This window comes from Pan troglodytes, chromosome X (assembly GCF_028858775.2).
Source record: "Pan troglodytes isolate AG18354 chromosome X, NHGRI_mPanTro3-v2.0_pri, whole genome shotgun sequence".
NCBI lineage: Eukaryota > Metazoa > Chordata > Mammalia > Primates > Hominidae > Pan > Pan troglodytes.
The window spans coordinates 144,575,549-144,647,637 of NC_072421.2; the positions used below are offsets into that span (position 1 = coordinate 144,575,549).

General features: G+C 38.6%; 7 non-coding genes across 7 annotated transcripts; all 7 read right to left on the minus strand.

Annotated features, from left to right (window-relative positions):
- Positions 1 to 11,473: 11,473 nt before the first annotated feature.
- MIR513A-1 (microRNA mir-513a-1) lies at positions 11,474 to 11,553 on the minus strand. The gene has a single exon (NR_035539.1). It is a non-coding gene; the product is annotated as a microRNA mir-513a-1 (primary transcript).
- Positions 11,554 to 20,250: 8,697 nt separating this feature from the next.
- Positions 20,251 to 20,330, minus strand: MIR513B (microRNA mir-513b). The gene has a single exon (NR_035540.1). It is a non-coding gene; the product is annotated as a microRNA mir-513b (primary transcript).
- Positions 20,331 to 34,722: 14,392 nt separating this feature from the next.
- MIR513A-2 (microRNA mir-513a-2) lies at positions 34,723 to 34,802 on the minus strand. Its single transcript, NR_035541.1, has one exon. It is a non-coding gene; the product is annotated as a microRNA mir-513a-2 (primary transcript).
- Positions 34,803 to 47,199: 12,397 nt separating this feature from the next.
- Positions 47,200 to 47,279, minus strand: MIR513A-3 (microRNA mir-513a-3). The gene has a single exon (NR_035542.1). It is a non-coding gene; the product is annotated as a microRNA mir-513a-3 (primary transcript).
- A 4,687-nt stretch (positions 47,280 to 51,966) lies between these two features.
- On the minus strand, positions 51,967 to 52,059 carry MIR506 (microRNA mir-506). The gene has a single exon (NR_035532.1). It is a non-coding gene; the product is annotated as a microRNA mir-506 (primary transcript).
- A 159-nt stretch (positions 52,060 to 52,218) lies between these two features.
- Positions 52,219 to 52,312, minus strand: MIR507 (microRNA mir-507). Its single transcript, NR_035533.1, has one exon. It is a non-coding gene; the product is annotated as a microRNA mir-507 (primary transcript).
- A 5,826-nt stretch (positions 52,313 to 58,138) lies between these two features.
- On the minus strand, positions 58,139 to 58,223 carry MIR508 (microRNA mir-508). The gene has a single exon (NR_035534.1). It is a non-coding gene; the product is annotated as a microRNA mir-508 (primary transcript).
- Between the last annotated feature and the right edge of the window lie 13,866 nt (positions 58,224 to 72,089).

Sequence of the window (72,089 nt, forward strand, 5' to 3'; positions counted from 1 at the left end):
CTCATTTTCAGGATGGAAATGTCTATCGCATACATGTCCCGTGATTGTATGCTGGAAGCACACATGTTGTCTGGCTTGACAGGTTCACAGCTGGAGAGGAAATTTGTCTCAGGATGAATCATACCTCAAGCCTCACCCACATCTAACTTAAATATTATTTACATGAGCCTTTGGATTTTAGACTTTGGAGTTGATGATAGAAAAAGTTAAGACTCTTTGTGTTGTTGGGATGGATTGGATGTATTTAGCATGCAAGAAGGACATACATTTTGAGGGGTCAGGCAGAATGCTACAGACCAAATCCTATATGATCAAAATTCATCTGTTGAAGCCTTAATCTTCAATGTGATTTTATTGGATGTGGGACCTTGGGAGATAATTATGTATACATGAGGTCACAAGGGTGGGCCCCGGTGATGGGATTAGTGGTCTAATAAGAACAGGCACTAGAAAGCTTGCTGCTTGTCTCTCCATGCTTTGTAAAAACATGGAAGGGGGCAGCAATCTATAAGCCAGGAAGAGTGCTCTCATCAGAAAGAGACAATGCTGGAACCTTGATCATAGACTTCTAGACTCCATAACTGTGAGGTAATAAAATTTTGTCATTTAAGCCAACTAGTCTACGGTATTTTGTTGTGGCAGCCTAAGCTGACTAAGATACACTATGAGACCAATAATTACACTCCTGGTTATATAACCAACAGAAGTGAGTGTTTGTTTACATATGTACAGTACCACATCCAGCCGATTTTTTAATGTTTTCATAGAGATAGAGTCTCTCTATGTTTCCCAGGCTGGTCTCAAACTCTTAGCCTCAAGTGATTCTCCCACCTTGGCCTCCCAAAGCGAGAAATGAGTGTTTGCATTCAACAAAACACTTGCACAAGAATGTCAATTTCACATTTACTCATAATGGCTAAAAACTGGAATGAACTAAAGGTACACCAAGTTTTGAATGAATAATTTCTGCTATATTCATATAATGAAATACTGCAGAGCAATGAACAAGAGCAGATTACTGTTACATACAACAACTTATAACAACGTGTAACATATCACAGACAATGTAGCGAGAAAGATACCAGACTCAAAAAAAGTATCTAGTGTGTGGCTCCATTTACATGAATGTCAAAAGCAGGTAAACTAGTCTATCCTGATAGAGTTCAGAAGAATGGTTAATTTTGGAATATATTAGCTTGGAGAGGCATGAAGTTACCTTCTTTGGTGTTGGAAATACTCTGAGTACAATTAACATTTATGCACACTGCTATAAATATGTTTAATTCAATTAAAAAAATAAGGAAATTAAGGCCTATCAGGATCCACCCATCCCCAGCCAGTGGCTCACTACATATTAACAAGTAATACTTTCCCATAATGACCTATGAGAATGAACGTGCAGCACCTAGCACGGTCCCTTTTCTAGAGAGAACGGGGCATTCAGTATTGGTTGAATGAGCGACACCATCCAGCCTTGCCGTTGAAACCTTTTACCTTCCCATTCCCTACTTCCACAGTTCCACCTGATCTCTAGCTTGTGTGATGCAAGCACCAAGGAATGTGGAGAAGCCTGAAGTTGAGGATTGGGCAGCACAAATGGAGAACAAGTGGGCAGATAGCAGACAACCTGAGAAATGAGAGGAAGAGGAAAGGAGGGAATAGCCTGCTCTGGAGGGAAGTGGGAGTCCCTTCATGCCCCTCTCAAGGGGTTGACATGGTGGTGGGAAATGCTGCTGAGATTGTGCCACCCGTTTCAGAAGAGCTCTCTGGGCGGAATGTCAGCTGCATTAAAGTGGCTTCTATATCAATCCCTCTTTAGGACTTGGTAATCATCTCCTTAGTACATCATCTCCCATTTTCTTACATATTACCTGGTTATATTTTTCTATAACACAGAAAAGGAGGCAGGTACATTGTAATGAAAAGTTCCTCTTAATGAATAGACCTCTGAAAGAAAATCTGCATCAAGAAGAAAGGGGTTCCCTTCACTTCAGGACACCCTCAATGGTAGCTGTGCCTCCTGAGGGAATATGCTTCAATCTCTTCTGGGAGTTAAGAGGTTGGGGCCGGGCGTGGTGGCTCACGCCTGTAATCCCAGCACTTTGAGAGGCTGAGGTGGGTGGATCACCTGAGGTTAGGAGTTTGAGACCAGCCTGGCCAACATGGAGAAACCTCATCTCTACTAAAAAAATGCAAAAATTAGCTGGGCATGGTGGCATGCGCCTATAATTCCAGCTACTCTGGAGGCTGAGGCAGGAGAATCGCTTGAATCCAGGAGGTGGAGGTTGCAGTGAGCCGAGATCATGCCACTGCACTCCAGCCTGGGCGACAGAGCAAGATCCTGTTTCAAAAAACAAACAAACAAACAACAACAACAACAACAAAAGAGAGAGGTTGGTGTGAATTCCCTGAGAAAACTATCCAGTGTAGATGCATCTTTCCCCTAAACCACTGAAGGTGACTCAGTTTGGCTGTTTTCTCTGTGGGTGTCTAAAGGAAGATATAACATTCTGTAACACTTGTCTTCTGTCTTCAGGTATCTGCACAGCTTCACAGAAGATTATCTGGATCTGGAGAAGAGGTGGGTGTCTCTGGGAAAGAAGCAGAGAGGTGAGTGGCACAGAGGCTGTGGTGAGTGAATCTGAGGGTTTGTATCATCTCTTAGGCCTGAACACCAATGCCTTCACCTCAACACGTGAAGGGCGTGCTCACCGAGCAGAGGAGGAGAAAGGGCAAAGGGGAGGGTGAAGTCCAAGTTATTGCACAAAAGGCTGTGACCACTCCCAGGCTGATCATCCCTGGGGCTGGGAGGAAAGCTATTTGCAGAGGAGAATAAGATCAGGACTCTTCCTAACAAAGGCTGAGTAAGAAACTGGGTTTCTGACCTCTCTACCCCAGCAAGCTCAGAGTCCCCTGCCTTTCCTCTCTTCTGGCTCTGTGTGTCTGCATTACTCACTCTGTGGTTAGAAGTTCAGGTAAGTAATTCTGGAAAAGGAACTTTTGGAAAAAGTTGCCTGGAAAACAGGACGCTGCTTGGAGTGTCATTTCTCCTTATCAATTGAATATGGACTTAGACAACTCAGCTCAGGTGAGGGGACACTCAGTCTGGGTAAGGTGGAAGAGGGAGGGCAGGAGAGGGGGCCTGGCCAGGTTTTTGTAGACATTTTGATGTCAGCTTATAGGCTGATAGCAGCAGCACACTCGTCACCACACAATCAAGGTTCAATGGATTGCCTAGGACACAACTTGGTGAGTAGCTGCCACTTTGCTCATTTTTTAAAAATGTTTTTAAATTTTTCTCTACATAATTGTGTGAAGGAATGAAAGGAGGAGAGACAGGTCAGGCTTAGTGAGAATGGAGAAATGCCATTTTGACTTTCCTTTTTCAACTGTTTTTGTGTGCCTTTCCTTACACAGGGAAGAGAGAGAGAGAGAGAAAGGTACAAGTACAGGATATGCAGACATTGTGCTAAATAGCAATAGCAGTCCTCTGTGTCTGGGCAGCAGGTGATATATTTTTACATCCTTGAGTTTTGAATGGGGGGTTATCCTGATTCCTCCTACTCAGGTGAGTTTCCTTATAACATGTCAGGGAATTTCATGGGTAAATGGTGTTTATGGAGTTTTATTGCCAATCTCAAAATAGCTACACACCTCCCCAACTCCAGCCTCAAAATGTGTTTTACAACCTGAGAAAAGGAAATGGCTCTGAGTTGTGTCCTTACATGTCTAGCCATATCCAGCATGTGTTTACCTTTCATGGGGTCTGCTCATATCTTGCTTGAGCTCTGAGCCTTTCCTGTTTTAGAAAACCAGTTCAGGCCATGTAGCTATTATGTGTCAGCATGAGAACTCCGACCAAAGCCACCGTCCCTAGGAACTGTGTTCTTTTAACTCGTATGCTTTATGGCCTCATCAGGTGAGGCCTGCCAGGAGAATAGGGAGTTGCAGAGGCTGGATCCTTTTTGTCATATAGCCACCTTCTTGGGACCTCAGTCAGGTGATGGAAGCAATCTAAAACTTCAGATTTCCTAAAGAGTGTGAGTAGGGTAACCTGATGGCCTAGGATAGTTGGAGAAGGCTCAGGAGCCTCAGGGTCTCCAAAGAACTGTGCAGGTAATTGAGTTTCATAAAATGTGGTATCATTTGTTCAGAGATGAGAAGTCTTTTTAAAATAGGCCTGACTGTTGCATGTTTGTTGGTACTGGGTTCATTGGGATGAGGCCCCTCTCATTGAGTTTTGCTGGTTCTGGATTTAGAACATCAAATTCCCTGCTCCCTTCAGGCAGAATTTCCACCCAGAAAAAAGCACCATCTCAGAACCAAACAGTAGTGATCAAGGCATGAAAGCAGGTAAAGGGCAGTTGATTCTGAGTGCAGAAGGAAGGAGGTGTGAGCTGGTCAAGTGGGATGCACGGCTTCCCTTTCCCCAGGCCCGGAGGTTTCATGGTTTTAATAAGTGACATGAACACACTATCCATACACCAAAATCATGGGTTTGCAATAGCATTTTATGCTATTTCCTGTGATTATAGATGTTTCATTTATCCATAATTTATGTTATTTAGGAGTTCTTAGTATTTTGGGGGGAGCTACCCTCCAGACATTTTTTATTTTCTTCACTTTGGGCATTTAGCAATAGTTTCCTCCAGAGGAAGCCCAGGTATTTGGAAGGCGCGATAATCCCTACAGGCTTTATTTTCATTTTTGGTGTAATGATAGATATTACTTAAGGAAAGGCACGGATCATAGGCCAGTCTGTTTATACACTGCAAAAAAAAACGGACACAGCTTCTTTTGTAGCAGGACCGGTCACAGACAAATAACCTCTCGGACACCAGTTTTAGGAAGGAAGAGGCTTTAATCAGCTGGGAGCATCAGTAGACTCGCATCTCAAGGTCTGAGCTCCCCAAAGTGAAGATTCCTGTCCCTTTTAAGGGCTTACAACTCTAAGGGGTCCACAAGAAAGGGTCGTGATACATTGTGCAAGCAGGGGCTACGGGATTGAGGGCTACGTGCATCAGTAATGAGGGCTAGCAGAACAGAACAGAAAGTTTCACAGCGCTTCCTCATACGATGTCTGGAATCTACAGATAACACAAGCAGTTAGGTTAGGAGTTGATGTTTAACTACCAGGCCTGGTTTTTGGTGCCAAGCTGTCTGGCTATTGATCTCACTTCTGCTTCTTTTTAACTTTCTGCTTCCTTTTTGAAACAGGAGACAATGGGAGAGGTGGTCTCCTTCCTTATTTTCACATTTATAATGAGCATTATAGCCTAGTATCTGGCTAGGATTGAGACAAGCAGGGCATTGGTGACCTTTATAGATGATTTGGCTCATTCACAAGAATTTGATACAGGCCTGTAAGGTGCAGGAATTGTGACTATGATGCAGATGTAAAGCTGATGAGCAGTAAGACCTTTGCATTGAAGGCACATGCAGTCAGGTAGGGGACGGAGAGGATAGTACACAAATGGGCAACGAGAGGAGAACATGGCAGAGAGGGAGGTAAGAGTTCCTCCCCTTCCCACCCAAGAGGGTGCATGTGAATGGGGATCTCTGGACTTCAGGCCCTGGCTTCTCAACAAGATGAAGTGAAAACCACACCACTCTCTTTCTGTCTTTAGTCACCCATTGCACCTGTGAAAAATAGTCAGGTCTTTATTTTTCTTCCTTGCAGGATGCAGGGAACACAGGGCTTGGCTCAAAAGTGTTGACGTCCCTTCCTTCTCAGTGGCAAGGATAGTGTGTCTTATAGACCAGGGTGTCTGGGCTGCAGTGAGAAGTGGCCGTCCTGGGGCAGCCCTGAGTGGGCCTCAGATCCTTCCCTCACAGACCCGGAAAGGGCACCACTGGAAGAACCAAAACAGGTGAAGAGTCAGAAAGGGCCCCTATAGGAGCAAGAGGGAGACCAGCCCAGAGAACAAAGGAGTTATCTGGAAGAAAGGGTTGGTGGATGTTGGGCCCTGACTGCCCAGTGTTCCTCTGGTGCTTATCTCATCCCCTCCTGGTTCTCAAAGCAATCTCGCCATCAAGGAGTTTCCATGGTGACGGCAGTCATTCTTGATTCCTCCCATCTTCCAGTTGATTTTCAGAGGCATCAGGTGAGAGTGGGGCAGGGGGTCAGAAAAGAATAACGCGTTGGTTTTTTGCCACCCTCCGTCTCTTGGCGTCCTTCTGAGGGGGACAGAGCAGGGACAAGGCTGGCAGTGGTGTAGGCTGGGGTGGGGGATGAAGGCATGTGTGATACCCTTCACCTCCTGTGTTCTCCTGAGTCCCATGACTAGCATGGCAGCCGATTATTCTTACTACTCATTCCTGATTGTCTTTTTGTTCTTTTCCTTCCCATTCCCTTAAGTCTCTGTTCTCAAACCTACCCTCTGATGCAGGCTGCAGGGAGAAGATGTCTCAGAGCAGCCAGGAAGTTGCTGCAAGGTTTGAGTCAGGCAGCTCAGGCTCCTCTCCTCAAAACCATTCCAACTCCAAATTTGTCAATAAAAGGAAACCTGACAATTGTGGTTAATGACGGGAGCCTTAGTTGCTTTGTTCCTCTCTACCCATGAAGGTCACAGAGAACAGGGAGAGATTGGACCAGATGGTTCACAGGACAAGTGGTCTCTCTTGACCCAGAATGGGCACACATAAAGGAATCTCTCAGTGTTCCCAAGCAATCAGCAGTCTCTTGACCCAGAATGGGTACACATAAATGAACAATTCCATGTTCCCAAGCAGTCAGCTCTGAAGTATCTCAGGAATCTAGCACTATTGGGTCAGCAAACCACCTGGGCTCCTTCCACTCTAAGCAAAAAATGCGCTTAAAGAAGTGAAACATATCACTTGTGCCAGCGATGTTAAAGGTGCTCCATCCAGGCTAACACAAGTACAAAAATTATTAATAATTCTTGGTATTTGTCAGAGAGCCCCCACCTTTTATCAATGTAACCCTGTGAAGTTTCACTTTACAAATAACAACAAAGACATATCCCGTAAACTAGAATGAAAATACTGTGTAGATTTTGTGTGCGCTTTGGTAACAATGACTCCCAATGAGTCAGGTGTTCCTGTGAAAACACCATTTTGCAATGAGACTTTCTGTCTCTCTCCTTTCAGGGTTTGAGTTCATTTCCCTGTGCGGTGATGCTGGCTTGGTTATTTTGATCAGTGAAATGTTTCTGATGTGACATTACTCACTTTCCTAGGCTGAGTCCTAAGATGCTTTGTAATTTCTGTCTTTGCCCTTTTGGAGTCTTGAGCTCCCCACGCTGAGAACAATTCCAGAATGAAAGACCAGCTGGAGGGAGAGGCCCAGCCATGCTAGCTGTTCCTGCCATTCCAGTTGGAACTGCATCCTTGTGAGGGGGCATCCTAGACCACCCCAGAGTAGCTGTCTGTAGTTCCATGTTTGAGCCCAGGTGAGCCTAAGCAGAAGAAACTCCCAGTGAACTCACTGAATCACAGAAAACTGTAATCACTGTTTTCAGGCACTGTGGTTCAGGATGGAATGCAGCCATAGGTTGAGTATCAGGTCTGATCCTCTTTAGTCTTGCGGTGTAAAGTATCCTTTCGTGTTACAGTATAACCCTAGGATCAGACTATGGACTTGGTTCATAGCATTAAGCAACTTATTTAACTTCTCTAAGCTTCATTCTTTATCTGTAAATTCATGATAAAAATAAATACTGCCTTCTGAGGGTTGTGAGTAGATTAAATGTGATAATACGTGTATGTTCTTAATGAAAAAAATTATGGAACAAAATCTAAGAAAAAGAAAACACTATTTAAAATGGAATATTTTAGTAAATCTGATAGAAAGTAGAAAACACTTAGAAAACTTTTAAAATATTTAAAATTCTATAAAAGCAAGTCAGAAATCAATCAGAAAAAATTATATGATAGAATGAAACATGGCACATAAAACTACGTTTCAGAATTATTTACTAGGCTATTCAGTGTTTTTAAAAATATATTCATGATGCATTATTTGAAATCATTTATAAGAAAATCACACAAAATTGTTGACCCCAACCTAAAACCTAAGTATAAATACAGATAAATATGTGGAAAGATCCACATCTAAATTTTATCAAACACTGTATCCACATTATGATGTTACTGGAATTATTTCGTTACTGCTATTCATGTTTTTCACACCTTGTATGTGCTTTCCACATTGTTCTGTAATAAATAGGAATTATCCTCATGGTCTGAAAAAGAAATATATCAATAAAAATGTAGTTTTCTTTGGCAGAATTCTGATATAAGAATAACTCGGACAGATGTAAAAGTTGTTTTTGGCAGTTATTTTTCCTCTTTTGAGCTTCCTGAATCTATATATACTCAGCCTGTTCAGTTAGAGTTCTTGCCTTTCCATGTTCCTGACTCCTAAGCCGAACACATTTTAATTTATTATAAATTATGAGGATAAACTAATATATTCACATTAACGAGGTGACGAAATTATAGTATAGCAAGGAAGGTCCAGAATGAATACGTAAACATTAAACCAGGGTTTTTCGTGTGCTAGGACTACAACACAGATCAAAACAGCTTCAACACATGCTAACAGAACTGACATTTTAAAACACAGATAATTTTTACAAAGTAACTAGTAAAATACTTAGTATACACAGGAGTGCTAAATTATATGTAGTTATTTTTGCTGGATATATGTTATATGTAATTCAATAATGTGATAAATATTTTTATTCTGTAATTTGCCTTTTTATTATCTCAGTGGTCTTATTGGAAGACAAGTCTTAATTTTTTCAAAGTCTATTTTATCAATTTATTTTTAATAAATTTTATTTTTATATTTTGATATCATATGTAATAATTTAATGGTCAAAAATATTTTCTCTCATTTTTTTCATGCAATTTGATAGTTTGACATTTTGGCTTAAGACTGTATTAATTTCTGTATGTGGTTTGAAATACGATCAAGGTTCATATTTTTTATATATCTCACATTTCCCAGCATCTTACTGTTTAAATACTATCATTTCTTCATTAGATTGACTTTACAGCTCAGTCAAAATGAATTGGTGACATATATGGATATTTCTGGTCCTTCTATTTGTCCATCCTTTCTTCAGTACCACAGTACATTGGGTAATCTAATTAGACAGTAAATCTGGAAATTACAAGTGTAAATTTTCCAGCTTTGTGATTCCCTTTCAGATTGTTTTGGATATTCTAGTTTATTCGCCTTTTATATCAGTTTTAAAATCATCTTGCTAATGTCTACAAATATTTTTCTGGGACATTGGTTGGAATTGTATTACTTCTAGAGATTAATAGAAGTCTAAAAGTCTATAGATTTGAATCCTTCAATCCATAAATATGATAGTCCTCGCCACTTAATTAGTAATTTTTTTTAGTGTATTTACAGTTTTAGCATACAGATGTTTTGGGGTTTCTATTGATACTGTAATAAATTGCCACAGATTTAGTTGTTTACAACAATACAAATTTATTTTATTAGAGTCTAAAGGTCAAAAAATCAAAATTAGGTTTCTCTTGGCTAAAATGAAGGCATTGGCAGGGCTTTGTTCCTTCTGTTGGCTCTAGAGGAGAATCTACTTGATTGTCTTTAGAAGATTCTAGTTACTTTCTCCATTCTTTGGCTCATGGCCTTTACCTCTACCTCTAGTCAATACTATAGCCTTTTCCAATGTTTCTCTTATTCTAACCACCTTTCTCCAACTTATAAGGGCCCTTGTGATAATGTTGGGCTCACCTAGACAATCTAGGATAATCCCAATCTCAAAATATTTAATAACATCTACAAATTTTCTTCTACAATAAAATATGATGCTTACGAGTTCAGGGGTTACATTGTGAACATTGTTTGGGTGGGGGCTGTTACTCTGCCTACCACAGAGATCTTGTAATTTTTTCTTAGAGTTTCACCTAAATATTTTATGTTCATATTATTTTATTTTTCAATTAGCTTGATTTAATCATTGCATAATGTACACATATATCAAAACGTCATGTTGTACACCTTAAATATGATTTTTATGTCAGTTAAACCTTAATAAATTGGAAGAAAAAAGGCTGAGTAATACAAAACAGTATTTCGCTGAAAAAAAACACAAATACCAGTAAATATACTATTCTTTTGAGAAATCATAACAGAGGTATGATAACAACTAAATTCTCTTTTATTTCATTTTAAGATATCACTTAAAGTTATATAAGTAAACATGCATCACTATAATACAGTTTTAGAAATTATATACTAAAAACAGTTATCACTTTGGAAAATTCTATGTACATACAGTATTGCAAAGTGACAAATTTTTTTTACTGTTCAGAATGTTGCCCCCACCCCAAAAAGATTGTATGTATTCTATTATTACAGTGGTTTTCATTATGGAAAAGATACTTCAACTGTTTTTTTTACTTTCAGACATTAATGGTCTTATACATATTCATACATTCTGAATCTAAAAAAACATAAACTAAAATCCTGCCTGTAACCATATAGTAATTGTTTTTTATAGTTTTTCCCTTTCGGTGTTTATGCTGTAGCCTCTGTTTCAGTTGGAATCAAAATTGTATTAATCACTTACTATTTACAACATTTTTTACACATTTCCACAATATAAGTAGCTTATTTATAACCTACTTCCCAAACATGTATACTAGATTAATGCTGCAGATGGCCTTACATAGTCTGGTGCTTGTCTTTCTCTTGCATGTTCTCTCTCTCTCTCTCCTCTCTCTCTCTCTCTCTCTCTCTCTCTCTCTGTGTGTGTGTGTGTGTGTGTGTGTGTGTGTGTGTGTGTGTTTATTTCCCTCTATTTCTCTCCATTAGGTTAAGAGTTAAGCGTCACCAAAAGAAAATGGGGAGAGAAGCCTAGGAGATATCTCTTGAGTATCAATTCTGTCATACCCTTCCATTCTTCAAATATACTCCTAAAAAATGGGGAAAAAAAGATAATTAAAAAGGGTGAAATATTCTTGGGTGGACTATGCTTAACCCTTCATAAATTGGTGACTTAAGGCTTTGAAAGGTATTTTAAAAGTCAATGAGAAAATGTTTTAGTTTTTGACAGAAAATGGACACTGTGGATCAGCAATGAAGGGACCTGAGAGGCAGGAGAGTCTTTTGGGAGCGCTAAAGGAGAATCCTTGCAAATGATGTCTAGTTGATAAGTGAAAAGAGTTTAGAGAATTGAGGAATCTGGAGTAAAATGTCTCAGCTGACGAAGAATGGCTGTGGCCTCTATACAACGTATTTCTTATTTGAGCCAAGCCTCATTTGGCAAAAGTAGATAAATTCTTAAGGAACCAAAGTGCATGCGTTTTCTCAGGAGTCCACAGTTCTTATGTGTAGTCGCCTAGAAGGCACAAAAAGTTCCTTGAAGTAGCCCAGCACTGAGGAGTGGGTGCACAGGATGCAAAACAGGCATCAGCATGCTCGCAGCTACAACCCCATCCCTAGGGACACCACATATGCCGTGCATGCTGTACATTACTCTTCTCAGCAAGGTGAAATTTATATTTTAGTTCACATAAATGACACCTCCCTGTGAAAGGCACTGCACATTGAATGGCTGAATGTGGCATCCCAGACCAAATGCTCCCTATTCATGCCGTTTTTATTCAAGTCCCTATAGGTGTATGCCTTGGCATGGCCACCAAGATTTATGCCAAGGAACAATGCAACTTCTAGCCCCTAGCACTCCCCTTTTCACCCTGCCCTGAGTGAGATTTTAACATGCAGATTTTTGTTTTGTTTTGAGATGGAATCTGGCCCAGACTGGCATGCATTGGCGTGATCTTGGCTCACTGCAACCTCCGCCTCCCGGGTTCAGGTGATTCTGCCTCAGCCTCCTGAGTAGCTGGGATTAAAGCTGTGCACCACCATGAACAGCTAATTAACACGCCGATTTTTAGGCTGAGCAATGATAGAGCTTTTCACTTAGCCTCTTTTTCAGAGGTGAGTTATCCTTGTCTGAATTATCCCATTGGTTTTCCTGTTATTTTGCTTGTCTCATTAAAAATCCTCAAAGTCAGGCTAGGCTCGGTGGCTCACGCCTGTAATCCCAGCAATTTGGGAAGCCAAGGTGGGCAGATCATCTGAGGTTAGGAGTTCGAGACCATCCTGGACAACATGGGAAAACTCCCATCTCTACTACGAATACAAAAAATTAGCCCGGCGTAGTGGTGGGCGCCTGTAATCCCAGCTACTCTGGAGGCTGAGGCAGAAGAATCACTTGAACCCAAGAGGCAAAGGTTGTAGTGAGCCAAGGTTGTGCCTTTGCACTCCAGCCTGGGCAACAAGAGTGAAAATCTGTCTCAAAAAAATCTTCAGACTCAGCCGGGCATGGTGGCTCATACCTGAAATCCCAGCTCTTAGGGTGGCCCAGGTGGGGAGATCACTTGAAGCCAGAAGTTTGAGACAATCCTGACCAACATGGTCAAACAAACATGGTAAAACACCATCTCTACTAGAAATACAAAAGTAGCCAGGTGTAGTGGCTTGCACCTGTAATCACAGCTACTCTAAGCTGAGGCAGGAGAATCACTTGAACCAGGAAGGCAGAGGTTGCAGTGAGCAGAGATGGTGCCAATGTACTCTAGCCTGGGTTACAGAGAGAGACCCTGTCTCAAAAAAACAAAAACAAAAAACCCTTAAAATTACAGTTAAGTACAAAGGACCAACCACTCACTAAAGCTTTCTGTTGTCCTAAAACTCCAGCTGTGCTGCACAGACCTAAATTCCAACAGAAAAACCACAGAATACAACCACCTGGATGCAGAGAAGTGCAGAAGAGTCAGAGAAAACTAGGTTAGAGAGAGCAGAAATTTAATTTCTTCTTCAGGCTATGCAGGGGGAAGAACCCATAGAAATTAATACGAGAGAGAGATGAGACAGATAATGGGCTGGAAGACAGGAAATGCTATTCTATTTCTCTTAGCTCCATGGTTCTTTATCGTTCATTTATTGGGGTGCTCTCTGTGTGTGTGTGTGTGTGTGTGTGGGCGGGGTGGTGTTATTAATAATTAATAAGATTTTTTAGCTTTAATATTTAGTGTTTGCATTAATATATTTTCCATCTTTTTACTTTTACCCAACTTTCACATAGGTCTTCATATTTAAAATGCGTTTGTTTTACATAGTATATTAGTGGTTTCTTATTTTTATGTAATTTGACAATCTCTGTCTTAATAGAAGCATTTCTATCATTTATATTAATACAATTTTTTATATATGTGCATTTAAATCTACCGGTTTTCTAGTTGTTTTCTATGTTTCATCCTTTTCTAATTCCTATTTTCCTGTTTTTCTGCCTGATGGTGGACTCAGTATTTTTATCATTCAGTTATATTTTCTGCACTCTTGACTTATTAGTTGGTCACTTAAAAAAAGATAGTGGTTGCTCTGGAGTTTCCAGTGTCCATATATAATTCATCACAGTCTATCTTCAAAGAATATGATACTACTTTTTGTATAGTTTAAAAATCTTATGATGGTATACTTACAATTCACCCCATCCTTTGTAATATATATGTTAATTACTTTCATTACTGTTCTAATTCCCACATACATATTTATTTACACTGTTATCTGTTACTGACTGATTGAAAATAATAAAATAACCCCTGTATGAACCCCAAAAATTTAAGGACAGGTCTCAGTTAATTTAGAAAGTTAATTTTTCCAAGGTTGAAGATGCGCACCCGTGATCCAGCCTCAGGAGGTCCTGATGGCGTGTGCCCGAGGTGATCAGAGCACAGTTTGGTTTTATATATTTTAGGGAGAAATGAGACAGCGATAAAAATATGTAAAATGAACGTTGGTTTGGTCTGGTCCGAAAAGGTGGGAAAACTCGAAGTAAAAGTGGGACAACTCAAAGTAGGGAGGAGGCTTCCAGGTCACAAGTAGGTGACAGACAAACGGTTGCATTCTTCTGACTTACTAACCTTTCCAAAGGAGGCACTCAGATACACATTTATCTCAGTGAGCAGAGGGGTGACTATGAGTAAAATGGGAAGCAGGTTTGTCCTAAGCCGTTCCCAGCTTGAATTTTCCCTTTAACTTAGTGATTTTGGGGCCCGAGATATTTCTGTTTCACATCCATATCTTCATCTTTATCATTTTCTGGGTTTTTAGTTTGTTCGTGTAGATTCATGTTTCTGCCTGGTATTTCTTTCTGCCTGAGGAAATGTGTTAACATGTCATGTAATGCATTTCTACTGGGGTGAATAATCTAAATTTTCTTTGTCTGAAAAAAATTGTCATTTTTTCGTGTTTATTATAGAGATAATGTGAGTCCATCAAAATAAGTATTTATCTCTCAAAATTGTTTGCTTTTTTCTAACTGTAAATTTCTAAGAAATTTACACTTCCTATCTCTGTGCTAAAATTCCTCATTTGCTCATCCATGATGTCTACTTCTTCCAATAGTGATGTGGTTTGGATCTGTGCTCCTGCCTAAATCTCATGTTGAATTATAATCCCTAATGTTGGAGGTGGGGCCTGGTGGGAGTTGTTTGGATCATGGGGGTGAAATTCTCATGAATGGTCTAGCACCATCCCTTTGGTGCTGTTCTCATGATAGTGAGTTCTCACGAGGTCTGGTTGTTAAAACGTGTGTAGCATCTCCCCAACCTCTCTCTTCCTCCTGTTCCTCCTGTTCTAGCCATGTGAATCTGCCAACTATGGCCTCCTTTGAATCCGCCATAGTGGAAAGTTTCCTGAGGCCTCCCAGCCATGCTTCCTGTACAGCCTAAAGAAGCATGAGCCAAATAAAGATACCTAAAAATGTGGAGACAGCTTTTGCATTGGGTAACAGGCAGAAGTTGAAACAGTTTGGAGGGCTCAGAGGAAGACAGGAAGATGAAGGAAAAGTTGAAATTTCCTAAATACTTGTTAAATGGTTGTCATTAAATTGCTGATAGTGATATGGACACTGAGGGCCAGGCTGAGGAGGTCTCAGATGGAAATGAGGAACTTACGGGGAAGTGGAGTAAAGGTCACCTTTGTTATGGATTAGCAAAGAAACTAGTGGAATTGTGCCCCTGCCCTAGGGATCTGTGGAACTTTGAATTTGAGAGTGATGATTTAGGGTTTCTGGTAGAAGAAATTTCTAAGCAGTATGGCATTCAAGATGGGGCCTGGTTCCTTCTAATAACCTATGCTCATGTGTGTCAACAAAAAAAGATAGATATAAAACTGGCACTTACTTATATTTAAAAGGAAAGCAGAGTGTAAAGCTTTTGAAAATTTGCAGCCTGGCCAAATGGTAGAAAATAAAAACCCATTTTCTGGGGAGGAATTCAAGCCAGCTGCAGAAATCTGCTGAAGTTACAAGGAGCTGAATGTTAACAGCCAAGACAATGGGGAGGCCTGAAAGGCATTTCAGACACCTCTGCAGTAACCCCTCCTCCCATCACGGTCTGAGAGGTTTGGAGGGGAGAATGCTTTCGTGGGCCACACCCAGGGTCCCACTGCCCTGTGCAATGTCTGGACGCTGCTTCCGATAGCCTGGGTGCTCCAGTGTCAGCCTCTGCCCAAAGGGTGCCCAATACAGCTTGAGCCACTGGTTCAGAGGGTGCAAACCATGAGCCTTGGTGGTTTCCACTTGGTGTTAAGCCTGTGGGTGCCCAGAGCAAGAGTTGAGTCTTGGGAGCCTTGGCCTAGATTTCAAAGGATGTATAAAAAAGCATGGATGTCCAGGCAGAAGCCTGCTGCAGGGGTGGAGTCCTCATGGGGAACCTTTACTAGGGCAGTTCAGAGGGGAAATGTGGGGTTGGAGCCCCCATGCAGAGTCCACAATGAAGTACTGCCTAGTGGAGCTGTGAGAAGAGGGCCACCATCCTCCAGACCCCAGAATGGTAGATCCACTGACAGCTTGTAATAGGGCCTGGAAAAAGCATAGGTACTCAATGCCAGCCCATTGGGGGTTGAACCCTTCAAAGTCACAGGGTTTGAGCTACCCTAGGCTTTGGGAGCACTCCCCTTCTGCCAGTGTGCCCTGGATGTGGGACATGAATTGAAGGAGATTATTTTGGAGCTTTAAGATTTAATGACTCCCTTGCTGGGTTTCAGACTTGCGCAGGACCTGCAGCCCCTTTCTTTTGGCTGATTTCTCCCAAGTATTTACCCAGTGCTTATACCTCCATTGTATCTTAGAAGAAGAAGTTAACTTGTTTTTTATTTTACAGGCCCATAGGCGGAAGGAATTAGCCTTGTCTCAGATGAGACTTTGTACTGTGGACTTTTGAGTTAATGCTTCAGTGAGTTAAGACTTTGGGGGAATGCTGGGATTGTAGTTTGCAAAGTGAGAAGGACATAAGATTTGGGAGAGGGAAGGGCAGTATTATAAGGTTTGGATCTGTGTCCCCACCACAATCTCAGGTTGAACTCTAATCTCCAGTGTTGGAGGTGGGGCCTGGTGGGAGGTGATTGGATCATGGAGGTGGAATTCTGGTGGAAATAAATAGCAAAAAAGCCCACTATTTAAAATGGAATATTGTAGTAAATCTGAGAGAAACTAGACAAGACTTAGAAAACATTTAAAATATTTAAAATGCTATAAAAGCAATTCAGAAATCAATCAGAAAAAAAAATTGTATGATAGAATGAAACATGGCATATAAAATGATTTTTCAAAATTATTTACCTGGTAACTCAATGTTTTTATAAAATATTCATGATGCATTACAAAATTGTGGACCCCAACCTGAAACCTAAGTAAGTGTAAATATAGATAAATGTGTGGAAAGATCTACATCTAAATTTTATCAACAACTGTATCCATATTATGATGTTACTGGTATTATGGTATTATTTCATTACTGCTATTCAAGTTTTTCATACCTTTTATGTGTTTTCCAAGTTGTTCTGCAATAAACAGGAATTGTGCTCGTGGTCCAAAAAGGAAAGATATCAATAAAAATGTAGTTTTCTTTGACAGAATTCGGATATAAGAATAACTTGGAAAAATGTAAAATTTGTTTTTGGCAGTTACTTTCCCTCTTTCGAGCTCCCTAAATCTATATATACTCAGCCTATTCAGTTAGAGTTCTTGCCTTTCCATGTTCCTGACTCCTAACTCTAATAAATGTTGTTAACGCATTATAAATTATGAGGATAAACTAATATATTCACATTAATGATGTGACAAAATTATAGTATAGCAAGGAAGGTCCAGAATGAATACGTAGCCATTAAACCAGGTTTTTTTCATGTGCTAGGACTACAACACAGATCAAAACAGCCTCATAGAACTGACATTTTATTGAAAAACACAGATAATTTTTTAAAAGGAACTAGTAAAATTCTTGGTATACACAGGAGTGTTAAATTATATGTAGTTATTTATGCTGGATATATGTTATTTATCACATTATTAAATTACATATATTTTTAGTATTCTGTAGATTGCCTTTTTATTATCTCAGTGGTCTGATTTGAAGACAAATTTTAATTTTTTCAAAGTCTATTTTATCAACTTATTTTTAATTTTACTTTTATATTTTGATATCATGTATAATAATTGATAGGATGCCTATGGTATATTATCAGGGGAAAAAAGTTACTGAAAGGTAAAGAAGATTAAAAATAAATATCTATATAAATAAAAAAATATATATATATATATTCTGCCTTTTATTCATAAAATTTTATAGTTGGACATTTTGGCCTAAAATTGTGTTATTTTCCGTATATGGTTTGAAATATGGATCGAGGTTCATATTTTTCATATATATATATATATATATCACATTTTTCCAGCATCTTGTTTAAATGCTATCATTTCTTCATTAGACTGACTTTACAGCTTAGTCTAAATGAATTGGTGACATATATGTATATTTCTGGTCCTTCTATTTGTCCATCCTTTCTTCAGTGCCACACTATATTGGCTAATCTAGTTAGACAGTAAATCTGGAAATTACAAGTGTAAATTCTCCAACTTTGTGATTCTCTTTCAGACTGTTTTGGATATTCTAGTTTATTTGCCTTTTGTATCAGTTTTAGAATCATCATGGTAATGTCTACAAATATTTTTCTGGGACATTGGTTGGAATTGCATTACCTCTAGAGATCAATAGAACTCTATAAGTCTATAGATTTGAATCCTTCGATCCATAAATATGATACTCCTCTCCACTTAATTAGGAATTATTTGATTTCCTAGTGTATTTACACTTTTAGCATACAGATGTGTTTGGTTTTCTATTGATACTGAATCAAATTGCCACAAATTTAGTTGTTTACAACAGCACAAATTTATTATATTAGGGTCTAAAGGTCAGAAATCTAAATTAGGTTTCTCTTGGCTAAAATGAAGGCATTGGCAGGGCTTTGTTCCTTCTGTTGGCTCTAGAGGAGAATCTACTTGATTGTCTTTTGAAGATGCTACTTGCTTTCTCCGTTCTTTGGCTCATGGACTTTACCTCCACCTCTAGTCAATACTATAGCCTTTTCCAATGTTTCTCTTATTCTAACCGCCTTTCTCCTACTTATAAGGACCCTTGTGATAATGTTGGGCTCACCTAGATAATCTAGGATAATCCCAATCTCAAAATATTTGATTTAATCACATGCACAAATTTTCTTCTGCAATAAAATGTGTTGTTTACAAGTTCAGGGGTTACTCTGTAAACACTGTTTTGAGGGGGCTGTTATTCTGCCTACCACAGAGATCTTGTAATTTTTTTCTTAGAATTTCACCTAAATATTTTATGTTCATATTATTTTATTTTTCAATTAGCTTGATTTAATCATTTCCTAATGTACACATATATCAAAACATCATGGTGTATACCTTAAATATATACAACTTTTATGTCAGTTAAACCTTAATAAATTGGTAGAAACATGGATGAATAATACAAAACAGAATTTCTCTGAAAGAAAACATAAATACCAGTGAATATACTATTCTTTTTGAGTAAATCATAAAAGAGATACGATAACAACTAAATTTTCTTCCTTTCATTTTAGGATATCACTTAAAGTTATATAAGTAACATGCTTTCACTATAATACAGTTTTAGAAACTATATACTAAGAGGAGTTATCACTTTGGAAAATTCTACGTACATACAGTATTTCAAACTGACAGAATTTTTTTACTGTTCAAAATGCTCCCCCCCACCCACACACACATACAAAGATTCTTTGTATTCTATTAGTACAAATTGTTTCATTATGGAAAAAAAAGATACATCAACAGATTTTTTTTTTTACTTTCAGATACTAATGGTCTTACACATATTCATCCATTCTGAATCTAAAAAAACATAAAATCCTCCCTGTAACCATATAGTAATTTTTTAAAACAGTTTTTCCCTTTCAGTGTATATGCTGTAGCCTCTATTTCAGTTGGAATCAAAATTGTATTAATCACTTACTATTTATAAAACATTTTTTACACATTTCCACAATATAAGTAGCTTATTTATAACCTACTTCCCAAACATGCATACTGGTTTCATGCTGCAGATGGCATCACACAGTCTGGCGCTTGTCTCTCTCTCTCCCTCTCCCTCCTTTTCTCTCTCTCTGTGTGTGTGTGTGTGTGTGTGTGTGTGTGTGTGTATTTATTTCCCTCTCTCTCTCTCCATTGGCTTAAAAGTTAAGAAGTGTCACCACAAGAAAATGGAGAGAGAAGCCTGGGAGACATCTCCTGAGTATCAGTTCTGTCACACCCTTTCATTCTTCAAATGTATTCTTAAAAAATTGAGGAAAAAAGATAATGAAAAAGAGTGAAATATTCTTGGATGGACTATGCTTAACCCATTGTAAACTGGTGACATACAGCTTTGAAAGGTAATTTAAAAGTCAATGAAAAATATTTTAGTCTTTGAGAGACAAATGGACACTGTGGATCAACAATGAAGGGACCTGAGAGGCAGGAGAGTCTTTTGGGAGCTCTAAAGGAGAAGCCTTGCAAATGATGACTAGTTGACAAGAGAGAAAAGTTTAGAGAATTTAGGAATCTGGAGTACAACCTTCCAGCTGATGAAGAATGGCTGTGGCCTCTATACAATGTATTTCTTATTTGAGCCAAGCTTCATTTGGCAAAAATACTTAAATTCTTAAAGAACTTGAGTGCATGTGTTTTCTCAGGAGTCCACAGTTCCTATGTCTAGTCGTCTAGAAGGCACAAAAAGTTCCTTGAAGTAGCCCAGCACTGAGGAGTGGGTGCACAGGATCCAAAACAGGCATCACCATGCTCGCAGCTACAGCCCCATCCCTAGGGACACCACATATGCAGTGCATGCTGTACATTACTCCTCTCAAAAAGGTGACATTTATATTTTAGTTCACATAAATGACATCTCCTTGTGAAAGGCACTGTACACTGAATGGCTGAATGTGGCATCCCAGACCAAATGCTCCCTATTCATGTCATTTTTATTCAAGTCCCTATATAGGTGTATACATTAGCATGGCCACCAAGATTTATGCCAAGGAATTATGCAAATTCTAGCCCCCAGTGCTCCCCTTTCATCCTGCCCTGAGTGAGATTTTAACATGCAGATTTTTGTTTTATTTTGTTATAATCCCAGCCACCCAGGAGCTGAGGCAGGAGTACACCTTGATCCTGGGAGTCAGGTTTCAGTGAGAGGAGATCAGGCCACTGTACTCAAGCCTGGGTTACAGAGTGAGACCCTGTCTCAAAACAAAAACAAAATGTAATAGAAAAAAAAAAAAAAAACTTAAAATTACTGGTTAAGTAGAAAGGACCAACCACTCACCAAAGCTTTCTGTTGTCCTAAACTCCAGCTGTGCTGCACACACCTAAAGTCCATCAGAAAAACCACAGAATACAACAACCTGGATGCAAAGAAGTGGAGAAGAGTCAGAGGGTACCAGGTTGGAGAGAGTAGAAATTTCATTTCTTCTTCAGGCTATGGAGCAGGAAGAACCCATAGAAATTAATACAAGATACACACGAGACAGATAATGGGCTGGAAGACAGGAAATGCTATTTTATTTCTCTTAGCTCCATGGTTCTTTATAGTTCATTTATTTGAGTGCCTGCTCACTCGCTCTGTGTGTGTGTGTGTGTGTGTGTGTGTGTGTTATTAAATAGTAATAGCTGTAAGATTTTTAGTTCTAAGATTGTTTGCGTTAATATATTTTCCATCCTTTTACTTTTACCCAACTTTCACGTAGGTCTTCATATTTAAAATGGGTTTGTTTTAGATAGTATATAGTTGTTTCTTATTTTTATATAAATTGACAATCTCTGTCTTAATAGAAGCATTTATATCATTTATATTAATACAATTATTTATATACATGCATTTAAATCTACTGGCTTTCTGATTGTTTTCTGTGTTTCATCCTTTTCTTATTCCAAATTTTCCTGTTTTCTGCCTGATGGTGGATTTAGTATTTTTAGCATTCAGTTATATTTTCTCTACTCTTGGCGTATTAGTTAGGTCACTTTAAAAAATATAGTGGTTGCTCTAGCGTTTACAAAGTTCATATTTAATTCATCACAGTCTATCTTCAAAGAATATTATACTACTTTTTGGCTGAATAGGAACAGCTCCAGTCTGCAGCTCCCAGTGTGATCAATGCAGAAGACGGGTGATTTCTGCATTTCCAACTGAGGTACCTGGTTCATCTCATTGGGACTGGTTGGACAGTGGCTGCAGCCAGTGGAGGGTGAGCTGAAGCAGGGTGGGGTGTCGCCTTACCTGGGAAACACAAGGGTTTGGGGGATTTCCCTTTACTAGCGAAGGAAAGCCGTGACAGACTACCTGGAAAAAAAGGACACTTCCGCCTAAATACTATGATTTTCCCAAGGTCTTAGCAACCAGCAGACAAGGTGATTCTCTCCTGTGTCTGGCTCAGCAGGTCCCATGCCCACGGAGCCTTGCTCACTGCTAGCACAGCAATCTGAGATCGATCTGTGAGGCGGCAGCCTGGCTTGGGGAGGTGCATCCGCCATTGCTGAGGCTTGAGTAGGTAAACAAAGCAGCCAGGAAGCTCAAACTGGGTGGAGCCCACAGCAGACCAACAAGGCCTACTGCCTCTAAACTCCACCTCTGTGGACTGGGCATAGCTGAACAAAAGGCAGCAGACAACTTCTGCAGACTTAAACATCCCTGTCTGACAGCTCTGAAGAGAGCAGTGGTTCTGCCAGCATGGCGTTTGAGCTCTGAGAAAGGACAGATTGCCTCCTCAAGTGGGTCCCTGACCCCCATGTAGCCTAACTGGGAGACACCTCCCAGTAGGGGCCAACAGACACCTCATATAGGTGGCTGCCCCTCTGGGACGAAGCTTCCAGAGGAAGGATCAGGCAGCAATATTTGCTGTTCTGCAATATTTGCTTTTCTGCAGCCTCCACTGGTGATACCCAGGCAAACATGGTCTGTAGTGGAACTCCAGCAAACTCCAACAGATCTGCAGCTGAGAGACCTGACTGTTATAAGGAAAACTAACAAACAGAAAGAAATAGCATCAACATCAACAAAAAGGTCATCTGCACCAAAACCCCATCTGTAGATCACCAACATCAAAGACCAAAGGTAGATAAAACCACAAAGATGGGGAGAAACCAGAGCACCTCTTCTGCTCCAAAGGATCGCAGCTCCTCGCCAGCAACAGAACAAAGCTGAATGGAGAATGAATGACTTTGACGAGTTGACAGAAGTAGGCTTCAGACGGTCGGTAATAACAAACTCCTCCGAGCTAAAGGATGATGTTTGAACCCATCGCAAGGAAGCTAAAAACCTTGAAAAAATATTAGACGAATGGCTAACTAGAATAAACAGTGTAGAGAAGACTTCAATGACCTGATGGAGCTGAAAACCATGGCACGAGAACTACATGATGCATGCACAAGCTTCAGTAGCCAATTCGATCAAGTGGAAGAAAGGATATCAGTGATCGAAGATCAAATTAATGAAATAAAGCAAGAAGACAAGGTTAGAGAAAGAAGAGTAAAAAGAAACAAACAAAGCATCCAAGAAATATGGGACTATGTGAATAGACCAAATCTACGTTTGATCGGTGTACCTGAAAGTGATGGGGAGAATGGAACCAAGTTGGAAAACACTCTGCAGGATATTAGCCAGGAGAACTTCCCCAACATAGCAAGGCAGGCCAACATTCAAATTCAGGAAATACAGAGAACACCACAAAGATACGCCTCGAAAAGAGCAACCACAAGACACATAATTGTCAGATTCACCAAGGTTGAAATGAAGGAAAAAGTGTTAAGCGCAGCCAGAGAGAAAGGTCGAGTTACCACAAAGGGAAGCCCATGAAACTAACAGCGGATCTCTCAGCAGAAACCCTACAAGCCAGAAGGGAGTGGGGGCCAATATTCAATATTCTTAAAGAAAAGAATTTTCAACCCAGAATTTCATATCCAGCCAAACTAAGCTTCATAAGTGAAGGAGAAATAAAATCCTTTACAGACCAGCAAATGCTGAGAGATTTTGTCACTACCACGCCTGCCTTACAAGAGCTCCTGAAGGAAGCACTAAACATGGAAAGATACAACTGGTACCAGCCACAGCAAAAGCATGCCTAATTGTAAAGACCACCGATGCTATGAAGAAGCTGCATCTATTAACGGGCAAAATAACCAGCTAACATCATAATGACAGGATCAAATTCACGCATAACAATATTAAGCTTAAATGTAAATGGACTAAATGCCCCAATTAAAAGACGCAGACTGGCAAATTGGATAGTCAAGACCCATCAGTGTGCTGTATTCAGGAGACCCATCTCATGTGCAAAGACACACATAGGCTCAAAATAAAGGACTGGAGGAAGATCTACCAAGCAAAAAAAAAAAAAAAAAAAAAAAAGCAGCAGGGGTTGCAATCCTAGTCTCTGATAAAACAGACTTTAAACCAACAAAGATCAAAAGAGACAAAGAAGGCCATTACATAGTGGTACAGGGATCAATTCAACGAGAAGAGCTAACTATCCTAAATATATATGCACCCAATACAGGAGCACCCAGATTCATAAAACAAGTACTGAGAGACCTACAAAGAGACTTAGACTCCCACACAATAATAATGGGAGACTTTAACACCCCACTGTCCATATTAGACAGATCAAGGAGACAGAAAGTTAACAAGGATATCCAGGACTTGAACTCTAATAGACATCTACAGAACTCTCCACCCCAAATCAACAGAATATACATTTTTCTCAGCACCACATTGCACTTATTCTAAAATTGACCACATAGTTGGAAGTAAAGCACTCCTCAGCAAATGTAAAAGAACAGGAATCACAACAAACTGTCTCTCAGAACACAGTGCAATCAAATTAGAACTTAGGATTAAGAAACTCACTCAAAACCGCACAAGTACATGGAAACTGAACAACTTGCTCCTGAATGACTACTGGGTAAATAACAAAATGAAGGCAGAAATAAAGATGTTCTTTGAAACCAATGAGAACAAAACACAATGTACCAGAATCTCTGGGACACATTTAAACCAGTGTGGAGAAGGAAATTTATAGCACTAAAAGACCATAAGAGAAAGCAGGAAAGATCTAAAATCGACACCCTAACATCACAAAAGAACTAGAGAAGCAAGAGCAAACACATTCAAAAGCTAGCAGAAGGCAAGAAATAACTAAGATCAGAGCAGAACTAAAAGAGATAGAGACACAAAAACCCCTTCAAAAAATCAATGAATCCAGGAGCTGCTTTTTTGAAAAGATCAGCAAAGTTGATAGACCACTAGCAAGACTAATAAAGAAGAAAAGAGAGAAGAATCAAATAGACACAATAAAAAATGATAAAGGGGATATCACCACTGATCCCACAGAAATACAAACCACCATGAGAGAATACTGTAAACACAGGTACACAAATAAACTAGAAAATCTAGAAGAAATGGATAAATGCCTGGACACATACACTCTCCCAAGACTAAACCCGGAAGAAGTTGAACCTCTGAATAGACCAATAACAGGCTCTGAAATTGAGGCAATAATTAATAGCCTACCGACCAAAAAATGTCCAGGACCAGATGGATTCACAGCCGAATTCTACCAGAGGTACAAACAGGAGCTGGTACCATTCCTTCTGAAAGTATTCCAATCAGTAGAAAAGGAGGGAATCCTCCCTAACTCATTTTATGAGGCCAGTATCATCCTGATATCAAAGCCTGGCAGAGACACACACAAAAAGAGAATTTTAGACCAATATCCCTGATGAACATCAATGCAAAAGTCCTCAATAAAATACTGGTAAACTAAATCCGTCAGCACATCAGAAAGCTTATCCACCAAAATCAAGTCAGCTTCATCCCTGGGATGCAAGGCTTGTTCAACATATGCAAATCAATAAATGTAATAACCACATAAACAGAACCAAGGACAAAAACCATATGATTATCTGAATAGATGCAGAAAAGGCCTTCAATAAAATTTAACAGCCCTCCATGCTAAAAGACACTCAACAAACTAGGTATTGATGTAACATATCTCAAAATAATAAGAGCTATTTATGACAAACCCACAGCCAATGTCATACTGAATGGGCAAAAACTGGAAGCACTCCCTTTGAAAACTGGCACAAGACAAGGCTGCCCACTCTCACCACTCCTATTCAACACAGTGTTGGAAGTTCTGGTCAGGGCATTCAGATAAGAGAAAGAAATAAAGGGTATTCAATTAGGAAATGAGGAAGTCAAATTGTCCTGTTTGCAGATGACATGATTGTATATTTAGAAAACCCCATCGTCTCAACCCCAAATCTCTTTAAGCTGATAAGCAACTTCAGCAAAGTCTCAGGATACAGAATCAATATGCAAAAATCACAACCATTCCTATACACCAATAACAGACAAACAGAGAGCCAAATCATGAGTGAACTCCCATTCACAATTGCTACAAAGGGAATAAAATACCTAGGAATCCAACTTGCAAGGGATGTGAAGGACCTCTTCAAGTAGGACTACAAACCACTGCTCAGTGAAATAAAAGAGGACACAAACAAATGGAAGAATAGTCCATGCTCATGGATGGGAAGAATCAATATCGTGAAAATGGCCATACTGCCCAAGGTAATTTATAGATTCAATGCCATCCCCATCAAGCTACCAATGACTTTCTTCACAGAATTGGGAAAAACTACTTTAAAGTTCATATGGAACCAAAAAAGAGCCCGCATCGCCAAGTCAATCCTAAGCCAAAAGAACAAAGCTGGAGGCATCGTGCTACCTGACTTCAAACTATACTACAAGGCTACAGTAACCAAAACAGCATGGTACTGGTACCAAAACAGATATATAGACCAATGGAACAGAGCAGAGGCCTCAGAAATAACACCACACACCTACAACCATCTGATCTTTGACAAACCTGACAACAACCGGAAATGGGGAAAGTATTCCCTATTTAATAATGGTGCTGGGAAAACTGGCTAGCCATATATAGAAAGCTGAAACTGGATCCCTTCCTTACACCTTATACAAAAATTAATTCAAGATGGATTAAAGACTTAAGTTTTAGACCTAAAACCATGAAAGCCCTAGAAGAACACCTGGGCAATACCATTCAGGATATAGGCATGGGCAAGGACTTTGTGACTAAAACACTGAAAGCAATGGCAACAAAAGCCAAAATAGACAAACGGGATCTAATTAAACTAAAGAGTTTCTGCATGGCAAAAGAAACTACCATCAGAGTGAACAGGCAACCTACAGAGTGGGAGAAAATTTCTGCAATCTACTCATCTGACAAAGGGCTAATATCCAGAATCTACAAAGAACTCAAACAAGTTTACAAGAAAAAAACAATCCCATCAAAAAGTGGGCAAAGGATATGAACAGACACTTCTCAAAAGAAGACATTTATGCAGCCAACAGACACATGAAAAAATGCTCATCATCACTGTTCATCAGAGAAATGCAAATCAGAACCACAAAGAGATACCATCTCAGGCCAATGAGAATGGTGATCATTAAAAAGTCCATCCCACGCCAGTTAGAATGGCAATCATTAAAAAGTCAGGAAACAACAGATGCTGGAGAGGTTGTGGAGAAATAGGAGCACTTTTACACTGTTGGTGGGAGTGTAAATTAGTTCAACCATTGTGGAAGTCCGTGTGGCGATTCCTCAGGGATCTAGAACTAGAAATACCATTTGACCCAGCAATCCCATTACTGGGTATATACCCAAAGGATTATAAATCATGCCACTATAAAGATACATGCACATGTATGTTTATTGTGGCACTATTCACAATAGCAAAGACTTGGAACCAACCCAAATGTCCATCAATGATAGACTGAATTAAGAAAATGTGGCACATATACACCATGGACTACTGTGCAGCCCTAAAAAAGGATGAGTTCATGTCTTTTGCAGGGACACGGATGAAGCTGGAAACCATTATTCTCAGCAAACTATCCCAAGGACAGAAAACCAAGCACCGCATGTTCTCACTCATAGGTGGGAATTGAACAATGAGGTCACTTGGACACATGGCAGGGAACATCACACACCACGGCCTGTCATGGGTTGGGGGGCTGGGGGAAGGATAGCATTAGGAGAAATACCTCATGTAAATGATGAGTTGATGTGTGCAGCAAACCAACATGGCGCATGTATACCTGTGTATCAAACCTGCACGTTGTGCACATGTACCCTAGAACTTAAAGTATAATAAAAAAATACAATGAAAAAACAAAAAAAACTCATTGATTGTAGTGTCTTGTGTGTGCGTTACAAAAAAAAAGAATATTATACTAGTTTATGTACAGTTTAAAAATCTTATAATATGCATACAATTCACCCCATCCTTTGTCATATTTTTAATTACATTTATTAATGCTCTAATCCCCACACACATATTTGTTTACACTGTTATTATTGACTGATTAATAAAATAATAAAATGCCCTCTGTGTGAAGCCCCAAAATTTAAGACAGGTCTCAGGTAATTTAAAAAGTTAATTTTGCTAAGGTTGAGGATGCGCATCCATGACACAGACTCAGGAGGTCCTGGTGACATGTGTCCAAGGTGGTGAGAGCACAGGATGGTTTTATACATTTGGGGAGACATGATACATCAGTCAACATATGTAAGATAAACATTTGTTCAGTCTGCTCCAGAAAGGAGGAACAACTCAAAGCAAAAGTGGGACAACTCAAAGTGGGGAGGAGGCTTCCAGGCCACAGGTAGGTGAGAGACAAACGATTGCATTCTTTTGAGTTACTGATTCACCTTTCCAAAGGAGGCAGTCAGATACGCATTTATCTCTGAGCAGAGGGATGACTATGAATAGAATGGGAGGCAGGTTTGCCCTAAGCAGTGCCCAGCTTGAATATTTCCTTTAGCTTAGTGTTTTTCGGGCCCTGAGATATTTCCTTGTCACATCCTTATCTTCATCTTTACCATTTTCTGGATTTTTGTTTGTGCAGATTCATGTTTCTGCTTGGTATTTTCTCTGCCTGAGGAAATGTGTTATGATGTCTTGTAATGCATGTTTACTGGGATGAATAATCTAAATGTTCTTTGTCTGAAAAAATTATGTCATTTTTGTGTTTATTATAGAGATAATTGTGAGCCCATTAAAAGAAAAATTCATCTCTCAAAATAGTTTGCTGTTTTCTAGCACAACCATTTCTTACAGTTCCTATCTCTGTGCTAAAATTCCTCATTTGATCACCCGTAATGTCTCGTTTTTCCAATAGTGATATTGTTTGGATCTGTGTTCCCACCTAAATCTCAAGTTGAATTGTAATCCTCAGTGTTGGAGGTGGGCCCCAGTGGGAAGTGATTGGATCACGGGGGTGGAACATTCATGAATGGTCTAGCACCATCCCTTTGGTGCTGTTCTCATGATAGTGAGTTCTCAGGAGATGTGGTTGTTAAAAAGAATGTAGCACCTCCCCCATCTCTCTTCCTCTTGTATTGGCCATGTGAGGAGCTAGATTCTCCCTTGCCTATTCGATGATTGAAAGTTTCCTAAGGCCACCTAGCTATGCTTCCTGTACAGCCTACAGAACCATGAGCCATTTAAAGTTACCTAAAAATGTGCAACCAGCTTTTGCATTGGGTAACAGGCAGAGGTTGAAACAGTTTGGAAGGCTCAAAGGAAGACAGGGAGATGAAGGAAGAGTTAAAATTTCCTAAATAAGTGTTTAATGGGTTGTCACTAGATTGCTAATAGTGATATGGACACTGAAGAACAGGTTGAGGAGGTCTCAGATGGAAATGAGGAACTTATGGGGAAATGGAGTAAAGGTCACCTTTGTTATGGATTAGCAAAAAACTGGTGGCATTTTGCCCCTGCTCTAGGGATCTGTGGAACTTTTGAAATTGAGAGCGATGGTTTAGGATTTTTAGTAGAAGAAATTTCTAAGCATCATAGCATTCAAGATGGGGCCTGGTGGCTTCTAATAGCCTATGCTCATGTGTGTCAACAACAAAAAAATTATGTAAAACTGGCCCTTATATTTAAAAGAAAAGCAGAGTAGAGTATAAAAGTTTTGAAAATTTGTAGCCTGGCCACATGGTAGAAAATAAAAACTCATTTTGTGGTGAGGAATTCAAGCCAGCTGTGCAAATCTGCTTAAGCAACAAGGAGCTGAATGTTAATATCCAAGAGAATGGGGAGGCCTCAAAGTCATCTCAGAGAGCTCTGCAGTAATCCCTCCTCCCATCACAGGCCGAGAAGACTAGGAGGGGAGCATGCTTTCATGGACCACACCCAGGGCCCCACTGCCCTGTGCAGTGTCTGGACACTGCTCCCAATAGCCTGGGTGCTCCAGTGCCAGCCTTGGCCCAAAGGACCCCAATATAGCTTGAGCCACTGGTTCAGAGGGTGCAAACCATGAGCTTTGGTAGCTTCCACTTGGTGTTAAGCCTGTGGGTGCACAGAGAAAGTGTTGAGGTCTCGGAGCCTCGGCCTAGATTTCAGAGGATGTATAAAAAAGCATGGATGTCCAGGCAGAAGCCTGCTGCAGGGGTGGAGTCTTCATGGAGAACCTTTACTAGGGCAGTGCAGAGGGGAAATGTGTGATTGGCACCCCCACACAGAGGCCACCCTGAGCACTGCCTAATGGAGCTCTGAGAAGAGTGCCACCATCCTCCAGACCCCAGAATCATAGATCCACTGACAGCTTGTAGTTAGTTAGGCCTGGAAAATGCATAAGCACTCAATGCCAGCCCATTGGGGGCTAAACCATGTAAAGTCACAGGGTTGGAGCTGCCCAAGGCTTTGGGAGCCCAACCCTTGCAGCAGTGTGCCCTGGATGTGGGACATGAAATCGAAGGAAATCATTTTGGAGCTTTAAGATTTAATGACTTCCCTGCTGAGTTTCAGACTTGCACAGGACCTGTAGCCCCTTTCTATTGCTGATTTCTCCCAAGTATTTACCCAAAACTTATGCCTCCATTGTATTTTAGAAGTAATTAACTTTTTTTTTTTATTTTACATGCTGATGGGCAGAAGGGATTAGCCTTGTCTCAGATGAGACTTTGGATTGCGGACTTTTAGGTTAATGCTTCAATGAATTAAGACTTTGGGGGACTGTTGGGATTGTATTTTGCAATGTAAGAAGGACATGAGATTTGGGAGGGGCCAGAGCAGAATTATAAGGTTTGGATCTGTGTCCCCACCCCAATGTCAGGTTGGAACGTTCCCCAGTGTTGGAGGTAAGGCCTGGTGGGAGGTGATTGGATCATGGGGGTGGAATTAAATAGTGGAAAACAATGACTATTTAAAATGGAATATTTTAGTAAATCTGAGAGAAAGTAGAAAACACTTAGAAAACATTTCAAATATTTAAAATGCTATAAAAGCAAGTCAAAAATCAGAAAAAAATTGTATGCTAGAATGAAACATGGCATGTAAAATTATGTTTCAGAATTATTTACTGGGCTACTGCATGTTTTTACAAAATATTCATGATGCATTATTTGAAATCATTTATAAGAGAATGGCACAAAATTGTTGACCTCAACCTAAAACCTAAGTATAAATACAGATAAATGTGTGGAAAGATCCACCTATAAATTTTATCAAGTATTGTATCCACATTATGATGTTACTGGTATTATGGTATTATTTCATTACTGCTATTCAAGTTTTTCATACCTTTTATGTGTTTTCCAAGTTATTCTGCAATAAACAGGAATTATGCTCATGGTCAGAAAAAAAAAGATATCAACAAAAATGTATTTTTCTTTGGCAGAATTCTGATAAAAGAAGAATAACTTGGAAAAGTGTAAAATTTGTTTTTGGCAGTTATTTTTCCTCTTTTGACTCCCTAAATCTATATATACTCAGCCTGTTCAGTTACACTTCTTGCCTTTCCATGTTCCTGACTACTAACCATAATAAATGTTAATTTATTATAAATTATGAGGATAAACAGATATATTCACATTGACGATGTGACAGATTATAGTATAGCAAGGAAGGTCCAGAATGAATCCATAAGCATTAAATGAGACTTTTTTCATGTGCAGCGACTACAATACAGATCAAAACAGCCTCAACACATACTAACAGAACTGACATTTTATTGAAAAACACAGATAATTTTTTAAAAGTAACTAGTAAAATTCTTAGTATACACAGGAGTGCTAAATTATATGTATTTATGCTGATATATGTTATTTATTACATTATATATTAAATGTTATTTACCACATTATTAAATAACATATATTTTTAGTCTTCTATAGATTGACTTTTATTATCTCAATGGTCTTCTTTGAAGACCAATTTTAATTTTTTCAAAGTCTATTTTATCAACTTATTTTTAATCATCAATTTTATGTTTATATTTTGATATCATATATAATAATTTAATGGTCAAAAATATTTGCTGTCATTTTTTTCCATAAAATTTTATAGCTTGACATTTTGGCCTAAGAGTGTGTTAATTTCTGTATATGGTTTGAAATATGGATCAAAGTTCATGTTTTTCATATGTGTATCACATTTTCCCAGCATCATATTGTTTAAATACTATTATTTCTTCATTAGATTGACTTTACAATTTAGTCAAAATGAATTGGTGACATGTAGGGTAATTCTGGACCTTCTATTTCTATTCGTCCATCCTTTCTTGAGACTCACACTACATTGGCTAAACTAGTTACAGAGTAAACCTGGAAATTACCAGTGTAGATTCTCCAACTTTGAGATTCTCTTTCAGATTGTTTTGCATATTCTAGTTTATTCACCTTTTATATTAGCTTTAGAATCATCATGCTAATGTCTACAAATATTTTTCTGGGACATTGGTTGGAATTGCATTAACTCTATAGATCAATAAGACTCTATAAATCTATAGATTTGAATCCTACAATCCATAAATATGATACTCCTCTCCACTTAATAATTATTTACTTTTTAAGTGTGTTTACTTGCACTCTTAGCATACAGATATTTTTGGTTTTTAATTGATAACTGTAACAAACTGCCACAAATTTAGTTGTTTACACAACACAAATTTATTATATTTGAGTCTAAAGGTCAGAAATCTAAATTAGGTTTATCTCAGCTAAAATGAAGGCATTGGCAGGGCTTTGTTCCTTCTGTTGGCTCTAGAGGAGAATCTACTTGATTGTCTTTAGAAGATCATTCTTTGGCTCATGGACTTTACCTCCACCTCTATTGAATACTGTAGCATTTTCCAATGTTTCTCTTATTCTAACCACCTTCCTTCTACTTATAAGGACCCTTGTGATTATGTTGGACTCACCTAGATATTCTAGGATAATCCCAATCTCAAAATATTTAGTCATATCTGCAAATTTCCTTCTACCATAAAATGTGATGTTTTTGAGTTCAGGGCTTGCTCTGTAAACATCTTTTGGAGGGGGACTGTTATTCTGAATACCACAGAGATCTTATAATTTGTATTTAGAGTTTCACCTAAATATGTTATGTTTATATTATTTTATGTTTTAATTAGGTTGATTTAATCGTTGTATAATGTATACATATATCCAAACATCATGTTGTACACCTTAAATATATACAAAAGTTATGTCAGTTAAACCTTAATAAATTGGTAGAAACACGGATGAATGATACAAAAAAGTATTTCACTGAAAGAAAAACCACAAATAACAGTGAATAGAGTACTCTTTTGAGAAATCATAAAAGAGATATGATAATAACTAAATTCTCTTACTTTTCTTTCATTTTAGGATATGACTTAAAATTATATAAGTACACATGCATTCACTATAATACAGTTTTAGAAATTATATCCTAAAAAGTGTTATCACTTTGGAAATTTCTGTGTACATACAGTATTTCCAACTGACAGAATTGTGTTACTGTTCAGAGTGTTCCCCCGCCCCCAATGAAAAAGATCCTATGTAATCTATTAGAGCAATTGTTTTAACATTGAAAAAGATACTTCAACTGGTTGATTGTTTTTTTACTTCCAGATATTAATGGTCTTATACATATTCATCCATTCTGAACGTCACAAAACAAACTAAAATCCTGCCTGTAACCATATAGTAATTGTTTTTTATACTTTCTCCCTTTTGATGTATATGCTATGACCTCTATTTCCATTGGAATCAAATTTGTATTAATAACTTACTATTTATAACATTTTTAACACATTTCTGCAATATAAGTAGCTTATTTATAACCTACTTCTCAAAAATGCATACTAGTTTCATGCTGCAGATGGCCTCACACCATCCGGCACTTGTCTTACTCTTTTGCTCTCTCTCTCTTTGTTTGTGTGTTTGTGTGTGTGTGTATTTCCCTCTATCTCTCTCCATTAGGTTAAGAGTTAAGAAGTGTCAACACAAGAAAATGGGACCAGGCGTGGTGGCTTACGCCTGTAATCTCAGCCATTTGGGAGGCTTAGGTGGGTGGATCAGGAGGTCAGCAGTTCGAGACCAGCCTCATCAACATGGTGAAACCCCGTCTCTACTAAAAATACAAAAATTAGCCAGGTGTGTTGGTGCACACCTGTAATCCCAACTACTCGGGAGGCTGAGGAAGGAGAATCCCTTGAACCTGGGAGATAGAGGTTGCAGTGAGCCCAGATCACACCGCTGCACTCCAGCCTGGGCGAAAGAGCAAGACTCTGTCACTCACTCACACACACACACACACACACACACACACACACACACAAAGAAAATGGGGAGAAGACTAGGAGATAGCTCTTGAGTATCAATTCTATCATACCCTTCCATTGTTCATACATATTCTTAAAAAATGGGGAAAAAAAGATAATTAAAAAGGGTGAAATATTCTTGGGTGGACTATGCTTAACCCTTCATAAATTGGTGACTTAAGGCTTTGAAAGGTATTTTAAAAGTCAATGAGAAAATGTTTTAGTCTTTGACAGAAAATGGACACTGTGGATCAGCAATGAAGGGACCTGAGAGGCAGGAGAGTCTTTTGGGAGCGCTAAAGGAGAATCCTTGCAAATGATGTCTAGTTGATAAGTGAAAAAAGTTTAGAGAATTTAGGCATCTGGAGTAAAGCCTTCCAGCTGACAAAGAATGGCTGTGGCCTCTATCCAGTGTATTTCTTATTTGAGCCAAGCCTCATTTGCCAAAAATAAATTCTTAAGGAACCTAAGTGCATGCGTTTTCTCAGGAGTCCACAGTTCCTATGTACAGTCGTCTAGAAGGCACAAAAAGTTCCTTGAAGTGTAGCCCAGCACTGAGGAGTGGGTGCACAGGATGCAAAACAGGCATCAGCATGCTCGCAGCTACAACCCCATCCCTAGGGACACCACATATGCAGTGCATGCTGTACATTACTCTTCTCAGCAAGGTGAAATTTATATTTTAGTTCACATAAATGACACCTCCCTGTGAAAGGCACTGTACACTGAATGGCTGAATGTGGCATCCCAGACCAAATGCTCCCTTTTCATGCTGTTTTTATTCAAGTCTCTATAGGTGTATGTCTTCGCATGGCCACCAAGATTTATGCCAAGGAACAATGCAACTTGTAACCCCCAGCGCTCCCCTTTTCATGCTACCCCGAGTGAGATTTTGACATGCAGATTTTTGTTTTGTTTTTGTTTTCAGATGAAGTCTGGCTCTGTCACCCAGACTGGCATGCATTGGCATGATCTCAGCTCACTGCAACCTCCGCTTCCTGGGTTCAAGCACTTCTCCTGCCTCAGCCTCCCGAGTAGCTTAGGTTAAAGGCACACACCACCTCGAATGGCTAATTAACATGCAGATTTTTAGACTGATCAAGAATAGAGCTTTTCACTTCATCTCTTCCCCAAAGGTGAGTAATCCTTGTCTGGATTATCCCATTAGTTTTCACGCTAATTTGCTTGTCTCATTAAAAATCCTCTAAATCAGGCCAGGCACAGTGGCTCATGCCTGTTATCCCAGCACTTTGGTAGGCCAAGGCTGGTAGATCATCTGAGGTCAGGAGTTTGAGACCAGCCTGGACAACGTGGTGAAACTCCATCTCAACTACAAATACAAAAAAATCAGCCGGGTGTGGTGGTGGGTGACTGTAACCCCAGCTAATCTGGATGCTGAGGCAGGAGAATCATTTGAACCCAGGAGACAGAGGTTGCAGTGAGCCGAGGTTGTGGCATTGTACTCCAGCCTGGGCAACAAAAGTGAAAATCCATCTAAAAAAAAAAAAAATCTTCAGAATCGGCCGGGCATGGTGGCTCATGCCTGTAATCCCAGTACTTTGGGTGGTCCAGGTGTGCATATAACTTAAGGCCAGGAGTTTGAGACCACCCTGGCCAACATGGTCAAACACCATCTCTACTAATAATACAAACTTAGCGGGGTGTGGTGGCTCGTGCCTGTAATCACAGCTACTCAGGAGGATCACTTGAACCTGGGAGGCAGAGGTTGCAGTGAGCAGAGATGGCGCCAATATACTCCAGCCTGGGTTACAGAGTGAGACCCTGTCTCAAAAAAAAAAACAACAAACAAACAAAAAAACCCCCAAAAGTTTTAAAATTACAGTTAAGTAGACAGGGCCAACCGCTCACCAAAGCTCTCTATTGTCCTAAAACTCCAGCTGTGCTGCACAGACCCTAATTCCAACGGAAAAACCACAGAATACAACAACCTGGATCCAAACTACTAGAGAAGAGTCAGACGGTACCAGGTTGGAGAGAGCAGAAATTTAATTTCTTCTTCAGGCTATGCAGTGGGAAGAACCCACAGAAATTAATACGAGAGACAGACAAGACAGATAATGGGCTGGAAGACAAGAAATGCTACTTAATTTTTCTTAGTTCCATGGTTCTTTGTAGTTCATTTATTTGGGCTCAGTCTCTCTCTCTCTCTCTCTCTCTGTGTGATTAACAATTAATAGTGCTAGGATTTTTTAGCTTTAATATTTACTGTTTGCATTAATATATTTTCCATCCTTTTACCCAACTTTCACATAGGTCTTCATATTTAAAATGGTTTCGTTTTAGAAAGTATACAGCTGTTTCTTATTTTTACATAATTTGACAGTGTCTCTCTTAATTGAAGCATTTATATCATTTATTGTAATTATTTATGTACATGCATTTAAATCTACTGGCTTTCTAGTTGTTTTCTGTACTTCATCCTTTTCTAATTCCTAATTTTCCTGTTTTTCTGCCTGATGGTAGATTTAGTATTTTTATCATTCAATTTTCTGCACTCTTGGCTTATTAGGTGGTCACTTTAAAAGAACAGCGGTTGCTCTGGAGTTTTCAGTGTTCATATTTAATTCATCACAGTCTATCTTCAAAGAATATTATACTAGTTTATGTATAGTTTAAAAACCTTATGATAGTATACTTACAATTCATCCCATCTTTTGTAATATATTTGTTAGTTTTATTAATGCACACACATATTTGTTTACACTGTTATTATTTACACTGTTATTTGTCATTGACTGATTGATTAAAAATGTTAAAATGTCCTCTGCGTGAACCCTGAACATTTGAGACAGGTCTCAGTTAATTTCAAAAGTTAATTTTTCCAAGGTTGAGGATGCGCACCCATTACCCAGCCTCAGGAGGTCCTGAGGGCATGTGCCCAAGGTGGTCAGAGCACAGTTTGGTTTTAAATATTTTAGGGAGACATGAGACATCAGTCAAAATATGTAAAAAGAATGTTGGTTTGGTCCGGTCCAAAAAAGTGGGACAATTCAAAGTAGGGAGGAGGCTTCCAGGTCACAGGTAGAGGAGAGAGAAATGGTTGCATTCTTTTGAGTTTACTGATGAAGCTTTCCAAAGAAGGCAAGCAGATACACATTTATCTCTGTGAGCAGAGGGATGACTCTGAATACAATGGGAGGCAGCTTGAATTTTCCCTTTAACTTAGTGATTTTGGGACTGAGATATTTCCCTTTCACATCCATATCTTCATCTTTACCATTTTCTGGGTTTCGAATTTTTATGTGGTGATTTATGTTTCTGCCTGGAATTTTATCTGCCTGAGGAAATGTGTTAACATTGTTGTATTTATAATGGGGTGAATAATCTAAACTTCCTTTGTCCAAAAAAATTATCTTGTCATTTTTGTGTTTATTATAGAGATAATTGTGAGCGCATCAAATGAAATATTTAGCTCTCAAAATAGTTTGTTTTGCTTTTTTCTAATTGTAAATTTCTAAGAAATTTACAGTTCCTATCTCTGTGCTAAATTTCCTCATTTGCTTGTAATCGACTAATGTTTGAAGTGGCGCCTTGTGGGAGTTGTTTGGATCATGGGGGTGAAATTCTCATGAATGGTCTAGCACCATCCCTTTGGTGCTGTTCTCATGATAATGAGTTCTCACGAGGTCTGCTTGTTAAAAACTGTGTAACAGCCGGGTGCAGTGGCTCACGCCTGTAATCCCAGCACTTTGAGAGGCCAAGGCAGGCAGATCATGAGGTGAGAACATCGAGACCATCCTGACCAACATCTTGAAACCCCCTCTCTACTAAAAATAACAAAAATATTAGCTGGGTGTGGTGGTGTGCGCCTGTAGTCCTAGCTACTCAGGAGCCTGAGGCAGGAGAACCACTTGAGCCTGGGAGGTGGAGGTTGCAGTGAGCCGAGATCGCACCACTGCACTCCAGCCTGGCGACAGAGTGAGACTCCGTCTCAAAAAAAAAAAAAAAAAAAAAAAAAAAAAGTGTGTAGCAACTAGCCAACCTCTCTCTTCCTCCTGTTCTAGCCATGTGAGGTGTTAGCTCCTCTCTTGAATCTGCCATGGTTGTTGAAAGTTTCCTGAGGCCTCCCAGCCATGCTTCCTGTACAGCCTAAAGAACCATGAGCCAAATAAAGATACCTAAAAATGTGGAAACAGCTTTTGAATTGGGTAACGGGCAGAAGTTGACACAGTTTGGAAGGCTCGGAGGGAGACAGGAAGATGAAGGAAAAGTGGAAATTTCCTAAAGAATTGTTAAATGGCAGTCATTAAATTGCTGATAGTGATATGGACACTAAAGGCCAGGCTGAGGAGGTCTCAGATGGAACTGAGGAACTTGTTGGGAAGTGGATTAAAGGTCACCTTTGTTATGGATTAGCCAAGAAACTGGTGGCATTGTGCCCCTGCCCTAGGGATCAGTGGAACTTTTGAACTTGAGAGTGATGATTTAGGGTTTCTGGTAGAAGAAATTTCTAAGCAGCATAGCATTCAAGATGGGGCCTGGTTCCTTCTAATAGCCTATGCTCAATTATGTCAACAAAAAACTGATGATGTAAAACTGGCACTTACTTAAAAGGAAAGCAGAGTGTAAAACTTTTGAAAATTTGCAGCCTGGCCACATGGTAGAAAATAAAAACTCATTTTCTTGTGAGGCATTGGAGCCAGCTGCGGAAATCTGCATAAGTAACAAAGAGCTGAATGTTAATAAATACCCAGGACAATGGGAAAGTCACTGAGGCATTTCAGAGACCTCTGCAGTAGCCCTTCCTCTCATCACAGGGCAATAAGCCTTGGAGGGGAAAATGCTTTCATGGGCCACACCCAGGGCCCCACTGCCCCGTGTAGCCTCGGAACACTGCTCCCCATATCCTGGGTGCTGAAGCGCCAGCCTCAGCCCAAAGTGTCCCTGATACAGCTTCAGCCACTAGTTCAGAGGGTGCCAACCATGAGCCTTGGTGGCTTCCACCTGGTGTTAAGCCTGTGGTGCACAGTAAAGAGCTGAGACTTGGGAGCCTCGGCCTAGATTTTAGAGGATGTATGGAATAAGCGAGGATGTCCAGGCAGAGGCCTGCTGCCGAGGTGATGCCCTCATGGAGAACCTTCACTAGGGCAGTGCAGAGGGGAAATGTGGGGTTGGAGCCCCCATGCTGAGTCCACACTGGAGCACTGCCTAGTGGAATTGTGAGAAGAGGGCCACCATCCTCTAGACCCCAGAAGGGTAGATCCACTGACTGACAGCTTGTAATTGGGCCTGGAAAAAGCATAGGAACTCAATGCCAGCCCATTGAGGGTTGAACCCTGCAAAGTGACAGGATTGGAGCTGCCCAAGGCTTTGGGAGCCCACTCCTTGTGCCAGTGTGCCCTGGATGTGGGACGTGAAATCGAAGGAGATCATTTTGGAGCTTTAAGATTTAATGACTTCCCTGCTGGGTTTCAGACTTACTTACACAGGACCTGTAGCCCCTTTCTATTGGCTGATTTCTCCCAATTATTTAACTACATTGTGTGTTAGAAGTAATTAATTAACTGTTTTTTGGTTTTTTTTTTTCTTTTTTACAGGCCCACAGACAGAAGGGATTAGCCTTATCTCAGATGAGATTTTGGACTTGGACTTTTGAATTAATCCTTCAATGAGTGAGTTAAAGCTTTGAGGGACTGTTTGTTAGGATTGTATTTTGCAATGTGAGAAGGACATGAGATTTGGGAGAGGCCAGGGCATTATTATAAGGTTTGGCTCTGTGTGTGTCCTCACCCAAATCTCAGGTTGAATTGTAATCCCCAGTGTTGGAGGTGGTTGGACCATGGGGGTGGAATTCTGGTGGAATTAAATACTGGAAAAAAAAAAAAAACACTAAAATGGAATTGTTTAGTCAATCTGAGAAAAAGTAGAAAAGACTTAGAAAACATTTAAAATATTTAAAATGCTATAAAAGTCAGAAATCAATCAGAAAAAATTGTATGATGAAACGTGGTACATAAAATCATTTTTCATAAAATATGATGCATTATTTGAAATCATTTATAGGAAAATAGCACAAAATTGTTGACCACACCTAAAACATAAGTATAAATACAGATAGATAAATATGTGGAAAGATCCACATCTTAATTTTATCAAACACTGTATCCACATTATGATGTTAATGGTATTATGCTATTATTTCATTACTGCTTTTCATGTTTTTCATACCTTGTATGTGTTTTCCAAGTTGTTCTTCAATAAATAGGAATTACCCTCATGGTCAGAAAAAGAAAGATATCAATAAAAATATAATTTGCTCTGACAGAATTCTGATATAAGAATAACTTGGAAAGATGTAAAATTTGTTTTTGGCAGTCATTTTTCCTCTTTTGAGTTCCCTAAATCTATATACTCAGCCTGTTCAGTTAGAGTTCTTGCCTTTCCATGTTCCTACTAACCAAAATAAATGTTAATTTATTATAAATTATGAGGATAAACTAATATATTCATATTAACGATGTGACACAATTATAGTATAGCAAGGAAGGTCCAGAATGAATATGTAACCATTAAACCAGATTTGTTCATGTGTTGTTGGGACAACACAGATCAAAACCACCTCAACACATGCTAACAGAACTGACATTTTATTGAAAAACAGATAATTTTTAAAAAGTAAGTAGAAAAATTCTTGGTATACACAAGAGTGTTAAATTATATGTTCTTATTTATGCTGATATATGTTATTTATTATATTATTAAATTACATGCATTTTTAGTATGCTGTAGTTTGCATTTTTGTTATCTCAGTGGTCTTATTTGAATACAAAGTTTAACTTTTTAAAAAAGTCTATTTGTAATCAATTTTATTTTTATATTTTGATATCATAGATAATAATTTAATGGCCAAAAATATTTTCTCTCATTTATTTTAATGAAATAATATGACAGTTTGACCTTTTGGCCTAAGATTGTGTTAATTTCTGTATATGGTTTGAAATATGGATCAAGATTCATATTCTTCATATATATATCACATTTCCTAGCATCTCGTTGTTTAAATATTAATATTATTATTTCATTTCTTCATTAGATTGACTTTACAGCTTAGTCAAAATGAATTGGTGACATATATAGATATTTCTGGTCTTTCCATTCAATTTGTCCATCCTTCAGTACCACACTATATTGGCTAATCTAATCTAGTTAGACAGTAAATCTGGAAATTACAAGTGTAAATTCTCCAGCTTCGTGATTCTCTTTCAGATTGCTTTGGATATTCTAGTTTATTCGCTTTTATATCAGTTTTAGAATCATCATGCTAATGTCTACAAATGTTCTTCTAGGACATTGGCTGGAATTTCATTAACTCTATAGAGCAATAGAACTCTGTAAATTTATAGATTTGAATCCTTCAATCCATAAATAAATATGATACTCCTCTCCACTTAGTAATTATTTGATTTTTCTTAGTATATTTACAGATGTTTTTGGTTTTCTACTGATACTGTAAGAAATTGCCACAAATTTAGTTGTTTACAACAACACAAATTTATTATATTAGAGTCTAAAGGTCAGAAATATAAATTAGCTTCACCTCGGCTAAAATGAAGGCATTGGCAGGGCTTTGTTCCTTCTGTTGGCTCTAGAGGAGAATCTACTTGATTGTCTTTAGAAGATTCTACTTGCTTCCTCCATTCTTTGGCTCATGGCCTTTACCTCCACCCCTAGTCAATACTATAGCCTTTTCCAATGTTTCTCTTACTTATTCAAACCACCTTCCTTCTACTTATAAGGAACCCTGTGATTATGTTGGGCTCACCTAGATAATCTAGGATAATCCCAATCTCAAAATATTTAATCATATCTACAAATTTCTTTCTACCATAAAATGTGATGTTTTTGAGTTCAGGGGTTACTCTGTAAACATCTTTTGGAGGGGCACTGTTACTCTGCATACCACAGAGATCTTGTAATTTGTATTTAGAGTTTCACCTAAATATTTTATGTTTATGTTGTGTTTTAATTAGCTTGATTTAATCAATCATTGTATAATATATACATATATCCAAACATCATGTTGTACACCTTAAATATATACAATTTTTATGTCAGTTAAACCTTAAGTTGGTAGAAACACGGATGAATGATACAAAAAAGTATTTCTTTTTTTTTTATTATTTAAGTTTTAGGGTACATGTGCACATTGTGCAGGTTAGTTACATATGTATACATGTGCCATGCTGGTGCGCTGCACCCACTAACTCGTCATCTAGCATTAGGTATATCTCCCATTGCTATCCCTCCCCCCACCCCACCACAGTCCCCAGAGTGTGATATTCCCCTTCCTGTGTCCATGTGATCTCATTGTTCAATTCCCACCTATGAGTGAGAATATGCAGTGTTTGGTTTTTTGTTCTTGCGATAGTTTACTGAGAATGATTTCCAATTTCATCCATGTCCCTACAAAGGACATGAACTCATCATTTTTTATGGCTGCATAGTATTCCATGGTGTATATGTGCCACATTTTCTTAATCCAGTCTATCATTGTTGGACATTTGGGTTGGTTCCAAGTCTTTGCTATTGTGAATAATGCCGCAATAAACATACGTGTGCATGTGTCTTTATAGCAGCATGATTTATAGTCCTTTGGGTATATACCCAGTAATGGGATGGCTGGGTCAAATGGTATTTCTAGTTCTAGATCCCTGAGGAATCGCCACACTGACTTCCACAATGGTTGAACTAGTTTCCAGTCCCACCAACAGTGTAAAAGTGTTCCTATTTCTCCACATCCTCTCCAGCACCTGTTGTTTCCTGACTTTTTAATGAATGATTGCCATTCTAACTGGTGTGAGATGGTATCTCATTGTGGTTTTGATTTGCATTTCTCTGATGGCCAGTGATGGTGAGCATTTTTTCGTGTGTTTTTTTGGCTGCATAACTGTCTTCTTTTGAGAAGTGTCTGTTCATGTCCTTTGCGCACTTTTTGATGGGGTTGTTTTTTTCTTGTAAATTTGTTTGAGTTCATTGTAGATTCTGGATATTAGCCCTTTGTCAGATGAGTAGGTTGCAAAAATTTTCTCCCATTGTCTCCCATTTTGTAGGTTGCCTGTTCACTCTGATGGTAGTTTCTTTTGCTGTGCAGAAGCTCTTTAGTTTAATTAGATCCCATTTGTCAATTTTGGCTTTTGTTGCCATTGCTTTTGGTGTTTTAGACATGAAGTCCTTGCCCATGCCTATGTCCTGAATGGTAATGCCTAGGTTGTCTTCTAGGGATTTTATGGTTTTAGGTCTAACGTTTAAATCTTTCTTTAATCCATCTTGAACTGATTTTTGTATAAGGTGTAAGGAAGTGATCCAGTTTCAGCTTTCTACATATGGCTAGCCAGTTTTCCCAGCACCATTTATTAAACAGGGAATCCTTTCCCCATTGCTTGTTTTTCTCAGGTTTGTCAAAGATCAGATAGTTGTAGATATTTGGCATTATTTCTGAGGGCTCTGCTCTGTTCCATTGATCTATATCTCTGTTTTGGTACCAGTACCATGCTGTTTTGGTTACTGTAGCCTTGTAGTATAGTTTGAAGTCAGGTAGCGTGATGCCTCCAGCTTTGTTCTTTTGGCTTAGGATTGACTTGGCGATGCAGGCTCTTTTTTGGTTCCATATGAACTTTAAAGTAGTTTTTTCCAGTTCTGTGAAGAAAGTCATTGGTAGCTTGATGGGGATGGCATTGAATCTGTAAATTACCTTGGGCAGTATGGCCATTTTCACGATATTGATTCTTCCTACCCATGAGCTTGGAATGTTCTTCCATTTGTTTGTATCCTCTTTTATTTCCTTGAGCAGTGGTTTGTAGTTCTCCTTGAAGAGGTCCTTCACATCCCTTGTAAGTTGGATTCCTAGGTATTTTATTCTCTTTGAAGCAATTGTGAATGGGAGTTCACTCATGATTTGGCGCTCTGTTTGTCTGTTGTTGGTGTATAAGAATGACAAACTATCTCTCAGACCACAGTGCAATCAAACTAGAACTCAGGATTAAGAATCTCACTCAAAGCCACTCAACTACATGGAAACTGAACAACCTGCTCCTGAATGACTACTGGGTACATAACGAAATGAAGGCAGAAATAAAGATGTTCTTTGAAACCAACGAGAACAAAGACACAACATACCAGAATCTCTGGGACGCATTCAAAGCAGTGTGTAGAGGGAAATTTATAGCACTAAATACCACAAGAGAAAGCAGGAAAGATCCAAAATTGACACCCTAACATCACAATTAAAAGAACTAGAAAAGCAAGAGCAAACACATTCAAAAGCTAGCAGAAGGCAAGAAATAACTAAAATCAGAGCAGAACTGAAGGAAATAATAGAGACACAAAAAAACCCTTCAAAAAATTATTGAATCCAGGAGCTGGTTTTTTGAAAGGATCAACAAAATTGATAGACCGCCAGCAAGACTAATAAAAAAAGAGAGAAGAATCAAATAGACACAATAAAAAATGATAAAGGGGATATGACCACCCATCCCACAGAAATACAAACTACCATCAGAGAATACTACAAACACCTCTACACAAATAAACTAGAAAATCTAGAAGAAATGGATAAATTCCTCGACACATACACTCTCCCAACACTAAACCAGGAAGAAGTTGAATCTCTGAATAGACCAATAACAGGAGCTGAAATTGTGGCAATAATCAATAGTTTACCAACCAAAATGAGTCCAGGACCAGTTGGATTCACAGCCGAATTCTACCAGAGGTACAAGGAGGAACTGGTACCATTCCTTCTGAAACTATTCCAATCAATAGGAAAAGAGGGAATCCTCCCTAACTCATTTTATGAGGCCAGCATCATTCTGATACCAAAGCCAGGCAGAGACACAACCAAAAAAGAGAATTTTAGACCAATATCCTTGATGAACATTGATGCAAAAATCCTCAATAAAATACTGGCAAACCGAATCCAGCAGCACATCAAAAAGCTTATCCACCATGATCAAGTGGGCTTCATCCCTGGGATGCAAGGCTGGTTCAATATATGCAAATCAATAAATGTAATCCAGCATATAAACAGAGCCAAAGACAAAAACCACATGATTATCTCAATAGATGCAGAAAAAGCCTTTGACAAAATTCAACAACCTCCATGCTAAAAACTCTCAATAAATTAGGTATTGATGGGACGTATTTCAAAATAATAAGAGCTATCTATGACAAACCCACAGCCAATATCATACTGAATGGGCAAAAACTGGAAGCATTCCCTTTGAAAACTGGCACAAGACAGGGATGCCCTCTCTCACCACTCCTATTCAACATAGTGTTGGAAGTTCTGGCCAGGGCAATTAGGCAGGAGAAGGAAATAAAGGGTATTCAATTAGGAAAAGAGGAAGTCAAATTGTCCCTGTTTGCAGACGACATGATTGTATATCTAGATCTAGAAAACCCCATTGTCTCAGCCCAAAAATCTCCTTAAGCTGATAAGCAACTTCAGCAAAGTCTCAGGATACAAAATCAATGTACAAAAATCACAAGCATTCTTATACAAAAAAGTATTTCACTGAAAGAAAAACCATAAATACCCGTGAATACAGTACTCTTTTTGAGAAATCGTAAAAGAGATATAACTAAATTCTCTGTCTTTCTTTCATTTTACGATATCACTTATTTAAGTACACATGAATTCTCTCTAATACAGTTTTAGAAATTATATACTAAAAAGAGTTATCACTTTGGAAATTTCTACACACATACAATATTTCCAACGGACAGAATTTTTTTTTATTATTCAGAATGCCCCCCGCCTCCAATGAAAAAAGTTCTATATATTCTATTAGTACAATTGTTTTAATATTGAAAAAGATACTTCAACTGATTTTTTTTACTTCCAGACATTAATGGTCTTATACATATTCATCCATTCTGAACCTAAAAAAACAAACATAAACTAAAATCCTGCCTGTAACCATATAGTAATTGTTTTTTATAGTTTCTGCTGTAACCTCTATTTCCGTTGGAATCAAAATTGTATTAATCACTTACTATTTTAAACACATTTCCCAGTATAAGTAGCTTATTTATATATAACCTACTTCTAAAAAATGCATACTAGTTTCATGCTGCAGATGGCCTCACACCATCTGGCACTTGTCTTACTCTTGTGCACGTGCGTATTTGCCTCTTTCTCTCTCCATTAGGTTGAGTTAAGAAGTGTCAACACAAGAAAATGGGGCCGGGCATGGTGGTTCACGCCTGTAATCCCCACAATTTGGGAGGGTGAGGTGGGTGGATCACGAGGTCAGCAGTTCGACACCAGTCTGACCAACATGGTGAAACCTGGTCTCTAGTAAAAATGCAAAAATTAGCCAGGTGTGTTGGCGCACGCCTGTAATCCCAGCTACTTGGGAGGCTGAGGCAGAAGAATCGCTTGAACCCAGGAGACAGAGGTTGCAGTGAGCTGAGATGGCGCCACTGCACTCCAGCCTGTGTGAAAGAGTAAGAAAGATTCCATCTCAAAAAAAAAAAAGACAGAAAATGGGGAGAGAAGACTAGGAGATATCTCTTGAGTAACAACTCTATCATACGCTTCCATTGTTCAAACATAAAAAAACCGGGAAAAAAGAAAGATAATGGAAAAGGGTGAAATATTCTTGGGTGGACTATGCTTAACCCTTCATAAATTGGTGACTGAAGGCTTTGAAAGGTATTTTAAAAGTCAATGAGAAAATGTTTTAGTCTTTGACAGAAAATGGACACTGTGGATCAGCAATGAAGGGACCTGAGAGGCAGGAGAGTCTTTTGGGAGCACTAAAGGAGAATCCTTGCAAATGATGACTTCTTGATAAGTGAGAAAAGTTTAGGAATCTGGAGTAAAGCCTTCCAGCTGACGAAGAATGGCTGTGGCCTCTATACAACGTATTTCTTATTTGAGCCAAGCCTCATTTGGCAAAAATAGATAAATTCTTAAGGAACCTAAGTGCATGCGTTTTCTCAGGAGTCCACAGTTCCTATGTATAGTCATTTAGAAGGCACAAAAAGTTCCCTGAAGTAGCCCAGCACTGAGGAGTGGGTGCACAGGATGCAAAACAGGCATCACCATGCTCGCAGCTACACCCCCATCCTCAGGGACACCACATATGCAGTGCATGCTGTACATTACCCTTCTCAGAAAGGTGAAATTTATATTTTAGTTCACATAAATGACACCTCCCTGTGAAAGGCACTGCACACTGAATGGCTGAATGTGGCATCCAAGAACAAATGCTCCCTATTCATGCCGTTTTTATTCAAGTCCCTATAGGTGTATGCCTTCGCATGGCCACCAAGATTTATGCCAAGGAACAATGCAACTTGTAGCCCCCAGTGCTCCCCTTTTCATCCTGCCCCGAGTGAGATTTTAACATGCAGATTTTTGTTGTTTTGTTTTTGTTTTTGTTTTTGTTTTCAGATGAAGTCTGGCTCTGTCGCCCAGTCTGGCATGCATTGGCGTGATCTTGGCTCACTGCAACCTCCCCCTTCTGTGTCTAAGCACTTCTCCTGCCTCAGCCTCCCAAGTAGCTGGGATTAAAGGCACATACCACCGCGAATGGCTAATTAACACACAAATTTTAGGCTTAGCCAGAATATAACATTTCACTTCATCTCTTCCCCAGAGATGTGTAATCCTTGTCTGGATTATCCCACTAGTTTTCGCGTTAATTTGCTTGTCTCATTAAAAATCCTCAATATCAGGCCAGGTGCAGTGGGTCACACATATAATCTCATCACTCTGGTAGGCTGAGGCTGGTGGATCATCTGAGGTCAGGATTTTGAGACCAGCCTGGACAACGTGGTGAAATTCCATCTCTACTACAAATACAAAAAATTAGCCGGGTGTGGTGGTGGGCAACTGTAACCGCAGCTGCTGAGGCAGGAGAATCACTTGAACCCGGGAGGTGGAGGTTGCAGTGAGCCGAGATCATGCCACTGCACCCCAGCCTGGGCAACAGAGTTAGTTAGACTCTTTCTCAAAAAAAAACAAAAAACTATATATATATATATGTGTGTGTGTCTGTGTGTGTGTGTGTGATGTACACAAATAATCATGAGCTGAGGCAAATTAATTAAAAGACCTGGATTCTTCTAGCTCTGGCCCTTGATAGCATGTAGAAGTCAGACCACATGATCATCAAGACCGAGTGTTTCTATGTACCATTCTCATTCATCTACTAAACATAACCCCTGAAAGACAGACAGAGAAGCACATAGCTCAGTGTTAGTGCTGAGTCACGGTCAAGGAGCCATAGTTCACTGAACAGAATGATTCTAAATATCTCAAGCCTTTTACTGAATTTTTTGAATTCCATGAAAAGCAACCAAAGTTAGATTCTACAGAAATATTTATATATATCAACCAATCAATCAATTTAGCTTTTCTCTTAAGTATTTGGGCCCTTGAGCTATCTCCCCAAAAAGTTCTCAAGGGGAAAAAAATACACAGACACAATACTCCCTCCTTCAAACACCAGTACAAGTACTACTTCTCTTCCTCTGCATCACCCACCCCTCAGTAGCTTCAAAGGAGTCTTTCCAGCAACCTGGCACATAGCAGGAGATTCTAAGACCCACTGCTCCATGAAACCACATACACAAACACATATAGGCCCAAGTAAACAATATTAAAAAGAATGAGAATACAACAAAATATGAATACAAAAAAACCATAAACATAATTGATAAGCCATCAAAAGAACCCTAGCAATACACAATGCAAAGTTCCAACAACATATGCGCAAATTAATATGCAAATAAAAATATAACAGAAATCACACAGTGAAATCCAAATAACAACAAAAAGAAAATACAAAATTGCAAGCAATGTACGTAAAGAAATACCAATCAAAACACCAATGACCAAGAGCATGGCAAATCTGAAAACAAATTCAAACACATATAATCCCAAAGGAGCCAAAGTCAAACAAACAAAGCAAAACCATACACATGAAATAAACTGATAAGAATAGCAAAAGCAAAACAAAAACAAAACAGAGATCCAACCTCAAACAAAAACAACATAACAAAATCCTCATGCTACATGCCCCGTGCACACACAAATGTATGGGCACATACACCAAAGTGCACACAGATACATGTATTACTCCCCCCATCACCATATAAACACAAACAAATGTGCTAGAACAAATGTTAAAAAATCACAATCACCAACAAATATATCAGGGTATCTGAGCCTCAAAGCCCAAGGAAATCCTATGAGTGCAAGAGGGATGGAAATAGATACGATGAAGGGTAGCCACATGTAGTTGAATGGTAATACTATAAGGAAAGAAAGTAGAGTAGTTTTCTTCTATTTCATTGTAACCTACATTTCCCATCAAGTTCTTGAGTTGGGGAGGGGCATGTGGTTGTTTGGAGATGGGAAACAAATTCAAATTACACAATCCATATTTGCCAACACTTGACTAGAATTTGATAGGGTTTACCTGAAAGGAGGCATCAAGCTCTCTCACATTTTTCAGCACAGAAGTGTAAAAGACTCACTGCTCCAGTCGTGTCTGTCTGTCTCTTTCAGTCTGGCTCTGCTTGATTGTCTTTCTCTTTCTCTCGTAACAGCCATAGTTTAAGAAGAGATATCTTGAAAACACGGAAAGAGAAAAGTCAATACAATATTCCCTAATTTTTTAAGAGGTCAGAGAAGGGAGTTACTGTGTGGCCTGGAGCAGGTGATTCCGACCACCAAGGGAAAATTGGAGTACTACTCCACAATGGAGGTAAGGAAGAATATTTCTGAAATACATAAGATGTCTCTTAGTATTACTATGCCTTGTGATTAAGGTCAGTAGAAAACTACAACAACCCAATCCTGGCAGGACTACTAATGGCCCAGACCCTTCAGAAATGAAAGTTTGGGTCACTCTACCAGGTAAAATATAATGGCTGAGGTGCTTGCTGAAGGCAAAGGGAATACAAAATGGGTAGTGAAGAAAAGTAGTTGTAAATACCAGCTACCACCAGATGACAGTTACAGAAATGAGAATTGTAGTTCTCATGAGTATTTTCTACTTATATTTTTATTAATATACTTCTGTGTTTTCTTGTCTCTCTTATCCCCTTATCATGTAACGTAAGGTGTACTGATATTATATCATAGTTATTAACCGTTGTTAGCTTTAAATAATCATAGTATTGATGTTATGGAACACCAAGGAGAAGAGTAAACAAACAACACTCCAGGACTTTATCTCCTCTTCTGGTGAAGTGGTTCATGAATTCTGGGTTGTATAAATGGTAGTTGTATCTTATTAAATGAAATTATGACGTTGGTATTTTTCTCATTTGATGATTGATTAAATATAATTTAAGGAGATGTGTATAAGTGACAACATGACAAGGAGTGAACTTGTGATGATTAATTCTATATTTCAACCTGACTGGGTCATGGAGTGCCCAGACATTTGGTCAGTCATTATTCTGGGTGTTTCTGTGAAGGTCTTTTTGGATGACATTAGCATTTAAATCAGTAGAATGAGTAAAGCAGACCACCCTCCCTAATGTGGATGGATGGGCCTGCACCAATCAGATGAAGGTTTAAATGGAACAAAAAGGCTGACTCTCCCCTGAGTTAGAGAGAATTCCTCCTGCCTGACTGCCTCCAAACTGGGGCATCTCATTTTTTTCTGGCATTGTACTCAAATTAAAACATTAGCTCTTCCTGGGTCTCAAACCTGCTGGCCTTTGGACTGGAACTACAAAATGGTTTGTTCTACTGCTTCTTTGGCCTCTGGACTTGGACTGCAACTATACCATCAGTTCTCCTGGGTCCCCAGCTTGCTGACCCATCCCCCTGCAGATCTAGGAACTCACCAGCCTCCATAATTGCCTGAGGTTATTCCTTGCAGTATCCTTATAATAAATATCTTAAGGGATTTATTTTAAAAATAGACTTCTATAATAATTATATACATATATATTTGCTCAATCATTGTTCTGGGTGTTTCTTTGAAAGTCTTATAAGACCTGATCCAGAATCTGAGGGTGCCTGGGGTACCTGTGAAAAGTATGTCCTGTAGGTTTTTTAAGCATTTATTCCTTTTTCTCCACAAAAGGACTACAACACTGGGAACAAGATTTGAGGTAGGAACATGATCCTTTTTCTGCATCCTTTTCCTTTTTCTGTGAATGTCATATGTATGTGTGTGTGTGTGTGTGTGTGTGTATATATATATACAAAGGGATATATAAATCCCTTTGTATATGTAAAGTTTCCACAAGTATATGTACACACATGTTCATACATATATGTTCTCATCACTTCATCCGTTCCCATAATAGTTAAGACCAGCTAAAAACATATAAATAGTTCAAATGAAAGCAAATTTGGGGTATCATATCAAACTCTACTGATATGAGATTATCATCACGGATACACAGGAATATTAAAGGGAATTTGAGTGTATCTAAGCCTTGAGGAGATCACTTCGTAAGATGGTTCATGGAGTTTGGAGTTCAGCAGGGAAGGGCAGGAGGATATTTGTGCTCCCTAAAAAGAAGGCTTAAATATTGTGAGGAAAGAAGATCAGTGTAAACTTTTCAGGGGTTTATAAGGCAAGAAGTGTATTTGGGTTGTATAGAGAGAAAAGACTAAGAGGTACAAGAGAAAAAGAAGTATCATGTTCCTACCTCAAATCTTGTTTCCAGTGTAGTCAGTCATTTTGTGGAGAAAAAGCAATAAATAATTGAAAAACCTACATGAGAGACTTTTCCCAGGCACCCTCAGATTCTGGAGCAGATCTCTCAAGAGGTACTTCAGAGAGTACCTGGAAATGGCTCATCACTAAAGGTTGGGTACCAAGGCTCAAGGGAGGGCAGTATTGTCACTGAAATTCCACTCGTCATTACCAATGCCACCACAAATGTTGTCCATGTTGCACATTACTCTACTCAGAAGGGTGCCTTACAAATATTAATCTATTAAGTAACACCTTCCTGAATAAGGCACTACACATAGTATGGCTGATGGTGGTGGCGCTGACCATCTTAATAGTAACACGGGGAAACTACAGATGAGGCTATTCCCAGAGAAAAGAACCTCATTCTCTAGGTTTTACCCCACAGAATTCTCTTTAAAGGGTTGTATGAGTTGACCCATCACTGAGTGGGTAGTTCTGACTTGTATCTGTTGTGCATTATTTCACTCCAAAAGGTGCAAAACATATTTCTAGACACATGCATGGCACTTCTTGAAGTGAAGCACTACACACAGCACAGCGGAAAATGTCCCTCACTCCGCCATTTCAGTCAGAATCCCAACACTCTCAGTCCACTAGGAATAAGCAGAATATACTCAACAGATTAAAAAAAAACAAACCCTGTTTCCTCTCCCTTTTGTCTCCTATGTCTTTCACTGAATGCTTATTACTTCACCTGCTGCACATTTAATGAGACAGATTTTAGGAGAGAGAAAATTTTCCCTCCTCCTCCCAGACTTGACTTAGCATACTTCACTAAATTGTTCTGCTAATTTTCAATTTAATATACTTGGCACATGAACAACTACTTCATATGCCTCAAAAGCCAGTCATTACGTAGAAAGGACCACGCAAGTGACTCATCATATCTAGCGATTGCAGGCCAGATAGAGCTCAGTTGAAACAGTGCTGGAGAGTTCTCTTCTTTCCAGTTTGAATCTTCTTTATATCATTTGGGCCTTGGTTTGGCATCCTCTCTTCAGAGATGAAGGCCTACAGCAGCAGAAGCAGTAGTCACCACAGTCATGCACTTGCAAACCAGTGTTTAGACCAAGAAATATCTGCAACACATGTGAACACATGCATGCCACACATGCAAATAAACATGTGAACAATGAAACCAACAACCCCAAAACGAATGCTCACAAAATAGGGCAATGCAAACACAAAGACAAACACTGCATGATCTGACTCATATGCAGAGTCTAAGAAAGTTGATCTCACAGGAGTAGAGAGTAGAATGATGGTTACCAGAGTCTGGGGAAGGGAAGGGAAAGGGGGGTTGGGGAAAAATTGGTTTATGGGTACAGAGTCACAGTTAGGAGGGATAAGTAAGTTCTGATGTGTTATTGTGCGGAAGAGTGATTATAGTTAGTTAACAATATTTTATGGTATATTCCAAAATCACTAGAAGAGAGGGTTTTGAATGTTCTTCCCACAAAGAAGTGATGGACGTTTGAGGTAATGAAAATGCTAAATCCCTGATTTGATTATTACACAATGCATGTATGTATCAAAATATCTCACTATATCTCATCAATATTTACAAATTATTATGTGTCAACTAAAAAAAAACAACAAAGGAGTAACAACTTTTTTTTTGAGACAGAGTTTTGCTTTTGTTGCCCAGGCTGGAGGGCAATGGCACAATCTCAGCTCACTGCAACCTCCGCCTCCCGGGTTCAAGCGCTTCTCCTGCCTCAGCCTCCCACGTAGCTGGGATTGCAGGCATGTGCCACCAGACCCAGCTAATTTTCTGTATTTTCTGTAGAAGCAAGGTTTCACCGTGTTGACCAGGCTGGTCTTGAACTCCTGGCCTCAGGAGATCCACTGGCCTCGGCCTCCCAAAGTGCTGGGATTACAGGCATGAGGCACCGTGCCCAGCCGGGAGTAACAATTTTTAAGAATGTAAAAATACTACTGAAAATTCTAATTAACACACATTTAAAAACACCATTCAAAATCGGAATTAAAAAAAAACACACAAAATATACAAAACACATCCAAATATACAAAATTCTACAGGAAACAAAAACCCTAAAAAAGCAAACAAGCAATACAATAACAAAAAACAGAAAGAACATACACAATACAAAACCCCCCAAAACATAAAAACAAATACACTAAAATGTAACTTTCCTTTCCAATAATCCCAAACAAAACAGAGAACGAAGTTCAAAGGAAATCTAGCACGTATCAGGGTTAGACGACACTGCACTGAGAAATGCTGCGAGTGTAGGAAGGAGAGCAGTGGACACTGAGAAGTAAACAGATGAGGTATCATAATAAACAATGATAGAAAACAAAGTAGAACAGTTTCCCACCTCTTCACTACAGCCTGTATTTCCTCATGACTTTGGGTGAAGTGAGGTATTTGGCCACTGCAAAAACAAAATCCACACACATCAGTTGCCAACTAGACACCAAGACATGATTTGAAAGAGCTTTCCTGGGAGATCGTGTAGCAGCAGACTATCAAATTCTATCCCATCCTCTGATATGGACATGTAACATTTACACCTTGCTTCCCAGGTCGTGCTTCCTGTGGGCTCCGGGAATTGGTTCTCCCTCCCCCTCTACTTTCTCCTCCCCCTCCCTCCCCTTCTCCTTCTCTCTCCCTTCTCCCCTTTCTCCTCTTCCCCTCCCCTCTCTTTCTCCTTCTCTCCTTCTGCCTCTCCATACAGATATTTTTATATCAAGGTTCATAGCTACGTCTTTTCTAGTAGTCAAAGCCAAAATAGCTATAAACTGGAGACAAATGGCCATTAACAGGTGAATGCATTTTAAAAAAACTGGAATATCCATACAGTGGAATACTACTCATCCATAAAAACAAATAAATTATTGATGCAAATAACAATGTGGATGAATTTCAAAATAATTATGCCAGGAGAAATAAGCTAGGCCAAAATAAACAGTATATACAGTATGATTCCATTTTAATAAAAAATTCTGGCCAGGCACCGTGGTTCATGCCTGTAATTCCAGCGCTTTGGGAGGCTGAGGTGGGAGGATCAGTTGAGGTCAGGAGTTTGAGACCAGCCTGGCCAACATGGTGAAATTTCGTCTCTACTAAGAATACAAAAATTAGCTCAGCATGGTGGTGTGCGCCTGTTGTCCCAGGTACTCGGGAGGCTGAGGTAGGAGAATTGCTTGAACCTGGGATGCAGAATTTACAGTGAGCCGAAATCACGCCACTACACTCCAGCCTGAGTGACAGAGAGAGACTCCATCTCAAAAAATAAAAAATAAGAATCTGGAAAATAAAATCTAATCCATAGTGAATAAAAGCAGATGAGTGGCTGCATGGCTCTGTGGTTATGTGCAGAAGACCGAAAATGAGGATCACAAAGGGGCAGGAGGAATCTTTCAGGGAAGATGTATAATATTCCCTATTTTGATTTAGGGGATGATTTCATGGGTGTATCAACAGAATATGTCAAAGCGCAAACTTTATGTCAGGCATATATCAACGACGCTTTTTAAGAACTAAAGCTATCACAATACAAAAATCTCAAAATAACTAACAAACACATGCTCATACACACCATTCAAAAAAACCATATAAGCTAAAAAAAATCAATCAACAAGTAATGCAAATTATCCCTAACAAAAGAAAGAAATTTTAGCCTTATGTACCAAAACTTCTATAAATGATTTTTTAAAAAGTAATGAATCAGAAAAACAGGGCACAAATAAGTAATAAAAACTAAGTAAACCAATAATATATTTTTAAACCCCTATCAACAATCATCCCAAATTAGAAAAGCTCAACAAACAGGATTAAAATAAATAAATAAATCAACTACAACAAATTCCAAACAGAATCAATACATGAACTTATCAATTAGAAAGCATGTTGCAAATACCAAACCATGTAAGCATACACACAGATACTGAGGCAAAACATTTAAAATCCAAGCAAACTCCAACAACTTAAAAAAAAAAAAACACATCCCCAATAAAGCACACATATATATGAAAGACAAAACTTTCTGAGCCCCACACAATTAAAGGGGAAAAAATAACTACAGCAACAAAACAAAATTCATACAAATTTAAATATCCCAAAACACAAGGAAAATGAAGAAACCCCCCTACACACACACACACACACAAAATAAAACAATAAACACAAACTGAAACTAAAAATACATGGAAAATAACAAAATACTTTAAAAAAGTCAACATCATTCAAAAATAATCACAGAAATGCACGCATACACACCCACATCCATCCACCCACCCACCCACTCACATATACACACAAAAAGTCAGCTGAAAAGCAAATAGAAATACACTAGAGAATAAAACAAAGAAAGATATAGCAAAACAGCAGGAAAGAAACAAACATGTCTAAATACACAAAGGAAACTACAACTAAAACTTCCAAGCACCTCTCAGTACAAATCAAACCAAACGCATAAATTAAAACCAAATCAAAACCAAAGAAGAAAACTCAGATTGGAACCAACAACTAATAATTAAATCATGACAGCCCCCTCCCCCCGAAACAGGAATAAAACATTTGCTGAAACACAAACCACAATTCTAACTTAAAAAAAAAAAACAAAAACTTCAAGTATGCAACGAAACAACAAGCAGAGGTGCCATGAACACTGAATTGCAAACAATAAAAAATCACACTGTACCCCCAAAATATGTACAATGATTACGTGTCAGTTAAAAATAATAATACAAGCAAACAAACAAAATAAACAAACAAAAAGGAAGAACCAACTTTGAAAAATAAATGCACAGAGACTTTGGAAATGAAAGGACAATTATAAACAAAATAATATCACAAAAAATAAAAACAAAACCAAAATCAGTTACCAATGTCTGGATAAACAATATTACTAAGCAAAAACAATTTGAAAAGTCCCACCAAACCCAACCACAATATGCACATGAACGAATCAACTAACTAAATTAACTCATTCGTAAAAACCAACACACACATACTCACACACAAACTCACACCTTCTCAAAAATAAGCACAAATTTGAGAACAATCTGCAGTGGTGCCACTGTCACTGCCCCAGACACACATCTAGGGTGGTGAGACTTTCTGCCCAGGAAAACTCTTAGAGCTCATGAAATAGGGAAGAAGATACCATGAGCAGTAGACACTGGTTGTACACAGGCGATAATGTAGTAGTATTAGTGATATAAGAGAAGAATACCCTTCCTCTTGATTACAATCTAAATTTTTGCCAAGATTTGGAACGGAGTGAGACATGTCACTGACTCGAGATGACAACAAAATTCCATAAACTTCAACTTGCCCACTTAAGGTGCTTTATGAGAATTAATCCGGAAGGGGGTCACCAGGATGATTACCCTCCAACCCCACTCCACCTCCATTTTTCCAGCACTGTAGTGTGTACAACCTGCTTCCTAGTCACTGCTCCAGTCTGAAGATGTTCTCCAGGGATCTGGCGCTGGCCATCTTTTGTCTGTGATTCTCAAGTTTTCTTTCTGAAGACCTTAGGTTAAGAAGGAGCAACTGAAGTAAAGTGGAAGGGAAAAGACAAATATATATGTTATCATTCTCAATAATCTGAGATGAATACCTTCACTTCTTTTTATTCCTTCATATAATTTTAAAAATAAAGTGTTAAATATAATTCAAAGAAAACTAACAAAACAAATATTCTAGGCAACTTCTTAACCTTTTATAGATATGTTGAATTTAGAAAGGACTGATATACACATATTTTCAATAAATATTTTTAAAAATATACATATAAATATTTTTAAAAAATATATACATAAATATTTTTTATATATATATATATTTTTAACCAACAGATAGATAATTTTGGAAATAATGTATTTTTCCAAGTAAGGAAGAACACACAAACTCTTAAGGAAAGGCTTGTCTTCAATCCTGAAAGAGCAAGAGCTTTTTGGTGCAGAGGGATGCTTCTGAGGCAGGAGGGAATTTGAAGAGCCCACTGGGAAATGAAAAGGCTTGGAAGCTAAAAGAAATGTTGTGAGGAAAAATAGGTTGGAGGTTTTTCAAGGCAAAATGAATAGTTGGGCTCTGTAGCAGTAGAAGCTCTGAATATAAAAAGAGGAAAAGCCACATCCTCACTACAAAGTTTCTTACCTGTGTGGGCATGCCTCCTTTGGACAAGGGTATATAAATCCCCGGAAAGCCTGCATGGGTGATTTTTCCTGGGAGCCCTCAGTCCCTAGGATTTGCCTTTCAAGACCTGCCTATGGGAGTCCATTGAGTTAGCCCAGCAAGGGGAGGGTGGTGCTTGGACACAAGGGAGGGCAGCTCTGTGCATGCGGCTGTATACACTCACACCCATGGCCACCAAATATGCCTTACGTGATGTGTATTACTCTACTCAAAAAGGCTACAATCATGTTTTAGTTTACATGACTGATGCCCTCTGGAGTAGGGCACTACACTCAGCTGAAGGTGGTGGCTCTACCCAAATATATACGTGAAGTTTAGATATGATGAAGAATTTCTAGTATGTTTGCCACTCCATTCCCATTCTCTAACCATCCTTTAGTGACGATACTCTTACTTGCTGCATATTTCATGTGCTGATTTTGAGGACTTTTTCTCTTCAGTCAGCAACAAATAATCTCACCAACATTTTCCTATTTATTTTCAAGTCATTAGGAATGGCATATTAAAAATGATTTGTGTTCCACCAGTGTTAAAGGTCTCCCCACCCTGTGCCCCCAAATTCGTAGTGCCTTGGTTCAGAGTTATTTAACTTTTAACACCAAAACAACAGAGAGAACAAGGTAAACATGCAGAGAATTCAAGCAAAAGAGATAGATCATTTAGGCAGTGCCAGGATTCATAGGACAAAAATCTCATTTTCTCCACCATTCCTGGGGATTATACAGATCATTTACCTTGCCTGGAATCATTTCCAAGAGAGCAATTGGCTTAGAACCTAGTTATATCTTATTCTTCCTTCTCAGCCCTGGACTTTCTCAACATTTCCTAGAGTTCTTGTCAAGAGGGTCTCTTTCAAAATTTTCATTTGGAGACACAGGCCTCCCAGGAATCTATTTTTTCCTTTCAATACTGAGGCTGAAGAAAGGGGGAAGCAAGTAGGAGTAAGAGATCCACAGACCCCAAACTAGTTATATTTTAAGAGCTAGGGAGCCAAGTTAAACAAAAGACTGTAAAGAGAGAGGGAGGTGTACTGAATAAATTAAAGGATTAGCTAAATTACTTGCCATGGAGCAAGAGAAAGGGAGATTATGGTGTGGGACATTTAATCTGGACATGTCCAAGTCTCCCAGCATTCAGGAACCTCCACCAGTGTCAGTAGTCCAAAATGACCCAAGTCTACATCTACACACCAATAAATCAAAACTCAAACAAAAATATTTCTAAAATCAATTCTACCTCAGAAATAAGTGAAACAATGCTCAATATCACTAATTAGGGAAATGCAACCAAAACCACAATGTGATACCACTTCACACCCATTAGAATTCAATATTATCAACAAGCAAACAAACAGAAAATAACAAGTGTTGACAAGTGAAGAAATTATAACCCCGTGCATTGCTGGTAGGAAAATAAAATGGCACAGTCACTACAGAAAACAGTATGGTGGTTCTTCAAAAAATTAAAGATATAATTACCGTATTTCAGCAATTGCAGTATTGGGTATATATCCAAAAGAACTGAAATCAGTATTTCAAAGGGACATAGTGCCCCCATGTTCAAAGCAGCATTATTTATAATAGACAAAAGGTAGAAGCAATACCAGTATTCATCAACAGATAAAGTGATATGCAAACTGTGGTATATGCATACAAGGAAATGTTATTTGCCCTACAAAAGGAAATAATTTTCTTTTTAAACTGGGTTTCCTTATGTTGTTCAGGCTAGAATCTAACTCTTGGACTCAAGCGATCTTCCTGCCTCAGCCTCTTGAGTAGCTGGGACTACAGTCATGTGCATCCATGTCCAGCTTAGAAATAAAATTCTGACACATGCTATAACATGGATTAACCTTGAAGACAATATGCTGAGTAAAATAAAGCAGTCACAAAGGAAAACTACTGTATGATTTTATTCTATTCAGTCCCTGGAATAGGCAAACTAGGAGAGACAGAAAGTAGAATAGAGGTTACCAAGAGCTGAGAATGGGGAGTCAGTGTTTAATGGTTACAGAGGTTTAGTTTGGGATAATGAATCATTTCTGGAGATGGATTGTGGTGATCATTGCACACCACTGTGGATTTACTTAATTCCACTGAATTTTACACTTAAAATGATTAAAATGATAAATTTTATGTTATATACATTTTACAATTTAAAAAAAATTAACCTCCAAATAATTCCAAATACCTCTGAAAATATAAGAACCCACCCCCAAAACAGATACCAAAACTAAAACAATCAGTAATAAAGCAAAAAAAAAATACGGCCACGAAGCAAAATAAAACCACTCTAAGTAGATACATGTTGTACAGTGTTAGCAACACTAGTAGATAAAATAGAAGATATTTCCTCTTCTTGATATTAACCTAAATTCCCATTTAAGGTGGGCAACAAATTTCCTTTAAAAGAAGTTATCAAGTAAACCGCCTGGTGTGGATTAAAAGAAGAGATGCATCAGAAAGCCCCATTTCCTAACACAGGAAGGTAAAATATATAACCCGATTCCCAGACAAGGTTCCTATCTTGCTTATGGTCACCAGGCCTCTGAGACTTAAAGCTTACAGCTCTCTTTTGTGCTCTTTGTACTCTCTCTCTCTCTTTCTCTCTCTCCTCCTTTCTGTCCCATCCACGAGGTTAAGTGGAGACATCAAACAGAAAATGTGATACAAAAACTCACTTAGCACTTCATCATTATAAGACTCTCTAAGGACTGATCCCACCTTGACATTATTCTTTTCACATATAAACCTGAGGGAAAAAGTAACAAAAGTACAAGTGTCAGAAAAGAATAACCGTTTTGGGAAAATTGAATTATTTGGTAATATCATATAAGATCCAAAGTATATCCAAAGGAACTGAACACTCGTAGGTCTATGAGGAAAGAAGTGGCTTCAACCCAGAGATTCAACAGAATTTTTAAAACAACAACTTTATTGCAGTATCACTGATAGATTGAAAACTGTATATATTTAATATATACAGTTGATAAGTTTGGACACACCAATGAAACCATCACTACAATCAAGGTAATAGATACATTCATCATCTCCAAAAGTTTCCTTCTGACCCTTTGATTTTGATTTTGTTTTTCTGTGGTAAGAATGTAACATGAGATCTACACCTTAACATAATTTTAAGAACACAATACAATATAATTAATTATAGGTCCTGTGTTATACAGCAGATTTCTATAACTTTTTTTATCTTGCATAAGCAAAACTCTATATCCACTGAAAAACAATTACTCATTTCCCTCTTCTCCCAGTGTCTGGCAACCACCATTCTATTCTCTATTTCTATGTGCTTGACTATTTCAGATGCCTCATATAAGTGGAATCATACAGTACTTATCCATCTGTGACTGGCTTAATAAGTTGATTCAAAAATGGACAAGGTACGTGAATAGAAATTTCTCCAAAAAAGACACACAAATGTCCAACAGGTATATGAAAACATACTCAGTATTAGGAATCATTAGGGAATGCAAATCAAAACCATAATGACGAATCATACTGCACCTGTTAAAATGGCTGTAATTCAAAAAAGATAAATGTTGGTGGGTGTGGAGAAAAAGTAATCCTTGTTGTGTTAGTCCATTTTCATACTGCTATAAAGAACTGCCCGAACTAGGTAATGTATAAAAGAAAGAGGTTTAATTGACTAACAGGTCCGCATGGCTGGGGAGGCTGTTTCCACTTTGCCTTCCACAATTATGCTGGAAGGGGAAGGGGAAGCAAGGCACGTTCTTCACAAGACGGCAAGAAGGAGAATGAATGCACGAGGAACTACCAAACACTTATAACACCAGCAGATCTCGTGAGAACTATCATGAGAACAGCATGGGGGAAACCACCCCCATGATTAAATTACCCCTTCCTGGTCTCTCCCTTGACATAGTGGGATTATGGGGATTATAATTCAAGATGATATTTGGGTGGGGACACAAAGCCTAACCATATCACTTGTACACTGTTGGTGGTAATGTAAATTAGTATAGTCATTTTAAAAAACACTATGAAAGTTCTTCAAAAAATTAAAAACAGTGCAACTATACCAACCAACCAACAATCCAGCTCCTAGGTATATATCCAAAATAATTAAAATCAGAATCTTGAAGAGATGTTTGCATTCTTATATTTATTACAGCATCATTAACAATAGGCAAAATATAAAAGCAACCCAAATTTCCATCAACAACAGATGAGCAGATAAAGAAAATGTGGTACATACATACAAATTAAATATTATTCAGCCTTAGTAACAAGTCAGTTCTACCATTTGCAACTACATGAATGAATCTGGAGGATATTAGGCTACATGAAATAATTCAGAGTTTTGGTGTACATATGGAGGAAGCTGAGCAGCTGGAGAAAATTTAGAAAGAAAGGAAAGTTTTGAAAAGAGTGAAAGGAATTGTCAGGTGACCAATGGTTAAGAGTTTGGGGGGAAAGAGAAAATTGGGTTCTACAGAGAAGACAAACAGTGATAAAACAAACAGGGGAGCTATGTTCTCCTAGCAAGTCTTTTTTTCTTTTTCTTTTTCTTTTTTAAGGGACAGGGTCTTGCTCTGTCACCCAGGATGGAGTGAGTGGCATGATCATAGCTCACTGCAGACTCAAACTCCTCGGCTCAAGCGATCCTCTCATCTTAGCCTACCAAGTAGCTGGGACTACAGACATGTGTGCCATGACTGGCTAATTTTTATTTATTTATTTATTTTTTTGTAGAGGTGGGGTCTCACTATGTTGCCCACGCTGGTCACAAACTCCTGGCCTCAAGTGATCCTCTAGCCTCAGCTTCCCAAAGCACTGGGCTTACAGGCATGACCCATCATGACTGGCCCTCTTAACAAGTTTTTTTTTTTTTTTTTTTGAGACGGAGTTTCACTCCTGTCACCCAGGCTGGAGTGCAGTGGCATGATCTCAGCTCACTGCAACCTCAACCTCCTGGGTTCAAGCGATCCTCCCGCCTCAGCCTCCCAAGTAGCTGGGATTACAGGAGCCCACCACTACGCCCAGCTAATGTTTGTATTTTTAGTAGAGACAGGGTTTCACCATGTTGGCCAGGCTGGTCTCGAACTCCTGACCTCAGGTGATCCACCCACCTTGGCCTCCCAAAGTACTGGGATTATAGGCGTGGGCCACTGCACCTGGCCTTAACAAGTCTTATTTCTATTTGGTCAGGCCATTTTTGAAGAAAGAAATGTAAATCACCAAATCACCTACTTTGGAGGCTTCAACTATGGGATCTTAGTCTTGATGTTTTGCATCTTAGAAGGCACTTAAGAAAGTTTTTTGAGATAGACCAGTATTGAAGTGGAGGAAGGGTGCCTAGGCTCCAAAGAAAGCAGCTCTCCGCATGCTAATAAACACCACCCAGTCTCAGTGCTACCATCCATGTGTATTTGTTGTGCATTTACAGCCAAAATGGGGTTATAGGAAACTAATTATCCTCAGACCTGAACCAATTAAAAAACTGACAAAATATAGGGAACAACAGTTTGTAAGACTTTACCAGAAATCAGGCAGTGAAGGACAGTAATTCCTGAGAGATGGAAAATAAACTATAAATATTATTTGTACATATTAGCAATGAACAATTGTAATAATTTTTAAATAATACCATTTAATCTAGAACAAAAATTACATAGTTAGCTATAAATAAGTGGAGAAATATACTGTGCTTATGGATTGGAAGAAACAGTGTTGTAATATATCAAATCTTCCCATGGGGATCCAGAGATTCAGCACAATGTTAATCAAATTCTAACTGGAAATGTTTGTAAATATCAACAACTTTATTCGAAAATTTATATTTTTATTATGTAAGTTTAAGGTATAATTAAAATGTTTTGGTATAGATATATATAAAGTAAAATGATTACCACATGCAAACAATTTATAGTATCTCACACAGTTGGCTTTTTGTGGCAAGAACACTCTAAAATGTTTATGGAAAGACAAAAAAATAAGAATAGCCTAATCAATTTAAGAAATAGGTACAAGGCCGGGCGCGGTGGTTCACGCCTGTAATCCCAGCACTTTGGGAGGCCGAGGCGGGCAGATCACAAGGTTAGGAGATCGAGACCATCCTGGCTAACACAGTAAAACCCCATCTCTACTAAAAATATAAAAAATTAATTAGCCGGGTATAGTGGTGGGCGCCTGCAGTCCCAGTTACTCGGGAGGCTGAGGCAGGAGAATGGCGTGAACCCGGGAGGCGGACCTTGCAGTGAGCCGAGATTGCGCCACTGCACTCCAGCAGCCTGGGCGAGAGTGCGAGACTCCATCTCAAAAAAAAAAAAAAAAAAAAAAATAGGGACAAAGATGGACTAATATTTTGATTCAAAACTTAGCTATAGTAATCAAGACAATGTGGTATTGGCAAAAGGAGAGAGAGAAAGAGATTAATGGAACAGAATAAGGAGTCCAGATATAGACCCACAAAAATACAGTGAAAATGTTGGTTGTGGATTAGCTAGAGATATCACATATTTCCAGAGTGTGAAATAGTACAGCCACTTTGAATGTCTGACAGCTTCTAATAAAATTCAACATACATCTATGTAAGGCACAGCAATCCCACTCCCAGGTATTTCTTTACCATAGAGAAATAAAAATGTGTGTTCACACAAAAAAACTCAATGTACTCAAATGTTAATAACAGTTAAATTTTTGATTGCTACACATTGGAAGCAATGCAAGTATCCTTCACCTGGTGAATAGATAAACAACACTTGTGATACATCCATATAATGGAATACTATATAGTAATAACAAGAAGCCCACACAACTTCATGAATATCAAGTACATTATGCTATGTGAAAGCCAAATATAAAAAGACTACATTCTATATGATTTCACTTGTCTGAAGTTATTGGAAAGAAAACTATATGGGTAGAATGCAGATCAGTGTTTTCTCAGGTCTAAAGGTGAGGGAAGGCAATTGAATGCAAATGGACATAAAGGAATTTGGGGGGGTGGCAGAAATATTGAAGTGTAAGCTACATTATTAAATATGTTTGTAAAAGCTCATTAAATCGTACACATAATTATGATGAACTTTGCCGTATGTAAGTTGTACTTCCAAAAGCTGATTTAAAAAAAAACTCTTCACAGGAAAATAATGGCAAAAACATGCAAAAATATTACTCTGCTTCAACCATCCCAAGCCCAAATATCCTTCCCTTCTTCTTTTTCTCCATCCTCTCTTTTAGTAACCTCAAAGTATTCATTTTAACAGCTTTATAGATTTCCAGAATATCTGAGACTCACTGCTGAGCAAAACCCTAAAGAAAATACTCACAAACAAGCAAACCAGAAGTAAAATCAACAATAAAAAGAATAAAAGCAAACTCAAGCAAAAGAATACCCAAAACACATAAAGAAAATTTAAAAAATACAAAAACAAATGACTCAGAGAATCTCTCTCTCTCTCTTTCACACACACACACGCACACACACACAGTAAACCCAAACAATTATAACTACAACAAGAAAAAAAATACTGAAAATTCTAAATATGAAACCCTACATCAGTGAAAACAAAATAGCAAACCAACAAAAGCTGAACACACAAAATAAAGTGAGACAAGTGGCTGGGAATAAACAGGAAAAGTGACAAACATCAGTTGCCAACTCAATGCTCTTTTGTGATTTAAAGGCTGGGTATGTCAGGATATACCTAATTTCCCGGTATGAGAACACACAATACACAAAGTACTTCCCACTAACTTCTTCAATCCTGCAATGGTGTCCGGGACAGCGAAATGTTTGCTGTCTGTTATCTGTGTTTTTCTCTCTTTGCTAGTCTCTTAGAGGAAGCTGAATTAAGATAGGATTCCTTAAGAAGAGAAATAAAAGTCTATGAAATATTTATTCAGTTCCAAAAGTCTGAGAAGTAAAACCTCTCATCACTTCAACAAATTATGTTTGACACAAAATGTACTCAAAAAAAGTTAACACAATAGAGAACTCAGAAATAACTCAGCACACCTACAACTATCTGATCTTCGACAAACCTGACAAAAACAGCAATGGGGAAAGGATTCCCTATTTAGTAAACGGTGCTGGGAGAACTGGCTAGCCATATGCAGAAAACTAAAACTGGACCCCTACCTTACACCATATACAGAAATTAACTCGAGATAGTTTAAAGACTTACTTAAATGTAAAACCCAAAACTATAAAAACCTTAGAAGAAATTCTAGGCAATACCATTTGGGACAGAGGTACAGGCAAAGATTTCATGATGAAGATGCCAGAAGCAATTGCAACAAAAGCAAAAATTAACAAATGGGATCTAATTAAACTAAAGAGCTTTGGCAAAGCAAAAGAAACTATCACCAGGTGAACAGACAGCCTACAGAATGGAAGAAACTTTCTGCAATCTATACATCTGACAAAGATCTAATATCCAGGGTCTACAAGGAACTTAAACAAATTCACAAGAAAAAACCAAACAGCCCCATTAAGAAGTGACCAAAGGACATGAACAGACACTTCTCAAAAGAGGACATACATGTGGCCAACAGACATATGAAAAAAAGCTCAACATCACCCATCATTCAAAAAATGCATATCAAAACCACAATGAGATACCATTTCACACCAGTCAGAATGGCTATTACTAAAAAGTCCAAAAATAACAGATGCTGGCAAGGTTGCAGAGAAAAAGGAATGCTTCTACACTGTTGGTGGGAGTGTAAATTAGTTCAACCACCGTGGAAGACAGTGTGGTGATTCCTCAAAGATCTAGAGGCAGAAATACCATTTGACCCAGCAATCCCAATACTGGGTATATACCCAGAGGAATATATTCATATAAATCATTCTATTATAAAGACACATGCACTCGTATGTTCACTGCAGCACTATTCACAATAGCAAAGACATAGAATCAACCTAAATGCCTATCAATGATAGACTGAATAAAGAAAATATGGTACATATACACCATGGAATACTATGCAGTCATAAAAAGGAATGAGATCATGTCCTTTTCAGGGACATGGATGGAGCTGGAAGCCGTTATCCTCAGCAAACTAACACAGTGAAAGAAAACCAAACAAAAAAAATATGAATCCTGAGACACCTAGAGGGATTAGAGGGGCCCTCAAATCGTAGGTCTGGACTCTCCGGAGGCACTTAAGAGTCTTCTGCAAGGATAGCAATTTGGCCAAAATGAGTACATCTATGTGTAGACGACAGCCACACCACCTCCCCACAGGGCCACCACATGTAGTTGTACATGTTGCGAATTAAAGTGACTATCATATTTTAGTACACCTGATAGCACCTTTTGGAGTGCAGTACTGCACAAAGCAGGATTAAATGTAGCAGCCCTGCCCAAATGCTCCCCAATCATATTACTTTCATACAGTTGCTTTATGCTTCCAGCACATATGTAGCCCTTCAGATTATATAAAAGACCTATGAAACATACACCCCTGTTACCCTCCCTCTGTCATCCCTCCCTGCATTAGTATCTCCTCACCTGCTGCATGCATGATTTGCAGATTTTCCGGTTGAGAGAGAATAATTATTTTTTCTTCTCTCACTCAGATTAGGTATATTCTCATCTGTGTTAATCTGTTGAATTTCATTATAAGTGATAATATGTATTATTTACTTTCCTCCAAAGTTGAAAGGACTCATCAACATACCGACATCATCCTTCTCTATTCCAAACTTCCACCTGAAATTTCCAAAACCTTTTGTGAAAGGCAGAGTTCTAAGATAGATAGTCCTGAAGATGAGCCCCATGCACATGCCCTGTATAATCTCCCCTTTAGGGAGAGCAGGAGCTTTGACTTTCACAGAATTTCACTCCCATGATTATGTTATGCTGTACAGCCAATGGAAAGTTACGGATGTAATTAAGGTCACTGGTCTTCTGAATTAGATTTCATCAAAGACAGAGTATCTTGAGTGGCCCTGACCTAATCACATAAGCTGTTTAAAAGAGGATATAGAGACCAGCAATAAGAAAAAGCAGCCTTGAAGAATCAAATTGCCATATTGTGGATAGAGTGACGTGATAAGCAATGGCAAGTGGCATTCTTGGAGCTGAGAGCCTCAGTCTTAGAGCTGCAAAGAAATACCTTTTTGCCAATTTTGAAGAAGTCCTTGAGCCCCAGATGAGATCACAACCCTAGTTGAAATCTTGATTTCAGTCTTTCAAGACCTTAAGCCAAGGACCCTGCTAAACTATGTACAGACCCCTGACTCATGGCAACTGTGGGATGATAAATGTGTACTGTTTTAAGCTGCTTAAATCTGGAGTAATTTGTTATGCATATATTGAAAATTAATACACCCTTGGAGTTTCATACCTTAATGAAAGAACAAACTGCTAAGAAGCATAGAAAACGTGCAGGAATCTCACGCGAGAGAAGTAGTAGTCAGGAGTTGCCAACAGATAAAGGGCAGAGACCCCTGTACCTCTTCCTTCTCTAGAAAGGAAACAAAATATAAAGCTTACTTGGATTGATCTTCAAAAGAGAAAATGGGCTGACAGCCTAGAGATGTCCTGTTTCTCCTCTCACCCTGGATTTTTAAGCCTTTTTTCAGAGGTCTGGTTATAGAGAGAATCTATCCAACTATTCATACTGAGTCACAGGCCTTCATGTGTTTTCATTTTTCTGGCCTTGACAAATGCCCCCAGATAACATGGAAGGAAGAAGGTAAACTGATTCCAAGACCAAAAAACATTCTTGGTTTAAGAACACAAAAACCAGATTATGGAAAATTTTGTGGTTTGTGAAGTTGGGAAATTTGGAAAAATATGTACCTCTCCAAGTTACACACGGTGAAGAATGTTTAAGAGGTCAGTGGCACTTCAACTGGACTTCCCTAAGTTCTCCAGAATTTAGGGTCCTATCTTGCCTCTAGTAACCTAAAATATGAGTCAAGTCTGCATCTCACAGAACTATAAGAAGTCTCACATCATCCACAAATAGAGGACTCTAAATATTTACATTCACCAAATCATCTTTGGTCCTCAAATTGACTCCCCTTTGTGGTCATTGTCCGTCATTCTTTATTTCCAGTAGGAATATTAACAGGAAAAACAGAGTAGACAAGAAATTTCTCCAGTATCTATAGACATTTCAGATCTGAAAGAGCTGGTAGGTAGAGAATTTGACATCAGCCCTTCCCACCCATCCCCACTCAACCCTTCTTTACATTCTACATATAAGCATAGCTTATTCATCTAATTTGTTAGGAACAGGGATGGATATTTTCATTAAAAAAGATAAAACACGGCAAAAACTGGATTTATCTTTATCCATCATCAAATACATAAGTAATGGCACGATGATGGTGGTTTCAATAACTAATACCTAGGTATAGCTTTCATCACTGACTGTAAAAGGGAAAGAAGGCAGGGTCGAAGGCAGGCCTCCCTCTCTAGCAACGCAGAGAAAGGTGGGGTTCTCCTAGTTTTTGAGATGAGGACTGCTACTTAATGTCAACCAACAACTAGAACGTAATGCTGGTTTTAACCCTCATAATAATGTAACCATGTAAAAATGAGGATATACTTTACTTTAGCCTCAAACCTGGATGTGGTCCAGTAAATGAAAATAATTTAAGTATCTATATGTACGTACAAAAATTTAAACCTGCTATCTAATTTTATCATACCCAGTGGCTCAACCTCAAGGAGACATTAGTAGACAAACATAACCAGACATCGTGATGTCCTCTGATGAGGGCTGAAGATCCTGGATGCAAGTGCAGTGGATTCCAATCCAGATCCTTTTCACCCTTCTGACGTGAATACTTGTGTGTTTTGTCAGAGCCCCTTTGTTTTGTGAGCAGGGCCATTATCAAAGCTCTACATAAGGAACTGTGAGCTGTGAGCTGAATCAAATGTTTAATACATTCTAGTGCTGGATTTAGAAGAAAAGAAACTAAGGGAGGGCAGTGAGTTGATGTAAAAAAGGGGACACTGTAGAGTGGCTGCCTGGGTTCAAATACAAGCTCTGCTTCTTGATAGCTGTGTGATCATAAGGCATTTATTAAAATTATTTTTCTTGTCTTATTAGTAAAATGAGAGTGGATATAACAGCTCCTGCTTCATAAGGTTCTTGTAAAGATTCACTGAATTCCTGTGCATTAAGAGCTTAGAATTCATCACATAAACAGAATAAAAACAAAAACTACATGAACGCTTCTACATTGCTGGTGGGAGTGTAAATTAGTTCAACCATTGTGGAAGACAGTGTGGCAATTCCTCAAAGACCTAGAACCAGAAATAGCATTTGACCCAGCAACCCCATTACTGGGTATATACCCAAAGGAATATCAACTGTTCTATTATAAAGATACATGCACGAGTATGTTCACTGCAGCACTAGTCACAATGGCAAAGACATGGAATTCACCTAAATGCCCATAAATGGTAGACTGGATAAAGAAAATGTGGTACATATGCACCATGAAATACTATGCAGCCATAAAAAAGAATGAGATCATGTCCTTTACAGGGAAATAGATGGAACTGGAGACCATTACCTTCAGTAAACTAGCACAGGACCAGAAAACCAAATATGGCATGTTCTCATGCATAAGTGGGAGCTAAATGATGAGAACACATGGACACATAGAGGGGAACAACACACACTGGGGCCTATCAAAGGGTGGAAGGTGGGAGGAAGGGTAGGATCCGGAAAAATAACTAATGGATACTAGGCTTAATACCTGGGTGATAAAATAATCTGTACAACAAACCTGCATGACACATGTTTACCTATATAACAAACCTGCACATCCTGCATATGTACAACTGAATTTAAAATAAAAGTTAAAAAAAAGACCAGAAAAGACCAGAAATAATTACCAAAAAAAAAAAAAAAAAAAGGAGCTTTAATACCTGGGAGAAAAAAAATACTTTGGTCTTTAGTAGGGTAAGGATCTGAGAAGGGAGGGAACTGATGGAAGCCTAAGGGGAAAATGTTAAAAATGAAGAGGAATGTCGATAGGTGGTAAGTTAAGAGATTTGCAGGCTATGGTTGGGAATAGGTTCTTACAAAAGAAAAAACACTTTATAGGTGACAGGAACACCATGAAGACAGTGAAAGGCTTGACCATTTTGGTCAAGCAACTTTGGCAAAAGGGATCTGAATCTCAGAAGAAACTCAATGGGAAGTTTTTCCTCAGACTTTCAGTTTCTAGGTCTTACGTCTGATAATTAATTTAGAGAATTAACTGAGCTAGTCCAGAACAGGGAGGGTGTCAGTAGAAATGTCTGCATTCTAGGGAAAGTATTATACTGCTTGCAACTTAACACCCCCCGTGTATCCACCGTGCCATGTCATATGATGTATATATCATGTGTTACTCCACTCACAGAGGTGTCAATCATATCTAATTACACATGATTGCCTCCCTCTTGAGAAGAGTACCACATGAAGAATAGAACATTTAAGGATGGCAGCCCAGCCTAATGACTGACTCATGCACCTTTCTTTTTATATTTTAAAAATATGTAATTGACAAACAAAATTTGTATATATTCAAGGTGTGCAATGTGATTTGATATATATATACATCGTGTACTGATTACCATAGTAAAATTAACTAACACATCATTCACCACTCTTAGTTACCATTTGTGTGTGTGTGGTCGGGGTGTGGTGAGGACACTTAAAATCTGCTCTCTTATCAAATTTCCAGTAAACAATTACAGCATTATTATCACTATGCTATACATTAGATAGCCAGAGCGTATCTATTACGTAACTCAAAGTTTGTACTCTTTGACCAACATGCATCTTTCAAAAACACATCATTGTTTTCAATCTGATTGGTGACTGGTGTTCATACAAAGGGCCTCTGTAGCATGCACTACACTGTCTTTCTTCATCCATCCTTTCCTGTGTTGTCCAATCATGGTTTGGAGTTATGACATGGCAATTTTCAGAACTATGAACCATTAAGCTTTTCTGCTAGACTCTCTTGTGCACGGAAGAAAAATCCTTGCATGTCTTATCCTGTTTATTTTTTCCATTATTATAAAGTGTTAGAAAGCAGTTTACATTCCTCAGGTCTAATAGTTAACAGGAAAATATACTCTATGTCATCTATGCTCGTCACCTGAAGATGAGTCCCTCTACCTGAGTTACATCCCT